This window comes from Rhinolophus ferrumequinum, chromosome X (assembly GCF_004115265.2).
Source record: "Rhinolophus ferrumequinum isolate MPI-CBG mRhiFer1 chromosome X, mRhiFer1_v1.p, whole genome shotgun sequence".
Lineage (NCBI taxonomy): Eukaryota > Metazoa > Chordata > Mammalia > Chiroptera > Rhinolophidae > Rhinolophus > Rhinolophus ferrumequinum.
In genome coordinates, this window is record NC_046284.1 from 124,818,815 (window position 1) to 124,886,956 (window position 68,142).

Here is a 68,142-nt window from a genome sequence, read left to right on the forward strand (position 1 = left end):
ATTGCTCTTCTTCCTGGCTGCCAGAGGTAAATGCCTCACTTAGATTTGATCCTTTCAATCCCCAGCTTGAAAATCTTCCAAGGCTCTGCGTTTTATGTATCAGTCAGCTAGCAGTGCGTGACAACCATCCCCAGAGCCAGTAGTTAGAATCATTCTGTCTCACTCGTGCATCTGTAGCACGGCTGGGACTTGGCTGATGTGGGCTGGCCCTTCTCTCTAAACTCAGTTTCAGGGAGTCTGGGCACATTGGGCTTATCTTTCAGGGAGCCTGTTTGTCCATCTTCATTCTTTCAGACGTCTTCACAAAGGGTGTTCAACCGCCATTGGGTCTTTTCCCCAAGACTGTGTCAGAATGGACACACTTCTGATGGGACGAAAAACCCTGCGATTCCTTTTGCAACCATGCCATTTCCAGGCTGTCTGGAGTGTCTCTAAATTCTGCTTGCAAACTAGCCCTTTCTTTACGAATATGTCTCTCCGTGTGGTAACTTGTCAAAGGCATCTAGTGACAACCCACGTATGGTTGTGATTTCAGACCCTTTCCGAAAGCTACAGGTGTCCTCGGCGCATCTTCTGTCTCCCAGATTATCGCAAGCAATGCTTTTACCAAGCATTTCCCCCACCAAATAACAAAAATCAAGCTTAGTTTTCCAGCTCCTAAGTTAATATGTCATACATGAGAAAGTTCAGGCGTCTTTGCCTGGCCCAGAACCCCTGACAACAGAACGTCTATCTTCCTAGTTTCGTTCCTTGTGAGTTCCTCACATGCATTCTGCTTTCCAGTATGAATCGTCCTTAAAAACTTCACTTAGTGCCACCCCTACGAGGCATCTCTTCCCTCCCTCCCATGTTTGTTTTACTACCATGCCCTCACGTTGTCCTGTAGAATTGCACACTGAATTAGCTTCTTACATAATTCCCCTCACCCACCCCGTTAGACTACAAAATCTTTGAGATCATGAACTGTTTTATTCATCTATATCCTCAGGCACCAGCACACACTCAGAAGACCCAATACTAACCTGTTTAATTATGCTGCACTCCAGCATAATACATAAATTGTAGGTAAATTAAAAGAGAAAAGACTGAGAGAGACTGGCAAGCTGATGGCAAGAAATTACAGCTAATGACAAGCGTTCGGCTGATAGCTGGACAGAAACTACGAAAAAAGGAGCAGCAGTCACCGGTCATTTAGAAGACAGGGGACCCACAAGGCCCCATGACCTCTGAACTCCTGAGCCCCCACCACTTAGTGTTTAATGCTGGGATGTTGAATCGAGAACATGAGTGAATGTCTGAAAGGGTTCATTATAAATAGGAAAAAAAGACTATATACACACAAAAAAACCACATGTATACATTACCTCCATAAAACTCTCTCCTGTGGATAAAAGAACAAATTTGAGTACTCCCCAATTTTTTTTTTTTTAAGCATTTGGGATTTTTCAGTTCTCTTTAGTTTTGTTAGAACTGCTGTAAGTTAGTTTTGTTTTTCCTGCTTTGTTCTAACCTCTCGTTCTTCTAAAGCTTCTCAAAATGGATGCTAACAAAATAAAATTCATTTTTTTTTAACTTACAGGTCCATATGACATTTTACCTAAAATGCTACTGCTTAGATAGGAAATTTTAATGGATTCCCCCCACCACCACCACCTTTTTTGCTCTGGTTACAGCAAAACGATAGCTCATAAGGAATGGCCATAAAACTGTCTTGGCTGAAGAAAACCTTCAAAGGCCATTTGATCCATCCGTTCTGTCTCGAAATGAAACGTATCAGGGAAAATCACTCAGCTTTTAATCCTAGGTTGTCTGAGTGCCGGAAGGGAGGGGATGCAGGGGTGACTGGATCAGAAGAAGGAACGGTTTGGGTGACAATAACGGAATATGCAGTGTTCCATTAATGGACTGTGAGTTCCGGTCAGCTGCACGTGCCCATTCAGCGCTGTGGAATGGACAAGTCCCTGCACAGGAAAGCAGCGAGAGCCTGCACTTTAGAAAGGAAGGCTTACTGAGTCACAAACGAAACCAAATGTTGAAAAGGAAACCAGTCACCAACAAGGCAAATAAAAATGAGGAAGGGACACATTGGAGATGGAACGCATAGGTGGAACCAACAGCTGCCAATCAGGAAAGGACAGGGAAGCAAGACTTCACCGAACTCCTCGTTAGCTACTTAGAGACGAAATCACTTGAAACATCAAACATAGGCACCTTGGTGGCATTTCTGTTTCAAGGAGCAAGGCACTTATTAGGAAAGAAAACTCACTTAGGCTAATATACGGGCCACATATAAACTCGGTCACTCTTTCATCTTCAGCTGCACAGGCCCCGTGGATTCCGAGCTTAGGATGCACTCCAGGCCCGGTGACACTGGGCCCTTAGGACACTTCCTCTGTGGCGTTTTTAATTCTCAAGCCCGGGGGGCAGCCAACTACCTGGGGCTTAAGTGTAAAGGCAGGTTGGGATTCGGAGTGAAAGGGTGGAGTACCACAGCGGCGTTTCTGAGCAGCTGCACGTGGGGCTGAAGCTGCAGGCCTGGGACCACAGAAGGTCCTCTGGTTCAGGTGGGCCAAGGGAGGGGCCGCCCTCCCTCCCACCTCCCCAGGATAACTCAGCTGTTCCTCAGCCCTCCAGCGCTGCAGAGCCCTCCGGAATCCTGTTTCCACTTGCATGCTCCCTGCCCAACCCCCTTCTGGCCTGAGGACCTCCCGCCAACCCTGGATGGAACCTGCAGAGCTCCCGTTTCTGCAATCAGCAGACTCCTGTTAGGGCCGGGGTGGGCTGGACACATCCCAGGCCCCGCAGGCCTGAGGTCCCACAGCACGTCTTTGTCCTCCGCGGCAGGGTCTCCCCGAGCCAGCAGACTGAAGGTGCATTGTGTTTCTGGCCCGCAGTTTATTTCTGTCCGGTTGGCAGCCCCACAGGCTCTACCTCCCGCCTCCCCACGGTGCCCACGCAGCCAGCGTATAAAGCCGTCTTGTGCAGGGGCTCAAAACCACCCTCTCCTCCAAACCACACTGAGGAATGGCACCGTGACAGGCAGCTCATTTAAAGACCCAGAGTGAAAGGCCCATTTGTTGTTTGACAAGACGTCTGTATGTGATAAAATCAAACAGAGATGTGTGTGAATGTGTTTGCTTCGCTCCACAAATGACAGCATCACACACACAAGCGTTTGCTTTCCAATTAATAGAAATATCTTCACAGAACGTCTGCGTGATGGCGCTCTCAGGGGCGAGGATATGCAAATTTCAACCTCCAGTCATGAAACAAGCAAAGTTTGAAATCGTTATGCACACAAAATAAAACCACCGTTGGAAGAGTTATGTAGTGAGCCTAGCTATATTTACACTGCTGAGAAGTAGGAGAACCCAGCTCGTAAGACCTTGCAATTATCCCCTGAAAGGGAGCAAACCCAACTGAAAACTTAATAAAATTATGTTAAGAAAAAAGAACTCTCAGCCAAAAAAAAAAAAAAAAAAAAAATGAAGCCATAATGAGGTGCATGTGTGCCGTGCGGGTAATTGACCGACCGTTACAAGCAGAACCTGAAATAAGCTAGTTATAGGGCAAAAGGTTATGTTAAGTAATTGCACCTCCTTCAAAATAATTTATGATTTTCGCAATTACAGAAGCAGCTCCTTCTCGTGCTCAAAGGCCAGCTTTTAAAGTGGTTGTGCGTCTCCAATCCATCGTTATTGGTTGACAAACAAAATTAGCGTACACCGGGTCCCTGCAGGCAGAACTTGCCCCTTTTATCTACAAACGGCAGCCCCCGTGCTCTCGCGCTCGCTCCCGGCCCCCGCGCTCGCTCCCGGCCCCCGCTGCGGGCACGCACGCTCGCTCTCGTGCTCGGTGGGCACGCACTGCGCATGCTCCACCACGGGCCTAGTCCCCGCCCACCCCGGCGAGCACGCAGCGCGCATGCTCGCACCTCCTAGGCCCCTACGGTCGCCTCTCCGGCGTGGGCCGCGCCCCTAAGTGGCCTAAAAGTAGAAAAACTCGCGTGGGGCGGCTGCCATTCCCCCGTCCCCGCCTTCGCCCCGGTCCCTAAACACCCTCCGGCCCCACCAAGGACCTCCGACTGAAGTCCGGCGGCGCGCCACCACTGAAAGCGGGAGGCGTGCGTGCGTGCGTGCCGGCGTAGGACGACGTGCGCCGCCCTGATGACGTCACGCGCCTCGGTGACACGCGACGTAGGCGACTTTCTGTGGGAGCGCGGCCGGCGCGCCCGTTTTGAAGCTGCGTTGAGCGGCTTTCGGCTCCGTTCGCTGCCGCGGGCCCTGCGCGTCGGCGCAGCCCCTGAAGCGAGGGCGCCGCCTCCTCCCCGGGCCCCGCCGGGCCGGGCCGGGCGCCGCCCCCTGTCCCCGGACCCCGGGCCCCGGGGCCGCGCCCGGCTCGGGCTCGCTGCCCCCCGGGCTGCCGTGGCCGGCACCGCCCAGGACTACTGAGGCCGGACGGCGCCCCTGGCCTGAGGCGGGGGCGCAGGCGGAAGGGGGCCCCTCGGGAGGCGGGACGAGCCGCGGAGATGCCGCCCGGCAAAGTGCTGCAGCCCGTGCTGAAGATGAAGGTGGACGAGCTGTTCCTGTGTTGGCTCAGCGAGTCGAGCACGCAGGCCATGCTCCGGGACTGCTTGCACAGGATCACGGCGCCCGGGCGGCCCGAGATGGGCGCTGGCGACGCGGGGCAGCCCGGGCCCCTGGTCGCAGCCGCAGCCGCAGCCGCAGCCCCCGCCCGCAAGCCCGGCGGGTGCGACAGCCTGGGGGCGCCCGGCCCGGCCCCCGCGTCCGCCGCGCTGCCCCTGGGAGCTGCCTCTAGTGCCAGGACTGGGCCACCCGTGCGAGGGACCCGTAGATCCGCGGGGACGAGAGCAGTAAGTTGCTCTTCCGTGTGCTACCGCCTGCACACGGAGCTCGGGCGCGTGGCGACGGCGTGCGGCGCGGCGCTGCAGGAGCCGGGGGAGGGGGTGTCGGGCGTGCAAACGCTTTCACGTGTAGTCCGGGGTCCTTTCCGTGTGTGTGTTTTTTTCTTCTCCCCCGGAAAGCCCTACACACTGAAAAACTGTGTCCTTGACGGAACCCCACGCTGTTTGTGATACTGGAGTTCGTTTCGAGTTTTGTAGGTGGGTTTCACTTGGCCGCTTCTGGGCAGTTTGTTCTACTCGGCTTCAGTCCTGAAGCTAGAGATTTTAGCCCTAATTTGTCTGCGATCGCTAGAGCTGAACGGCAGTGTATTAAGAGACAGGTGCTTTCTGCCGTCTAATGCACTGTCCTTTTAAAGGAATAAAACGTGGCCTCCAGGGGTCATGGAAAAACGGTGTGGTTGGTGCACATCCTACACGTAGAATACTTGGCTGCAACTTGGCTGTCACATTTGAAGTGTTTCAGTGGCAGCCAGTGTGCGCCCGTGGTACTAACTGCCATGAAATGATACTTTGTAATATCACTTAGTCTAACCCTTTCCCAACCGAGATGGGCCGGCCCCCAAGGGGTGGACGTCAGTCCAAGGAGAAGTCGTTTGGCGCTAAGTTTCTGGGGGTTCTCCGACACTTCCTAATGGATCTGGAACATCTTCCAGGAAGTGAGTCTCCCAGAGGAACGGCAGTGGGCCTGGAAGGCAGCTTGGCTTACACCCTCCAGAGAAGCCCCAGAGGCGGCCGTGGATCCGCAGACGCTGGTCTGAGACCCGTCCCTGAGCCCTGGCCCGCTGCCCTTTCACCCTGACCTGCATGCACAACCCTCACACCTCAGGAAACCTGGCCTGAGTCCCTTCTTGCGCCGAGGCAGGGGGTTGAGAACGGCCTGGGCTCAGAAAGCTCCCTGCAGCAGTGACAGTTTTTCCCTCCCGCACATGGCATTCGCATCACTGGGATCGCTCGGGTCTCATTTCGGGAGCCGCCCACTTGGTCTTTAAATGTTTTTCCGTGACAAAGCCCAGCTCCGCTTGAAGGTGAATTCTTGTATCTCCTGACCTGCGACTGCGTGAGCTCCCTGAGGTCTGCAGGTATTCGTGACAGGTCAGCTCTGCATCGATGCCGTGGAAACAAAACAGGCACACCGCGGACAGCCACCAAACAGCACCTTCCCTTTCAGACGGCCACAGCACATACAGCCCGCTGTAATCTTTGTGCTGGTTGGGGTCTGGCCCTCCGTTTGTACAAAATGCATCACTTGTGACCCGCAGCCAAGTGACGCGCAGGACTCCCCTTGGCAGGCCCTTCCGGGTCAGCCCTGGTCACCCCCACCTCCTGCACACCTCTCCTCAGGGTCACCTTCTTACCCAGGCCCTCCTATGTGCTTGTGATTCCTGGGGCCACTGTAACAAAGGCCACAGATGGGGGTTAAAACTACAGGGATTTGTGCTCTCGGTTCTGGAGACCAGGAGTCCAAGAACAAGGTGCCACAGGCCCCAGGGGACGGTCCCTCCTGCCCCTTCAGCTCCTGGGGGCTCCAGGCGTCCCTGGGCTGGTGGCCGCCTCCCTCCCATCTCTGCCTCCGTCTCCACGTGGCGTCTCCTCTGTGTCTGTGTCCCTGCTCTTCTGTCTCCAGTGAGGACACTATCATTGGGTTCACGGCCCCCCTGATCCAGGACGACCTCATCTCAGATCCCTCACTTAGTCACATCTGCACAGACCCTGTTTCCACATAAGGCCCGTTCTGAGATTCTGGGTGGGTGTGCAGTGTTTTGGGGGTGCTGTTCCGCCCCTATACTGGGTCCTGGGACCTTGTCCCATCAGTGCTCTGCCTATTGTCAGTGACATGACGTGTGTTCTGCAGGTTTATTTTCTTGTCCCGCTGCCCCGACCATATGTGAGCTCCGTGAGGACAGCTGTTACCTGTGTACCCAGCTGCTGCCTGGTGCAGGGACACAGGGCCGCTCGTCAGGTGCCGGTTGTTGATTGAATGTGTGTGAAGGGTGCCAGCTGCATGCCCGGCAGGCACCTAGCATCTCCGAAGGGCCCCAGGCAACCATGGGTCTATCACTGTAGAAGCTCGTGCTGCAGCATGTAATTCAGCAGAGTGTGTGAGATGCCTCCTGACGTGTGTGACGTGCTCCCTGGTTGTGTGTCACTGCCGAGTGGGATTCCCTGGTATGAATGTGCCCCAGCATGTGTTGCTAGAAAGTCGGTGGCATTGGGGTTCTTTCTGCTCTTGCTTACGTGACAAGCTGCTCAGGATACATGCATGTAGGTCCCAGGCGTGTAGGTCTGTGCATGTAGGTCCATGCGTATAGGTGTTTGCGTGTAGGACCGTGCTTGTAGGCAGGTCCACACGTGTCTGTCTGCATGTGTCGGCCCACGCATGGACGGACGTTTCCTTGCTCCTGGATAGACACCTAGGAGAGCAGTGGCTGGGTTGTACAGGGCGTTTAACTGAAACAACACAAATGCGGAAACACCGTTCACAGCCCCGTACTGTTGGGAATTGGGGTGCGTTTCCCCTCCCAGCAGCCTTCCTGGGGGCCCTCGCCCCACACCCTCGGCAGCACTGCGTGTCCTCACACTTTAACTTCAGCCGTGGTGGCCCGTGTGTCGTGTCTCGTGGGCTCACTGGACTTCCCTGAGTTTTAGTGCCGTCAGGCCTCTGCACGTGCCTGGCGGCCTTTGGGAAGCGTCTGTTCAAATCCTGGCCCCCTTTCAAGATGGAATTATCTCCTCATTACTGAGTCGTAAGAGCTCTTTACACACATAATCTGCATGCAGGTCCTGTGTAAGATGTGTGTTTTGCACACACTCGTTTTCAGTCTAGGATTTGTTTTTTCATTTTCTTAAACAGTGTCTTTCAATGAACCAAAGTTAATTCTTTGAATTTTTTCTTTTTATGGTTCTTACTTTTTACATTCTGCCTACAAAATGTTTGCCTGTCCCGTGGACTTAAAGATTTTCTGCTATTGGTCTTCTAAAAGCTTTAAGGTTTTCACTTTTCCACGGAGACCTGGGACGTGTTACAAGTAAAGTTTTCTGTGTGGTGTAAGGTGTGCAGGCACTCCGGCAGCACTTGGTGAAAACCTTTCCTCTTCCTTCCCGTTGAATTGCATTGTCGAAAACCCTTCGGCCACATATGTGGGCCCCACTCCCTCCCCACAGCCCTGCTCAGCCCAGCCGCTGTCCAGGGCCAGGCCCCCTTCTTCTTCAGTCCCCACACTGTGCCTGGCTGGCTTCCACCGCCCTGCTCCAGGCTGCAGGGCCACAGGGCCGGCTGGAGCCCCTGTCCCCAGTGCAAGGGTCACCCCCTGGACAGTGCCATGGGGAGGTCGCACTGGTGTAGGATTCCTGGCTAGGAGTCTGCTTAAGTCCTGTTGGGGTCCTGGTGTAGGACCTCTGCTTTATCAGGTGTAGTCCTGCTTCAGGAGGGCTTGGAGGTCAAGTCGGGGAGAGCTGGGTGGGCTCCCCAGTACAAGGACGTACCCTGCTGCTCTCGTCCTTGGCCCTCGAAGGCTGAAGGAGCACAGGATGTGTCCCCACGGTGGGTAGGCAGGCCCCCGAATGGGGAGCAGAGACAGGCGGCCGGTGCTCTTCTCTTCCCAGAGGAAGTCGCCCGCAGGGAGCCCAGGGGGCGCTTCGGGCTGGGTTTCCTGCATATGCAGGTCCCAGTGCCGGGACCCAGGTCCCCTCGGCTTTCAGAAAGTGTGTTCTTTGGAAGGATTTTAACGACTGTTTACTTAAAACCTGCACATTCCCCGTCACCCCTCCTTCTAATAGTGTCTAAGATTTAAGTCTCTTTTATTGGTTTTTACATAAATTTCATCCGTAATCAAGGCAGTCTTGTGAGAAGGGCTCAGATTTGGGGCTGGACTCACAGACCTTCAGGACCTTGAAGGGCCTTTTTATAAAGGTTCCCCCAGAGTGAGCTGTAGGATCCTGTGTGAGTGTTGTGACCATGTGCGGTACTTGGGGACACATGATGAGGGCCTTGTGACCACCCTGTGACGTGCCCACCAGCTGTCCACCTGGGCGAGTGTCAGAATCCCCTGGAGGGCCCTGAGGGTGGATGGACAGACGGAGGGGAGGGCCCAGAGGACAGACGGACAGGTGAGTGGGAGAGGTGTGAAAACAGTTGGCTGCGCCCGTTTCCACAATGTCAGTTTCAGGCTCTCGGGTGGAGTATGGCATTTGCGTCTTTTCTTTCCCAGGGTCTGTTGCTGGCGGGGACCCCACGGGGAGGACCCCGGCCCCTCATTTCAGGGGACAGGAAGCCCTGGTGAGGACTTGGGACGTGCAGGTGAGCAGTGGCCGGCTGCAACAAGCCCTGGGCCCTGCCATGGCGTGGGTCTTTGTTTTCCCCCGGAAGTGGGAACCCTGTGGGATGTGCCGGCCGGAGGGGGCCAGGCGGTGCCTTCCTGTGCCCGCTGTGTCAGCACCACTCGTCCGTGTGCGACGCCAGGATTGGGTGTCAGAACACCTCTTCCTGTTGGCTCTCGGCTCCTGAAAGCCACCCGGGGTGAGGGAGGGCACGGGCTGGGCGACACCTGGGGTTAAAGCAGTCGTCTGGGAGGAGGCCGCAGCCGGAGCGTTTCTGCACTCCCGGGACGCACGGAGGTCTCGTCCCGCCTCACAGCCGTCCTCTGGGTCAGTAAGCCAGTTCTGCTTCTGGGTACCCATCTGTTTAGAGGATAAAAACTCAGCCCCTGTCACTCAGACATGCGCTGTGGGGACAGACCTTCCCACGGATGGTGCACGCTAGTCCACAGCAGCTGTTCTCAGGGGTGGGGGGCATCAGCAGCGTCTGGGGACATCTTTGGGTGTCACCACTGGGGACGCACTCATGGCATCTGCTGGCTGGAGACCAGGACGCTGCTCACCAGCCTGCAGTGCCCAGGGCGCCCACGTCCTCAGCCCCGGTCGGGTCGTCCCTGTGACTAGGGGACAACCCCGCCCTCCAGACACGGCCTCCGCGTGAGCTCCGCGGACACACCCCGCTGGCCTTAGCAGAGCCGTGTCACGGCCGTGTGATGGTGCGCCCGGCGTCACCCCATGGTCCATGGGTCAGCCTGTCCCTGCCTGTGCTTCCCGTCTGGGTGTCGGGGTGCTGTGTGCTCCGGAACAGTGGGTCGCCCCACTGAGCCTTGTCGGTGGAAACACCTTCCCAGAGCTTCAGTTGCAGATGAATTCTTATTCTGCTGCGGCTGTTTGAGCAAACGCACATGTAGGGGACGAAAGCGAAGACACTTTGGGGAGTCCCGGGTGCTAGTGTCCCGTGCAGGCGCGGAGCTTGCAGCGCGGCTGAGGGTGCCGTGTCCCCACGGGGAGGAGTGCAGCTCCCCCACTGTGCTGGTCCCCAGCAGGGTTACGCTGGCTCCTTCTGCCGAGCCAGCGCTTTGGGCCCAGGGCTGCTCTCACGGGCTCCCAGCCGCCACCCGGGGCTCGGCCACCCTGTCCTAGCTCTCGCCTCCTGGACTGCGAGCTTCAGGCTGCTGCCTCGCATCCGGCTCTGCGTGGACGTGGGGGCCTTTCCTGTGACCGGTGCAGGGGGCGCCTTGGTAAGGTTCCCGGGAGGGACAGTCTGAAGGGGCAGAGAGGAACCCTGTGGGCAGCCCCAGGGGTGGAGGAGGGGCGGGGTGGGGGGGACACCTGGCAGGTGGCGCCGGGGTCCAGCACGCCCACCTGCGTGGGGAGACAAAGGCGGTGAGCAGGGGGCTCCATGCGGAGGGGGGTCGGGGGCGACTGCTGTTCCTGCACTTTCAGGGGGGACTTTCACTGACGGGGGCCCTCATTCAGTCCTGGTCCCCAAGGACTCTGGTGCTTCCACAGCCAAGGCCCCGGGCGGAGACCCTAGTTGGACGTGCCCCCGGCTTTTTCCCCTGTGGGAATGTGCCAGAGTGTGCCAGCCCTCAGACGTTAGTCACCTCTCCAGCTTTGAGAGGCGGCACGACTGTGACCTGTTGGGGGCCACGCACTCTAGTGCCCTGTGCAGCGGGACAGAAACAGCCCCCAGCGGGGACGTGCTGGCTGCCGGGAAACCACGCGTGTTGTTCCTGTTCTCCCATAGCGTTCAGCTCACAACTCCACTCCCATCTGCAGCCACCCAGGCGCTGCCTGGCACAGCCAGTGTTACTAGCTACTCTGCATCATTCCAGAGATGTTTGTAGCAACAGCCGATTTTAACAGCTGCTAACAGCTGCATTATGGGCAGGTTACAGACCGGAAAGCCCAGGGTTTCCTGTGCAGTTTTCGTTCCTTCCGATTCCATCGTGTGTGGGGAGGCACCACGTGTCTCTGTCTCTGTTGATGGGTCCTGGGCCTGTTCCCAGTTTCGACTTGTGAATAAGGCCGCTGACGACATTCGCTTGTAAGCCTGTGTGTGGACATGTGTTTCCATTTCTCTGAGACAGAGAACGAAAGTGGAATTGCTGGGTTTTGCGGCAAATGTGCATGTAACTTTATAAGACGCTGTCAGATTCCTCCAAGGTGGCCGTGCCACGTCACAAGCCCATGAGCCCGCGTGAGGGTTCCGGTTCCTGCCCTCGCATGTCGCCCCTTGCTGTCCCCTTACCTGTGTGCAAGGTGGCGTGCAGTGGCTTCTCCCGTGGCTTTGCCCTGCTCGTCCCCCGCGAGTCGTGATGCCCTGCACTCACCCATCGTCTTGTTCGTTTTATCGAGTTGCTGGGCGTCTTTACGTGTCTGTGTGGCTCCTCCATCACGTGCAGGATCTGCCATGTCCCACGGTCTCTGACCTCATTCTTACTGCAAGCGTTTGAAGCAGAGAAGTTACAAAACCTAGCCTCCTGGGTGTTTTCTTTGAATGCCCAAACGTGTCAGCCATCACCTACACGGTCTCTGTCAGACGCGCAGTCCCAAGGTCTCCTGTGTGTCTTCCGGAAGTTCTGTGAATTTGGGTTTGACACTTAGAGTTATGGTCCATTTCAAGTTAACTGTTACGTGTGGTCTGAGGTAAGTGTCTGGCTTCATTTTTTCCTATACACGTGCCCAGTTGTTCCAGCACCATTTTCTGAAATGACTGTTCTTTTCCCATTGGCTGTGTTGGCACCTTTGTTGAAATCAGTTGGCCACAGATGTCTGAGTTTGTTTCTGGACGCTCTTCTGAGCCGCCGAGCAGACGTCGGTGCTTACCCCGGCGTGTCACCGTCTGGGCTCTGCCACTTGCCCGCGAGCTGGAAGTGAGGCCCCTGTTTTGTTCAAGGCTGCAGTCGCTTTTCGGGTCCTCTGATTGCACAGACTTCTCAGGGCCTTCGTGTCGGTTTGTGCACGGTAAGTCTGCTGAGCTTTGGTAACGACTGTCTGGATCTGTGCGTCCGTGGGGAGAACGGCCTAGTCAGCATTCCGAGTCACCTGGCCGTGAGCGTGCGTGTGTGTGTGTCACTCACTGAGGCCCTCAGTTGTCCTCCGCGTGCCTCCTGCTGGGCGTGCAGATGGCACGAGGCCTCGGGCAAACGGGCTCCTGGCCCAGTTCACTCTGGTGCTGCTGGTGCCGTGGCGTCGTCTCCCTCTGCTCGCTGACGTCTCAGTTGCTCGTCACAGGAACGCTGGACGTGGCACCGAGACCCTGCTGCTGTGAGTGGCTGACCTCGGCCACCGCCCCGCCTGTCCGCTGGCGGTGCACGGCGTGACGAAGCGGTCCCCTCTTCCCCCCCTCGCCCCCCCCCACTCTGCATGGCTGTGATTTGTTTTTCCGCCCAATCGCTGGGCGGGGACCTGCAGGGCACACGAAGCGACATCCTCACTTTGTCGTCTCGCAGGAGGGACGCTTCCGGTCTCGTCAATGGCCGTCGTAGTTACAGGTTGTGTCACAGATGCCCTTTACGAGGTCGGCGAAGTGTTTCTCTCCTTATGTGCCTAGTTTGTCGGGAATGTTTCATGAGAGTAAGTTTTGAATCTTGTCCAATTCTTTATGATCGTGGTTAATCATACGGTGTTTTGTCGGTTCACGTTGGATGTTACCAAGTCTGTTTACCGGGATAAACCCCGTTAGCTTTATACACAGCTTTATAACACAGCCAATAATCTCTGTTAGCTGTGGCTGGGCTCTGCATGCTGACACGTGCGAGGTCCGTGTGTGACATCCTGTGTGTGACGTCTGTGTGTCTCCTGACGTGTGTGACATCCATATGCCCGTGTGCTGGTGTGTGTGACATCCGTGTCTGTCTGTGTGCCGGCATGTGTGTGACATCTCTGTGTGCTGTGTGTAAGATACGTGTGTGACATCCATGTGTGTGACATCTATGTGTCTCCGTGCTCACATGTGTGACATCCATATGCCCGTGTGCTGGTGACATCCGTGTGTGTGTACTGACGTGTGACATCGGTGTGTGTACTGACGTGTGTGTGACATCCGTGTGTGTGTACTGACGTGTGTGACATCCGTGTGTGTGTACTGATGTGTGACATCTGTGTGTGTGACATCCGTGTGTGTGTACTGAGGTGTGACATCGGTGTGTGTGCTGACATGTGTGACATCGGTGTGTGTACTGACGTGTGTGTGACATCCGTGTGTGTGTACTGACGTGTGTGACATCCGTGTGTGTGTACTGATGTGTGACATCTGTGTGTGTGACATCCGTGTGTGTGTACTGAGGTGTGACATCGGTGAGTGTGCTGACATGTGTGACATCGGTGTGTGTACTGACGTGTGACATCCGTGTGTGTGTACTGACGTGTGACATCGGTGTGTGTGTGACATCCGTGTGTGTGTACTGAGGTGTGTGTGACATCCGTGTGTCGTGGTCAGGGCGGCCGTTGGGGCTCTCTACTGTAACGCCTTCTGCGTGGGTGTCAGGCCCGCCCTGGCCTCGGAAACTGAGTTGGGACTTTCCTCTTTCTCTGCTTTCTGAGGGGCGTGTGCCAGCTTGGTGACTGTTCTTTCTTGAAAAGCTTTATAAAAATCAGGTAGGATGGTAACTTTAATTAGTTGTTTCCCCCATTTTGTCTGCAAGTGGGAGCTTCCCATTCACTTGTGAAAATACTTTCCTGGAAGTCCAGTCGCAGACACAGAGCAGTGTGAACAAATGTCCCTGAGTTCCTGCCCTCAGACCACGTTCTCGACACAACCATCACTGCCCATTGGTGCTGAAGGGGGCACTCGGGAACTTAACATGTGGAACACTCGTGGGTCCCAGAAAGCGGCGGGGGTTGTCGGGCTGCTGGGACCCGCGTGTGTCTCCGTGCTGCTGTGACGTGTCCTTCCAGTCGTGCAGTGTGGGGCCTGCGATGCTGAACTTTCCCTGAGCTGGGCGTGGAGATGTGGCTAGAGCCAGGGCCTGTTCTGGGGGCCTCGCCCCGCCCCCGCCCCGGCAGTTGACTAAATACCACCCTCTTTACGCGGGTATCTGACTGATTTGGGGGCTAGTGATGCCTCCTTTCTGGGAGCTTCCACGTGTGTAGCTTTCAGAGTCGCCACTGCAGCAGGTACAGTGTTCTGCACCTGGGAAGTCTGGGTCCAGGGTTGCCACCTGCCCGCCCCAGGCCCATTCTGTCCCTTAGTAGCCCTGTGACTAGGGGACTTGACGTGTGTGCCTCAGTGTCCTCCTTTGTCAGCGGTAATGTACGTGCCTCCTGCGTTGTCCTGAGGGTTTCCAGTGGCTCGTGGGAAAACATTTTTAAAACTCACTCAGAAAGCGGGGAGTCAGGGTGCCTGCCTGCCTTCCCTCTGCCTCCCGCTCTTAAATTACCGTTACGAGTTTGCAGAACTAGTAACCTTTCCCCAAAGTTCGCCTAGAAGGGGACACATGAACGGCAGGCTTCGTTCTGTTTGCATTAAAATTTCTGGTTTCTGGCCAGATTTTAATGGAACAGCTCGGTCAGTTTTAGGTCCGTCCCGAGCTTTGCTTCACTTGTAGACACCCCTCAGCACTACAGTGGGTACACGTGTGCGTGCGTATGAATTGGAAACAAACACTAAACCTAGAGAAAGTGCGTTGCAGTGGGGGAGTGTGGTCTCACCTGCTGGCAGCACACGCAGGTGCACGGACGGGCGCGTGGGGTTTGGCTCCCTCTGCCCCGGGCTCTGGTCACTTCACAGTCTGCCCCTGGCCCGTCTGTCGGGCGAAGTCCATGGGGGTCAGACCTTGGAATCCCAGAGGACAGTCAGAAGTGGGAGGGAAGGACGGTGGCTTAGGGCCGACCGAGGGGACGTGGCAGAGAGAACACAGGACGCGGCGGCCCCCAGGAGAGTTTGGGGGGTAGGGGGTGCTTGGATGGTGGGGAGGTTGAGGGAAGAGAGAGACAGGCAGTCTGAGGCTGCGTCCTGTGTGAGCCACCTAGGCGAGGTGCAGGGAGAGGCCAAAGTGGGGAGCTGGACAAAGACCGGTGGCTGCTGGGGGCGTGGGGGTGCAGGGGGGCCACGGGATGTTTAGGGCCCTGAAAACGCTCTGTACATGACGGTTAACGGTGGGTGATGTCACGTCAGGGTTCGTTTGTCCAGACCCAGGGAGCGCAAGCCAAGAGCCAAGAGAGAGCGCCAGCCAGGGAACACTGACGGGTTAGTAACGGTGCAGGCGTGTCTCCTGGGGTGTGAGGAGGGAGGCGGTGGGAGGGGCTGCGGGGCCTGTGCTGTGCTGTGGGAACGCCCCCCCCCCTTTCTGCGCTTTCTGCTCTGAGAGCCTGAAGCTGCCGGGAAAGTGTTAGGAAGGGAGAGCGAGGGGAAGGTGGGTGGAGTCTGGGCTTTGGATGGGTAAGCAGGGGTCGTTTCCTGGATGTCTCTGTTCCCAGGACAGGGAAAGTTAGGGAGTATCCACCTGTCGGAGACTGTGGGACAGTGTGGTTGGGACCTGGGGTCCTGTGATTTTGGGGGGCTGACGAGTGGCCCCTGGGGTCCTGTGATTTCGGGGGGCTGACGAGTGGCCCTAGGGTCCTGTGATTTTTGGGCGTCTGACGAATGACCCCTGGGGTCCTGTGATTTCGGGGGGCTGACGAGTGGCCCCTGGGGTCCTGTGATTGCAGGGGACTGACGAGTGGCCCCTGGGGTCCCGTGATTTTTGGGGGGCTGACGAATGGCCCCTGGGGTCCTGTGATTTCGGGGGGCTGACGAATGGCCCCTGGGGTCCTGTGATTTCGGGGGGCTGACGAATGGCCCCTGGGGTCCTGTGATTTCGGGGGGCTGACGAATGGCCCCTGGGGTCCTGTGACTTAGGGGATGGGTGGGGACGCAGCTCTACACTGGGAGGGAAAGACCCGTCTGGCTCCTTGTGAGGCCTGGTTCAGGACAGGCTGCGTGTGGAGTGCAGGCCCTCAGTCTCGTTGGGGCCGCTCAGGGTCTTCCCCTGTGTGTTCTCAGGACTCCTGTGTTTCTCCGTTTGCTTTCTTAAGCAAGCACTGAGTACGCGCTGTGCGTTGAGCTGAACTCGGCATGACGCAGGGCCTGGACCTTTTCTGTGCATGTGGCTGCTACGCCTGACACGTATACACTCGATGATAAACCTGGGGGTGGGGGGTGACAGGAGGAGGACACGGAGACAGAGAGGCCCGTCCTCTGAGGGGGTGTTACTTAGACACGTGATGGTTCAGATGGGAAGAGGCTTCCTGGGGGCAGTGGGCTGAGCAGACCCCATAGAGCTTCAGGGTGGTGGACCCCAGATGGGGTCTTGGGGCTCGTGCCGTCAGGGGCCCCGTGAGGCGCTGCCCAGAGGGCTCCCAGGCCAGCTTCCTCACAGAATCAGACCCCCCCAGGGCCGCCTCTCCCCTCGGGAGGCAGGACAGCCTGGGAGAGTGTCCTGTGAGCTGGCCCGTCGCCCCGACTGTAATCCCCACTTAATCCTTGTGTTTCTGCCCCAACTCAGGGCAGCGCGGCTGTCCTTGGCGTGCAGAGCCGAGCCCCACGCACAGAGCACTTGTCCCACCGGAGGCTGCTTTTTGGGTGGGCGTGGGGACTCTTCCCGTCTCGTATCCCCCAGGATTTTTGTGCCACTTCAGTGGGTGCAGGCTGAGCCCCGAGGTCCTGCTGTGCAGCTGCGTGTGTGTGAACTCGCCTCTGTTACTGCTGAGAGATTCTTCCTTCCGGAAACGGACTCAGACTCTTGAGGCCAGACCTCTGGGGGCTTTGGGCCAGCAGTGCCCGATGTGGGCCGAGTGCCGCGGCTCCCACAGCCCTCTTTCCTTCCTGGTGGGCAGGGAGGGGGCGACTGGGGGGTGAGCTCATCCGCATTTCAGGCCTGGCCCACCTGCTTCCCTCCACCCCCTCTGGGCAGCTTCGCACTCACCAGGTCACATTCCACCTTCTCAAACACCGCTCGCTGGATCGAGTGGCTGGCGTGCTCTAAAGTCCTGACTAAGTCCCTCCCCGATTTTTTAAAGGAAAACGTTCGCGTGCTGTGGCAGTTTCAATATATTTTCCCAACTCTGAAAGTGGCGGGAGAGGGGCGGGGCCGCAGACCCCCCTGTGGGCTGTGTTTTTAGGGAGGGAGCAGCTGCGCTGGACTCATCCGGGCCCTGGGCCCAGGACAGCCAACTCTGTGACAGGTTCCGTTTTGTGCTGGACACACTTCACTTCTCTGCAGCCTGCCTTTGTCCCCTCCCTCCACAGAACGGCCGGCGGCAGTGTCCCCAGGTCATCTCTCCTGCTTCCTCGCTCTGCCCGCGGGTCTGAGCCGTCCGAGCTACGTCTGCACTGCCCGCATTGCGAGAGCAGCTCTGGGACTTGTGGCCGTGGGGCTGCCGCCTGCCCGCCTGCCCCGCCGGCTGCCCGCTCAGCTCTGCTCCGCTCCTGCTGCCTTCCCCCACCCTCGGCCATGTGTCCTCCTCAGCCTGTGGAATGTGAGTGGCCCAGGGCCGGCCCCCAGAGCGCCTGGCCCGCCCGGCACGGAGCTCGCTGAGCCGGCTCAGCCCTGCACCCTGACCGTCCGGGGCACCGCTGCCGCCCCAGCCCGCGGCCCCACAGGCCCACCCCGTGAGCAAGCGCCGAGCCCGGGGGCCCGCGGCCCATGCGAGCCGACATGCGGCTCCGGGAGCTGTCCCTGCGCCAGGACCCGGACCTGAGGCAGGAGCTGGCCGCGCTGGCCCGCGGCTGTGACTTCGTGCTGCCCTCCAGGTTCAAGAAGAGGCTGAAGGCCTTCCAGCAGGTGCCGGGCAGGCGGCGGTTGTGTGTGTGTGTGTGTGTGTGTGTGTGTGTGTGTGGTGGGGGCTCCCTCCTGGCCCGGCCGGGTCCCTGTGAGGTGGGAGCGCGGGGGAGGGGGGCGCACACTGGGGGTGCGTCTTTGTCCCTGTGGGGAGCCAGGTGTGCCCTGCGGCCTGGGGAGTTTGCTCCGGAAAGTTCTTTAGAGGAGCACTGCCTTCAGTCTGCTTTCCTGGCGTGTCCGCAACTGCTGCCCCCGAGTGCACAGCACACTGACAGTGGGGTGGGCCCGGGGTCTGCAGAGCCGGGACGCGGCAGGGGAGCTGGACCTGTGGAAACACTGGGCTTTCCCCGCGAGCACGCGCACAGGCTGAGTGCAGAGACTTCTGTGGGATTCTGCGGCCTGCCTGGGCCGCGGTGATTCTGTCGGGTGATGCCCCAGCCGGCCCCATTCTGTGTGGGACTGGCGCCTCGCTGGGACGGCCTGAATGGGTGGCACTCTGCGAGGAGCGGCTGTGCTTCCTGCAGGGCTTTGCCGCTGCTGGAGCTGGAGCGCACAGTTCAGCGTTGTCAGTGACGAACTGGCTTTGAGCTTCCTGTTGATTGTCATGTGCGCTCAGTGAAACCTGCCCCTCGTGTCTGCGTTTAGAACTCCTTTGAGCTGAGCGTGTCATTGGAAAGTAGGGGACTTCCCATGACCTCTCTGCAGTCCTTTGGAAGTGGAGGTTTCCGTGCCCACGGAATGTCCCCCTCCCTGCCCTGCCCCTTGGGTGGGTCCCGTGCAGGGGTGCGGGCGCGCAGCAGGCTTCACGCTCACCTCCCAGTGTCGCCTGTCTTGCTTCACAGACTGTGGCACATGTAACGCTTGCCAGTTTTCTCTGCAAGGAATTAATGTAATCTCGTGGCCTAAAAAAAGATCCATCGATTCAGACCGTCCTGTTTGGGGGGAAGAGACCTGCTTTGCACCCATATTTTAATCAGAATGTTTTCTAGGATCACATTTCAGTTTTTGCATGACTTCTGAGTTCTTTCTATCTGTCTTCTGTTCTGGGTTCCAGTCTCCCACGTGTTGTGTGCAAGTGGGTTGCGGCTGCCTGTTTAGTCCTTGTTTTTAAGGCAAGTCTGTGTAAACCCATCTTAATTTGGAGACCTGGAAAGTGGCCTCAGCAGCAGGACGGTGCTGGGTTAGACTTCAGGAAAGCGGATGCTGGGTGGTTAATTCCCTGTAAACGGCCGCTAGGGTGTCCCGTCAGTTTGTGAAGCCTTCTGCTGTCACCTCAGTCCTGTCACTTCACGTCCAGGGGTTCCCGGCAACCCAAGAACTGATTCGTGAAAGTCTGGATTGCTTTCGGAAGCCTTTTGTGTGTCTTACACAAAGTTCACTGTTTGGGAAACAAATTCTATGGATTCCTTTAACAGGAAGTCATTTCTCGTTACAGAAAAATGTGTTTCAACAGTGTTTCTCAGGAGAGACAATGTATGTACTGTAGACTGTCCCCTGAGGTGCAGGGGTGAATCAGAGAGAGCCCTTTCCATGGGGCAGTTAGGGCAGGAGGAAACTTGCCTGGCCTCTTTCCTTTACCCCCAGGACGTCTGAGTGTGGACTCGGGACGTGGCCTTGCGTGGGTCGCAAATGCAGGTGGTAGAGTGCGGGCAGAGTGGGGACAGTGGGCGAAGCGGGAGATGGTGGGGACGGTGCTTCAGGTGTGACAGGCGCCCGCAGCCAGGTGTGTCTGTGCAGGGCTGGCTCCGGGCTCTGCCCCACTGCCGTGTCTGCTGCCCACCCATCCTGCCTGGGGACCCTGGGGCCTGCGGAGCCTGGGGCCTGCACACGCTGAGCCCTGAGACTGTCACGCCCGGCTCTGCAGTGTCCCTCAGACCTCGTCTGGCCCAGCTGGCTGCGCTGCTGCCCCTGCCCGAGCAGGACGCTGACCACCCCGCCCCCGGGAGCAAGGCCTCGCTGCGCACACTGGACACAGCCTCCGCTTCCCGGCTCCACTTTGTCACCTTGCTCTGCTGCAGCCTCCTGGGGGGTACTCAGGGGCCATCCCCCGTGACTGCCGTGGACATGCAGCTGGCCTCTCCTCCGTGTGGTGACCGCCCACCCTCCTGCTTCTGGCCTTCAGGACATCCAGCGAGGTCCAGGCCCAGCCGGGTCTCCATGCCACGCAATGGGGGCCCTGAACACCCCCTGGTGCGAGCCCCGGGACCCCAGGATGTCCCTCCAGGAGTCTGCGGGCACAGGTGCCCTCTCACGCCACTCCCTGTTGGCTGCACCCTAGGGGCACCCCCTGTACTGATTCCACACGGAGCTTGTGTGCACCCTGGGCCCGGACTCGTCATGAAGACGCCACGTGGGTTCCACACGAAGGCTTTGTTGCTGGTGGAGCTGGGGTGCAGCCCGCGTTGTGCCGGCAGGCCCAGGGCACAGCTGGGTTTCCGGGACGGGTTGGTGTGGCCGCGCCCGCCACAAGGAGCTGGCCGTGTGCCAGGCAGGCGTCTTCGTCATTGCCCCGGTGACGCGCCTCACGGGGCGGCCGTGCGTGAGCCCCAGGGGCCGCGCGTCCGACACCAAGCGCCTCGTGTGTCTTCCCTTCGTAAGCGGCTGAGCCCCGCGGCAGAATCCCGACACACGCGCACATTCCTGGTCCTCTTGCTGTGTCGCTGATGTCCAGTCCCATCACGTGGCGCTCAGGGAGCGCGGGCGGCTTCCTGTGCCATCTGCTGAGCCGCGGCGCGGCCGGGAGGTGGCCAGCTCCCAACTGTGCCCCGTGCGCAGGGAAGGAATGTGTCCTGCAGCTGTGCTGGGCCGCGGGCTATTTACGTCCTGGAGATTAAGGCTGCAAAGCCCCCGTGTCCACACCGGCCTGTTTTGTTGTCGTCCAGCAGTCGTGGGTGCCGGGGAGCGGAGCGCGGCCTCCCTGCGCTGCCTCTCGGGTCCCGCAGCCTGCACTTTCTCTGCGCTGCAGCCCATCCGCTCAGGTCCCCAGTTTCCACCACCGACCCCCAGCAGGATGTGCTGACTGTCCCTTCCCAGCGACGCCCCGCCTTCCGCCGCCTCTGTGTGCCTCGTCAGCACACGGACTGGCTGCGTGCTGACCGGCCACCGTGAGCTGAAATGTCCCAGGGCACAGTGCCCCTAACACGCCGTCCCCCAGCGTCCTGGCCCAGCGTGGCCGCTGCCACGGAACACGTCCCGCTTTGCGCCACAGCACCGTGGAGACCTGGGCAACCAGCAGCGGTGGGGGCTGTGTCGGGGCCAGGCGTTTCCCCCCGTCACCGTCGCCTGCTGTGTCCCTTCTGTCCTGTGTGTCCTTGCGTGCGTCTCCTATAAATAAATATTATCTTTCCAGTCAGGGCTGGTCTTTTAACCAGAACATTCAGTCCATTGATATTTATTACGCCTCTTGACCCATTTTGGTTTATTTCCACTGTTGTGTTGCTTTTTGCCCGGTCCTTTCTGGCCTCCTGTTTATCTTTTCCTCAACTCCGAGCCTGCAGCTTACCTTTCTCCTAGCTCGCTGCTTCTCCCAGAAATGTCAGCCCCTTAGTTTTCTAAAAATACCAGCAGCCCCAAACCCTCCCCACGCCCATCTCGTCCCCGTTCATTTGTACGCTGTCGTGTGGTCTGAGAGGCGTGTTATGCAGAGCTGCAGTCACGCGTGCGGACTGCCTGGCACGCTCAGTGTTCCCCCCGGGGACCCACAGCCCCACCAGCCGCCCGGCCCTTCCCTCCGCCCCGCGGCACCTGGCCCCGCCTGACACGCGTTCCTCAGCACATGCTCTGCTGCTGGCAGGCTCACTCATGGGGTCGTTTGGGTCTCTTGGTTTTTCCTGATCTACAAGGCTCTCAGTGTCCCTCTCCCTTGACCTTCAGGGGCCGGTGGTAGAGGTGTAGGTCGGCAGCTGTGTTCCTCCGGCCTCTGGTATCTGTTGTTTCTGTGGAGAAGCTGGCGGCAGGTCTGTTTCCTGCTTTGAAGATTATGCTCCCCCCGTTTTTTTCTGGCTGTTTCTGAAAATCTGTCTGGTGTTCTCCAGTCTCACTGCCGTGTGTCGGGCGCGGTCTCGCGGTCGTCCTGCGTGTGGGTTCTGTGCTCTGCCCGTCCAGACCTGCAGCCTTTGGGGCTCCATCCTGCCCTCTCTCTCTGCCTCGTTCCCACGTGTGTCTGCTGATTGCTGGCCGTGAACCGCTCCTTTCCTTAGGACTTTGGGGAGAGTTTTGAGCCCTGAGATGAGGATGGGTTTCTCCTTGCACGACCTTGCTGCTCCCAGACACTACCAGTCTGCACTGGGCGGGAGTGGGGGTATAGATACAGGTCGGGGTGCTGTCTGGTGGGCAATGTGTGGTGCTGTCTGGTATTCTGGGCGACAGTTTCTGTGAAGGGGCAGCAGGGTGGAGGTGAGGATGTGGGTCACCACGGTGGGGTGGGAAGGGACACGTGGCACCCGTGGGGGGCAGCCTCCTGCTGGGGGCGTGGGGGCTAAGGGGATCTCTGCAGGGGCCTGTGGAGACCACCACAAAGGCCTCCTGCACTTGTGTGTGTGCTGCTCACACTCCCGGGCCGTCACCCGTGGCCACTTCCCCCCCCTGTGCAGATGTCCTCCTCTGTCACGTCCCCCGTGGGGGTAGGCGGTCTTCTCCCTTCCTCCTCCCCATCTCATCCAGGGGTCTGGGTTTCCTCTGTAGTGCGTCTGTGCCCAGGATTCGGAGTTCCCGTGCCCTGGTGTCCAGGCTGAACCCTCTTCCCGGGTGGCCTGTCCAGCATCTCTCCTCCCTGAAACAGGGCTGAGCCCGAGATGGCCGGCATCCGTCCTCCTGGAGCTGGCCCTCCCTGTCTCTCAGTCCCTGCGAGTCTCCCTCACCAGGTGGGCGCCTCTCCTGGTCTCAGCCACCTCTCAGCCCAGCAGGGTCCTGGGAGGGTCCGCTGGTCGCCAAACCAAGTTCCGACCTCGTCCCCAGCAGTGCCCACTGCCACAGATTTGCGAGCACGGAGCTCTGCTCAGGTTCCATTTCGCGTAGCTCCCAGCATCGTGTGGTCATCGTCAGAGAAAGGACACAGAAAAGGGGGCTCAGAACTGAACCGCCAGCTGCTAACAAACACCACAAACCACGCACAAAGGCCAGTGGTGCCCGGGGCAGAGCACCAAGCTCCCCACGCTGACCATTTATGGTGCCTTGGAAATTGGGAAGAAAAAGACGCCAAGTGCTGGGCAAAGCACCTGAGCGGAGAACGCACAGGAAAGCGTGACCGCCTTTGCAACCAGTGGTAGGTGCCCACGCCCAGTCCCCGAAAGGTGCTGCCAAATGAGGGAACGTCATGTCTGCCCCCTGCGGGTGGCACGCGCGGGGCTGCTGGCCGCAGGGGAGCACCTCTCGCAGGCTGTGGGCGGGAATTCCCGCGAGAACTGCTGGCCGGCGGGATGCGCGGACACGCCCCACGCAAGCCCATGGCCGCGCAGGGGCTCGCACGCAGGTCACCAGAGACCGGCTTCCTCATGCTCCGGTTCCCGGTTGGGGTGAGTGGGGCTTCTCGCCCTCCGCTCGCCTTGCAGTGACGCCCAGCAGGCTCGCAGCCGGTGGCGGGGACGGCTCACCCGGGAGGTGCGCGCGCGTGGTCACGGCGACCGGACGGCATGCTCACGTGGCGCTGCGCAGCCCGGGATGCACGTGGGAGCTGCTGGCCTGTTTCCCTGCGAGGTCACCGAGGCGCAAAGTGCTCGTTGTCGCCGGGGCCGAGCTCCGGGGGCGCAGGACCCCGCCTGCCACCCTCGCCACGCGTTCTAACTTGTGTTGTTGGTGGTCAAGACGCCGCGAGCCCGGAACGTGTGCGCAGGCACGCGGGGTTTTCCTCGCGAGTGGCACTGAATTTCTGGAGCCGTTGTTCGGTGGCCGATGAGCAGGAAATGTCCACACGTCTGCACAGAATGGGGCAGCGTGGGTCGTAGCATGCTGCGTGTGGGGCGTCCCCAGGACAGCCCCTCCTTTTGGGGTTGGCGTGGGGGACCCAGCAGCATGCCGTCATCCGGCGGGGAAAGGGCCTGATGGGCCGGCCAGGTGCGCGTCCTGATGTCCTAGGATACAGGCCCGTCCCTGAAATGGCGCGAGGAGGCTGAGGGCTGCCCCAGACTCTATATCGGGGCCCCGGGGGCGGGACGGGATCGTGAAGCCCCGCGCAGGTTCCCGCAGCTCCGTGCACGTAGCAGAGGGCGCCGAACAGCGAGACCGGGTGGAAAGTGCTGGTTGGCCCTGCGCTGCGGCACCTGTGCGTGTGAGGCTGGGCGTCCCTGCGTCAGGAAGGGCGGCTGGGATGTGTGAGCACCGGGATTCGTCGCGGGGACCCCGCTGGGGCAGCTGTGTTCTTGGGCCCTCCTGTGCTGTGTGTCCCTGCAGGTGTGAGCCATAGCGTGCTCTCCACCATGCAGGCCTGTGAACGCCTGTGTGTCCAGGGTGTGTCCCCTGCACACCCATCGGTCTGCTGGTTCCCCATGGGCCTGTCGGGCCCTGTGCACCGAGGTACCCAGACCTTGTGGGGGGCCGTGTCCCTCTCAGGCCACATCCTCTGATCGTCTGTTGACCCTCCAGCCCCCGTTGGTCCTCCCTGGCCTCCGGCATCCTTTTTCACCCCTTCCTCCAGCTGTTACTGCGAGGACCCTGGGCTGTGTATGCTGCGTCAGGTCATGCCTTCGTGTCCCCAAGTGTACAGAATGCAGGGTGTGGACTCAGTTGTGTCCACAGGCTGGGTGGTGCTTCCCCGTCACTGCCAGTCGGGGAACGACTGGATGCACGGTTCTTGGTGGCCATCTGTGAGCCGCGGCTCAGGGCAGCTGTTTCTGGCACCCAGAGGCCTGCTGGGTCAGTACAGAGACACTTGTGTCCCCTGGGAGCCAGGGCCCACAGTGCTGGGACAGCGGCTCATTGAGCGTGGCCACAAAGGAGCCTTGGTGCGTCCCCCTCCACCGCCCACCCCTATCGGTGCCCCCAGACCCGCTGGTGCCCCGCTGGTGGCGAGCTTTCAGCAGGTGTTGCGTAACGGTACTTCTACTCTGCAGTTTTAAAGCGCAACCCTGTTTTGTCTACAAAGTACCCTCTGACCTGTAAGTCAGCGCAGGCGTCACTGCACCGGGCGGGCCTCCTGACTCCACTTGTCTCTGAGGTGCGGCAGGTCTCCCAGCTCGGAGTTAGACCCTGGAACGGGGTCTGCTCTGGGTCTCGGTGGCTCTGGCCACACCATGCCCTGTCCCTCTCCGTTCATTGCACAGGATGTGCCACGCGCTGGTGAGAGTGAGACGCAGGCCCAGACCCTTTCTGGGAGGGCCGTGCGCAGGATGGGGTGGGTGGGCACGTGTGCAGGCGTCAGACATGCGGGGGTGGGAACCTGCAGGTACAGGTGTGAGCTCCACGAGAGGATCCCCATCCAGCCACGAGCACCTGCCCGTCCCCGCCCCTGTGCTGACTCTGCCAGGCCCGAGGGGACCCTGCCCCCCGACAGCTGTGCTGGGGTCCCGCCCGGGCAGGGGGCCTGGCAGTGCGTGCCAGCAGTCGCCAGAGGCATGGCACACCATGGTGTGGGACCCCGGGTGTGGGTGGCTCGTGACACGTCAGCCTACAGGGACGGTCCAGAGTTCCACGTCCAGGTTCAGGTCGGGCGGGCTAGGTGCGTTCCCGCTAGATGGGTGCAGGACCCTCATCCCGCACGAGTGCAGAGGCCGTCCCCAGCACCCCCCGAGAGCTCACGGAGCTGTCCCCTGCCTTCCTTCTCAGGTTGGGACGAAGAAGGAGGAGCCGCTGCCGCCTGCCGCCAGCCACAGCATCCCGGCGTTCTACTTCCCCCGAGGCCGGCCGCAGGGCGCTGTGAGCACAGACGCCGTCATCGCCAGGATCGAGGGGACCTTCGCCCAGTTCCCGCACGAGAGGGCCACCATGGAGGACATGGGCCGCGTGGCCAAGGTGCGTGCGTGTCCCCTGAGCGAGCCGGCGTGCTCCCGGCCGGCAGCCTGGCTCCTGTTCTCCACAGACAGGACCTGGTGTGCTTTCACCTCAGTGTTAGGGGTCGCAGCCGCCTGTGGAAGCCCAGGGGCTGGGAGTGTGACGTCAGCGCACCGTGCCTCGCTGGCCAGGCCTGGCGTTCTGGGCGTTCGCGCTTGGCCCCTCAGCGCCCCCTGTGACTAAGCTGCCCCGAAATACTGCCACACCGCGCACGTCGTCAGGCAGTGTGGCTTCTGCTCCCGACAGCGTTTCCTGATAACCCACGTTGGTGGTGTGTGCGGACGCAGCGCCGTCTGCTCTGTCCGGGCGGAACACACCACGTCCCCGTGCTGTTTGTGCCGCCAGGGACCTGTGTCCCCTGCCTTTGTCTACGGTCACCCTAGAGGTGCAGCCCTGGGGCCCAGGCCGTTGTAACCTGGCCTGGAACAGTTGGATTTGCTAGGAAGAGCCCACAGCAGCACGTGAGGGGTCCTGCCCACCTCCCCTCCAGTGCCCGGGCCCCTCCTGGCTGTTTGCTGGGCACGTCCCACCCCCCGCTCTGCCCACCCTGCCTGTGGGCGACCTGCTTCAGAAAGCGATTCTGAGTTTGCCTTTCGGGCTTCCTGCGTGGATTGCTTCTGCCTGCCCTTTGCCTGCAGTGCCACTGGGCTTGCTCTGCCCTGTCTCTCTCCTCCCCTTCCCTCTCCTCCCTACCTTTCTCCCTTCCCCCTCCCTCCCCTCCCCAGCCCCTTCCTTTCCCCCTCCCCTCCCCTTTTCCCTTCCCCCCCGTCCTCCCCGCGTCCTGTGCACCTTCTCTCTGGTCTGATGCTGACCCCATGTCCATCCTGAGAAGGCTCTCCTGCCGTGTGTGCTAACTAACCGCACGTGCGTCCTCCTGCTTTCTATGTTTAGGGGTAGCCCTTTTTCTTTCTGTATCAGCTTTATTGGGACAAAATGCCCAGCCGCACAGCTCTCCCCTTTAAAGGGCACAGCTCAGTGGCCTTAGTGTTTTCGGAGGAGTTGTGCAGCCATCACTGCAGCCCATGTGGTCACCTGGAGAAGCAGCCCTGCACCCTGTGGCTGTCACCCGACGATGCTCGTATCCCTCTCAGGAAACTGCTAGCCCTGCCGTCTGTGGACATCTCACACACGTGGGGTCTCACGCTAAGTGCTGTTTGTGTCTCGTGGTCCCACTCAGAGGGTCAGGACCTCACTGCTCTCACTGTTCTTTCTGTGTCTCATCCACTGAAGGGTGTTTGCTTGTTTCACCCTTGGGCTGCCGTGAACACCCATGTGAGGTGTCGTGGACACGTTTGCGTTTCTGGGGGCCATGTACACCCAGCAGTGCAGTTGCTGGGCCCAGTGTCACACTGCCGAGCCTACCGAGGCCCCCGGCTGCTCTGCACCGCCGTGCACCGCCGGGCAGCCCCGCCAGCAGGGCCTGGCGGGACCGTCCTGCACGCACTCCCTGCCCACGCCGTCTTTCCCGTTGCAGACGTCCCATCCTAGTGTCAGGTGGCGTGTCACTGCGCTTTCATTGGCATCTCTGTAAGGACTAGCGACTGGGCCATCTTTTCACGTCTGATTGGCCATTCGTGCGTCTTCTCTGGGACACGTCCGTGTAGATATGTAGCCCATGTTAAGGGGGGGTCATTTGTCCCCAATGTTGTTGAATTCCAGATGTAAGCCCTTTATCGTATATGTGGTGTACAGCTATTTCTTCCTATTCTCTATGGTTTTTCACTTTTTTGACAGTGTTGTTTAATGCAAAAAAGTTTTTAACTTGGTGAACTTCACTTTATATCATTTTTTTATCTGTTGCCAGTGCTTTTGGGATCGTAGCCCACGAATCATTGCCATATCCCAGGTCATGAACACTTTGGTTTTTTCTGAGTTACAGGCTTAGCTCCTGTGTCTCGGTCTTTGATCCACGTTGAGGCCATTTTTATACCTAGGGGTCCAGCGTCACTCTTTGCACATGGAAATCCCACCCTCCCGGCACCATTTGTGGAAGACACTGCCCATTCCCCAGGGAGTGTCTTGTCCCTTGTTGAACATTGGATGCCCCTGCAGGGCGGCTTGTCACAGGGCTCTGATCCAGGCCGTGTTTCTGTGTCCCTCCTGCAGCACCTGGCTCCATCACTGCTGCTCCAGGCTGTCTTCTGAAATCGGGAAGGGCCAGTGCCCCGACCGTGTTCTGCCAGTTGTTTGGGCCATTGGGGTCCCTGCAGTTCTGTGGGGTTTTAGGATCCGCTTGTCACTTTCTACAGAGATGGCGGCCGGAATTCTGAGGGGGGACTGCATTCACTCCCAACATCACTTGGGGGTGTTGCCACCCTCCCGTCCTTCGTCCGCTGGGACACAGACCTGGATACCTTCCCACTCGTTTATATCTTTAGCTGCTTTCAAAAAAGGTTTTGTACTTGTCACATAGGAGTTTTGCACATCTTTTGTTAAATTTGTTGCAAAGTATTTTTCTTCCAATGCTGTTATAAGTGGAATTGTTTTCTGAATTTTATTTTCAGGTTGTTCGCCACAGGTGTTTACAACTACAGTTGTTTTCCGTGTGTTGGTCTGGCATCCTGCCGCCCTTCTGCACTCGTTTATTAGTTCCGTTACTTTGTAGTGTGTCCGTCCGCATTCCGTCTGTCCGTGACACGTCGTGTGTGAGCAGCAGTCGTTTTGCTGCCTCCTCCCCAGAGCGGGTGCCTGTGTGTGTGTCTGTGTCTTGCGTCACGGCTCCCTGGGAACCCCCAGTCCAGTGGTGGGCAGAGGGCAGGCGTGGGCAGTCTTGTTTTGTTCCCGGTCTCATGGGGCAGGGATCCAGTCAGTCAGCACCGAGCGTGAGGTCCCCTGCAGGGTTTTCAGAGATGCCCCTTTTCGGCTTTAGTACGTTCCTTTCTAGTCCTACTTTATTGAGTGTTTTTGTCAAGAAAGAAAATTGTATTTGTCAGATGCTTTTTCTGCATCTATTGAAACGATCTCGTGTGGTTTTGGTGTGTTACTTTGTTGATATGTTGTGATGTCATACATTGATTTTCCAGTGTTAAACCAACCTTGCATTCCTGGAATGAATCACCCTTGGTCAGGGCGTGTCATCCTTTTCATGTGTTGCTGCATTCTGTTAGCTGGTATTTTGTGGAGGATGTTTGCATCCACATTCCTGAGGGAGGCTGGCTTGTACTTTCCTTGTGACTCCGTCTGGTTTTGGTGTTAGGTGATACAGTACTGCTCTTCGAGTTTGGGGTGGGAAGTGTTCCTTCTATTAGGGATGGCCTTTTTAAGGAATTTTACATGTTTGTTTTGCAGTTTGTAAAAACATACCTGGTTCCAAGGTCAAAACTGAAAAACCAGATATATTCAGATAAGTCCAGATTCTTTCCCTGTCTGTTCAACTCTGTTCTCTTCCTCCCCTTTCAGTGGTTGTTTTCATAGGTTTGGTTTTGTTGTTGTTTCATTTTTTAATGTGGGTGCATACACGTGAGTATGTGTGTGTGTACACACAAACTTGTGTTTCCACTACACGTGGTGTCTTGGAGATCACTGCATGTCAGCAGCGGGTCCTCACGTTGCTGCGTAGTGTGGAACCGTGAGCCAGACCATGTCGGCCCTTTACCTCAGCCCTGTGGGCATGGGGACTGGTGGTGGCTTTGTTGTCCACGTCCCGGACAGTGTGTGAACACCAGCCCACATGTTCATTTCTCATCGGTGTCCTTTCTCCCTTCCTGGTCTCTTCTTTGAGGGTTGATGGATGTGCGATAAACAGCACGTGTTTAATGTGTGCAGTTTACTGAGCTCTGACACACATGGACCCCATGAAACCACCGACACACTGGGGGGGGACCAGCATTTCCAGCGTTCCCTGAACAGCGCTCCTTTCCAAGCCCTCACACCCCCACCCCCACCCCCAAGCTGCCTGCTCGGCTTTCTGTCACTGTGGCTTAGTAGGACCATTGTAGAATTTCACATGAACAGCCACACAGTAGGTCCTCTTTTTTATTGTGGTAAAATTCACATAAAATTCCATCAGCATGTTAACCATTTAAAAATGTACAATTTAGAAGCATGTATTACTTATACAGTGTTACACAAACATTACACTACTTCCAGAACATTCCATCACCCCCAAGGAGACCCGTCCCCATGAGCAGTCACTCCCCCACCCCCATGTGCTCCCCCTAACCCACTTCCTGTCTGTGGAGGAGCCTGTTCTGCACGTTTCACATAAATGGATTCACACGCTGGGTGGCCTTGGTGTCTGTCACTCCCTGAGCAGTGTCCTCAGGGTCCCTGCACGTGGTGGCGAGTGTCAGCGCCTCCCTCCTTTTCCTGGCTGTGTCATGTTCCCCTGAGTGGACAGACGGACCCCGCTCTGCTTTTCTGCTCGTCCGTAGACGGATGTTGGGGCTGTTCCCGCCTTTTGGCAGCTGTGACTAGTGCTGCCGTGAACACTTGAGTACAAGGGTTTGTGTGAGCCCCTTCTCAGGTCTTTTCCGTGTGTGTGTCAGTGTGTGACAGTGTGAGTGTGTCTGTGTGTGTGAATGAGAGTGTGTGTATCAGTGTGTGAATGTGAGAGTGAGAGTGTCTGTGTCTGTGAGTGTGAGGGTGTGTGTCAGGCTGTGTGCGTGTAACCGCCGGGTCGCGTGCTGACGGCAGTTGGAGGGGGTGAGGAGCCGCCAGCTGAGCTCACGCACTGCAGCCCTGCGTCCCCCCGCGGGGTCCAGCTGCCCCACGCCCTCGGCACCCTGCTCTGCTCACTCCTCACCTTCTGCCGTGTGTCTGAGCTCCAGGCTGTCACAACGCTGCACACATGGGGCCTGTGGACCCCAGACTCCTGATGCTCACAGCCTGGAGGCTGCACATAGATCAGGGGCTGCAGTCGGGGAGGGCCTCCCCCTGCCGGCAGACGGCGCCTTCTCACTGTGGCCTCACGTGGCAGGAGGCCTGGGGACGGGCTCTGTGCGGCTGCTCCAAGGACAGTCATCCCGTCGTGGGGGCTCCACCCTCCCAACCTGCTTGGCTCCCAAAGGTCCACGTTCTGACAGCATCTCGTGGGGGTTAGGCTTCCACATGAGAATATGGGGAGCCAACACCCGAATTCCACGAGTGTGGCGCGGTTCCTCATTGCTGTTTGAATGGGCCGTTTTCTAAGGAAACAGCATCTTCATCTGCTCACGTACGAGTCCTGGGACGTAACCAACTGTTGCGTGTTTTTGCTGACGTTGTAAGTAGCGCTTTCACTTCAGTTTCTGACCGTTGAGTTTTCACGTTGGCCGTGTGGCTTGTGACCTCACCGACTGGCTGTCCGCTCCCTTTCTGCAGAGGATGGAGTCTGGTAGGCGCCCCACTGTCTTTGGTGCAGACCGCGGAACCGCTCCGCTGGCCGCCTCGTGCCCGCCTCTCTGCACTGGCTGCTGCGGTGCCCGGGGTGGCACAGCTCGCACGCCCTCAGCCCCACCCCCTCCCCGTCTCGGGGGCGCCAGGCCACATCGCATGGCAGCCGTGGGGTTTGCGTAGATGCCCTTGTAAGAGCCCTTCTATTTCGGGTTTGCCAAGTGCTCTCTTACTTTGAAAATCCCACCTGTGTGTGACAAATCGTCCCGGGTTGTGTGCAGGAACGGAGATGGCCGTGCGGTTGTCTCGTTTGCTGTGTGATCACGTGGGTTCTGCAGGAGTCCCGCTTCCTCCTGTGTCTGCCTTCAGACTCGCGCTCATATCTTGTCAGGGGTTCAGGTCCACGAGACATGATGTAGTGTGGCTGTCGTTTCTTTGGTGGTGGTTTGGTATCACGGTCACCTGGCCCCACACAGTCGAGGGGAGATGTTCCTTATTCTTTCCTGCACATTCGTGTAGAATCCGTGTCGTTTTACCGAAATGTTTGGAACTCACCAGTCAGCCATCAAGCTGGAAGTTTTCTCTCCGGGAAGGTTCTTAAGTGCAGTTTCAGTGTCTTCTAACAGACACGCTGTTTCCACGCTGCTGACTGACTGTGACACGTTGCGTCTCTCAGAGGGTCTGCCCGGTTCTTCTAAGCTGGGGATTCACTGGCGTAATGTTTGTCGGATTCCACGCTTCAGGGTCTGTGCTGAAGTGTCCGTCAGGGCCTCCCTACCTCTGCCAGAGGCCACTTGCTGCAAAGCTGTCTGTCTGAGGCCCACAGGTGGGCGGTGAAAAGAAACAGTGTTGATGGGCAGAAGGAAAACTGTTTCCTTTGTCTGCACAGTGGATCCTCCTGTGAGCAGACGGGTTGCCAGACACCAGCTGGGTCCTGCACCACCGCTCAGTTCTCGAACCTTCTACCTGCAGAGTGCGTCAGATCCCCCACATTAAAGGCTCAGCCCCACGAAGGTGCCCCATTTCAGGTGCCGGTCTGAGACCCCAGGTTGTCACTTGTGCTGCTGACCCACCAGCTATAAGTTCAGGGGGTTCCCACGACCCCCGCCAGGGTCCCTAATTGGCTAGGACAGTTCACAGAACTCACAGAAGCACCTACACTTACCAATTTCCTATGGCACATGCAAAGGACAGATGGGATTTCCTGAGGGACACACAAAGGACAGAGGGACAGTCCGGTGAGGAGGCGACACAGGGCAAGGTGGCAGGGTCCCAGTGCAGGAGCTCTGTCCCCGGGAGGCTGGGTGTGTCACCCTCGTGGCCGAGGGCGTGTGCAAACCCAGCAGCTCTGAACCTGTCACCTCAGGGGTGTTGCTGGCGGCTTCAGCACGAGGGCACGACAGCCATCAGCTTAGCCCACAGCCCTTGGCTCCTGGGGACCGCCCCACACAGAGGGACCACAGACTCTCCTGTCGCCCAGGAAAGTCCAGGGACCTGAGGAGCCCCGTGTCAGGAGCCGGGTCAGAGACCAGCAGCTGGGACAAGAGGTGCCCCTAGCAACCCTGAGTCTGGGGACTGCACAGGCTTCAGGAGGCCCGTATCAGGACACAGGTAGAGAGTAGGTGCACAGGCGTCATTGTGCCACACACAGGACGCGTACCCGGCTCTCAGGTGTATGGTGCTGAGAGGAGCCAGACCTGGAGGCCGCAGGTGGCACGAGTCAGCCCGTGGACGTGACGTGCTGGGACAGGCCACGCCGCAGGGACTGGGAAGAGAGCCATGGGTGTGGGCCTGGGCGGGTGGCTGTCAGGCTGGGAGGGGCTGGTGAGGGCAGCACTGCGTGTCCTGATGGGGGGGGTGGACATCGGTAGGTGGCCTGCAGAGGGAGTCGTCGGTGCCGTTTATAGAGGACAGTCTTGTCACTTTTTTCCTGTGGGGTGACAGTTTCATAATGTTGTAGTGTTTCTGTGTACCCTTTGCATCTTTGAGGTAATGTTTCTCCCACTCAGTTGGGAACATTGTTGCAGATTCTTGCAAGGTAGGTCTGCAGGGACCCTTCCTGCTGGCCTGTGGGCCTGCATAGGTTTGGGGCGCCAGGTCCCCGGTCCTTGTGGGGCCTGGTGACTGCAGCTGTCACCCTGCGGGGAAGTGCACAGAGCTACAAGATGCCAGTGCCGTCAACCCTGTCCTTAGTCCAGCAGGTCCCCACTCAGCTATGGGACCACCAGCCGTGTGACACGCCGGCTGTGCTGCTCAACCCCTGCTCGCCCCCCTGTGCACGCTGCCCGCTCCTCCCCTCCAGGTGCCAGCAGCGTCTGCTGGCCTCACGGATGATCCCCTCCCACGGAAGCAGCACAAACATCCCTTCCCCTCTCACTGTCACCTGTGACAGCCACGCACGCCTGCTGTGGGGGGACAGCTGTCCTGAGCACCGGTCCTGCTATGCCCCTGGCTAGAGCTCTGACCCCAATTCTCCCTCGTGCCACCTTCACGCACGAGGTGACACCCCGAACTGCGTGAATGTTCCCCTGTTCACCGCTGTAGCCATGGGACGTCCCATGGGGCTGACACAGGAAGCCCCCGGACCGTCCTGGGCCCTGTGGGGGTGTGAGCCCCAGCTGTGTGGGCTTATGCCTCAGAGGACAGCTTGTGGCTGTGGGGTCTGTGCGTGGGCAGTCAGTACACACATGCTGCCAGGACCGCGTCCCGGGCGGCGGCTGCCCCTCCCCCACCGTGCCCCACCCCCGTCCCCCATGGTGTGTCCCCTCCCAGCCCATCCCCCGGGATATGCTCCCCTGCCCCCCGCAGCGCCGACACTCCCCCCCCCAGCGCCGACACTCCCCCCACCCCCGTGTTCCCTTGCCGGCGCCTGCGTGTCCTCTGAGCGTGAGCCCCGTGGGCGTGTCTGTGGCCGTCTCCTGATCCATCCGCTTCACTGGCCCCTAACAGTGCTGATGTGGAGCCCGTTTCACAGCCCGGGGGCACGTGTGGGGGCCTGTGCTCAACGGCTGCTCTCTGCTGTCTGCCTTTTTCTGTCAATTTGCAGATTTTAAAAACTGCCCCAGAGTCCTTTGTCAGAAACGGCTTTGCAGCTGTTTTTCTTTTTTCTCCCCCTTCTTCCGCCCGCCCCCCACTCCAGTTCAAGCCGTTGTTTCTCAGTCTAGTTGTGTAGGACACAGCTCCCTGACGCCCATGCAGGTATTACGAGCCTTGCGCTCCCCCCGGCTAAGACAGTCGGTCGCCAGTCATCGGTCGGCCGCTCACAGCAGCTCTCGCCGGCTGCTGGCCACTCACTCTGGCCACTGGCCGCTCCTGGCAGCACACAGCTCACGGGGACCTCCAGAGCAGCATCCCAGCCCCAGGGAGAGCTGTTGTTCACAATCTTAGCTGTAGAGGGCGCAGCTCACTGGCCCATGTGGGAATCCAACGAGCGACCTTAGTGTTAGGAGCACCGCGCTCCAACCACCTGAGCCACTGGGCTGGCCCTGAAACTGTTTTTCGAAGTCTGCCTGGTGTGTTTTCATTCTCTTTAGGACGACTTCCGATGACGGTGTCCGAGTGACGTCATTCCCCCATCTCTGCCTCGGGCGGACAGTGCTTTGTGTCCTGTGTGAGGAAGCTTTGCTGCTCCACAGCCTGCAGGGTCGGCCTCCCCTTAGGTTTCCTCCCAGAGGCTGACGTCTGGGCGCTGACCCGTCAGGCGCCAAGCCCTGTGCTGGGTGTGCTGGGCAGGATCTGTCATTGCAGGGACCGTTGTTTCGCACCCAGTGATGGAGGGCAGGCCTCGTCCATCTGCTGGCCCTGTGAGGTCTGTTCCTGACCGCGGCTCCCTCCCACCTGCTGGTCCCTCCTGGCCCGACACAGCCCTCACCGACCTCACTGCAGCAGGTCCTGAACGCCCTCTGCGTATCCATAGCAGTTTTGCAGGGAGCTTGTCCATTTCTACAAAGAAAACCCATTGCTGCTTGCCGATTGGCTCCGCGGAATGTCGGGGCGGTCGTTTGGGGAGTGATTGACACTTCCGCAGCGCTGAGTCCCCGCCCAGGAGCCCGGGAAGGCCCTCCCTGTGGGGTCTTCACCTTCTGACGCTGGGCGGTTTGCTCCCAACGCAGAGATATCTCAGGCGTTGAGGGTGAGATTTATCTGTAGCTGATTTTCTTTATGCGTCTCACAGGTGGCGCTGTTAGCAATGTCCCTTTCTAGTGGTTGGTTGCCAGCGTGCGGACACGTAAGTGCGTCCTGTGGACCATCCTAGGCTGAGATGATGGCTGACTCCACACCTTGTACCTCTGGGACTGGCGCGCGCCACCGCGTGGTGCATTTTAACGCGAGACCTTTGCCTCTCGCTCTGGGACCCGTGCGTGTGTCCCTCGGCTCCCGGCCTGGGATTCCCCGCTGGCCTTTCCTGTGGCAGCTTCAGTGGGGGCGGGGGGACGGCTCACAGCTCCGCGTTGTGTGACGTGAGCCTCCGTCTTCTGTGCACACCTGTGTCCCTTCTACTCGCCTTAGTCTCCTGGTCTCTTGTTTTCATTGTGATTTCTTTTTTCTTACTGAATTCAGTTTGCTGACGCGGATTTTGGGTAGATTTTTGTGTCCGTGTTCATGAGTGATGAGTAGCCGTAATTTTCCTTGTGTCCTTGACCCGTGTCAGAGTCTAGGACGTGCAGCCTCAAAACATGACCCGGGCAAAGAAACATACATACTCGTACATACATGTACACATACATGAATGACTGAGTTAATAAACAGGACCCGGCGGCGTCCCTCGTGCTGGTTCTCAGGGGACTCTTTGCGGTCCACTGGCTGCCCCCTAAGTACTGGGAAGATTTTGCTGGTGAAGCCCCTGGGCTGAAATTGTCCTTGTGGGAAAGTTTAAAATTACAGATTCAATTACCTGAAGAAGGTTAGACGCGTGAACCCAAGCAGGCTGTCCCTTTCACTCCTGTCGCACATTCATGGGCACAAAGTGACACCCAGTCCCCGCGTCCTGTCTGCGATGCGCCCTGGGGCCTCTGGTCACCGGGGACGCTGGGGACCTATGTTTCCTTTCTGTTCTTGAAGGTTTGCTACGTAAGGGCTCACACACTGTTTAGAGCCTTTTCAAATAATTGATTTTTGTTTTTGTTGATTTTCTGTTTAATATTTACTCTCTTTTTCTTTCATGTCTGCTTTTTACGTTTTCCATCTTCTGTTGCTTTTTTGAGATAGAGGCTTCGGCCTTCACCGTACGCCCTGGTCAAGGCTGCATGTGATGTCACTTTGGTCATATTCACGGTACCCACCTCCCCACCCCCACCCCCGGTTTACACGGTCATCCACCCACACGTGGGTCGTCAGAAGCTGCTTCATTTCCACAGCTGGGCCCTGCTTGTTGCCGGCTGTGTGCCCTGCTTAGGGAGCTGGTCTGTCCCAGCAGCGGTGAGCCCTGTTTGCAGCCCCCGCCCGTGTCATTGTCCCCAGTACGCAGGAATGAACACGGGTGCTCACCTCACCTCTGCTGGTGGTGAGGGTCCGTGCTCTTTGCTTTTTTCGCAGCAGGGGTCTGGGGCCTCCGGCCTCGTGGTCCCTGCGGGAGCGCGCGGTGGGCGGGGCTGCGTCCTCGTGGGGGAGCGCATGGTGGGCGGGGCCACACCTTGGGGAAGCACGCGGTGGGCGGGGCCGCATCCTCGTGTGGGAGCGCGCAGTTGGCGGGACCACATCTCGGGGAAGCTCGTGGTGGGTGGGGCCACGTCCTCCTGGGAAAGAGCTTGGTGGGCGGGGTCACATCTTGGGGTAGCGTGCGGTGGGCGGGGCCGCGTCGTCATGGGGGAGCGCGCAGTGGGCGGGGTCTTGCTCACTGTCTTTTCCCCTGTAGGCCTGCGGCTGCCCGCTGTACTGGAAGGCACCTCTGTTCTGCGGGGCTGGGGGAGAGCGCACGGGCTCGGTGTCGGTGCACAAGTTCGTGGCCATGTGGAGAAAGTGAGTTCTGGGCCAGGGGGTCAGGGGAGGGGACAGGGCACGGCCCCCGCCCTCCATCACGGCTGGTCCATCTAGGGCAGCAAGAGAAGGAAAGTGACCTCCAGGACTGGGGCACACCATGCTGTACCTTCTGGGGCCTGCTCTTGCTCACGCCCCGTCCTGGGCTGCGGCGGGCGGTGTGGACACGTGTGTGCAGACACTCGACACCCCCTCTTCTCCAGGGTCCTTCAGAACTGTCACGACGATGCAGCCAGGTTCGTCCATCTACTCATGAACCCCGGCTGCAACTACCTGGTACAGGAGGACTTCATCCCCTTCCTGCAGGTAAGCCCTGTTCTATACTGCACGTACCTCACCCCTTCCTGTAGGTTCATCTTCATTTATACTGTACACACTGAACTCCCCTCATCTACCACCCACGCAGCTCACTCCACGTCTACACTGCACACACCTCCCCCATCCTGCAGGCAGGCCCTGGTCTGCATTGCACACACTGCACCCCTTTGCAGCACTTACACCACATGCGGGCTGGCAGTCTGGCTCCCTCCCTCGGGTACTGCCTCCTTGCTGTTCAGGTCCTACTGGCAAGACAGCACAGATGTTTCCTGTTCTTTGAACCTGTAGGAAGTGGAGTCCCTGAGATGCAGGGAGGGCAAAGCACCACAGGGTGCATCCTTGTCCCTGAAACAGGTCATGGAGCTGGTCCTATCCAGGCCGGGCTGATTCCTTTGGAAGCAGTTCAGTGCGTTATTTTACACATGGGTGGAGATCATTACAGACGGTCCCTGTTGAGCGTTATTGGCTGTTCACTTAACTATCATGAGTAACTGAAACTTCCCAAGCAGTTCGAGGAGAAGGGACGAAGGGCTGCTGGGATTGTGCTTCTTTGTCAAATGAGGGTGTTTCAAAATTACACGTGTACAGCCGTCCTTGTGTGTTCACGTGTGTCGGTGGGAATTTGCTAAGAGGTGAGGGTGACAGCGCCACGTAAACTGTTGTGCGCTGTCCTAGCTCACGCACGAGCTGCTTTCACGCAATCACATGTCCGGTGTGGTTTCACGGAGCAGCTGTGTGCCACACGTGTCAGTGCAGAAGCTGCGTGGATCCGAGGCGTGAGCGCGGATGCCGGGGCCGCCCACACATGTGTCTTGTCCCCGTGTGCAGGACGTGGTGAACACCCACCCCGGCCTGGCTTTCCTGAAGGAGGCATCTGAGTTCCATTCCCGCTACATCACCACGGTGAGTACGGCGGCCACTGCCCGCGAGGCTTCCTAGGCGCCTTGGGACCAATCCCGTACTGACTAAATGTGAACCCCGTTTCCTTGCCCGGGAATAAGATGTCGGTGTTTCCTGCTCTGTGGGGCTCGTGTGAGGGGTAAACGAGGGGCGGCCGTCTCAGACATGGGCAGGAGCTCTCCAGAGCCCAGCGCTCCTGGCCGCGTGTGCAGCAGTCAGAGGAGCAGTCAGGTGGACGTGGGGCTGCCCCATTGTCCCTCCCTGGCAGGAAAGGTCAGCCTGGGCTCCTTGGCCGGAGGGACTCCTTGGCCTCAGGGAGCGCTCACCTGCTCCTTGGAGCGCCGTGTGCCGGGTGCTGGCCTGCCCCAGGGACACCACGAACAGCCTAGCCCTGCCCCCTGGGACCCTGCACCAGCCCGAGCAAAGCCTGGGGATACAAGTCTGTCCTCTCCAGTGGGTGTCATGTCCACCCCAGCCCTGCACTGGGCATGAGTGGCCCTATGTGCCGTGCATCCACAGACTGGGCGTGCGCCACTGAAACCGTCACTACGAGAATATCCAGGGCAGAGCCTAACCAAGCCTTTCTATCAACATGTGGGTGCTCCATAGGCACATTGGGTCGTCCCTGCACAGGGACAGGTGAGGGGACGTCCCGGGTGAGGACAGGTGAGGGGACGTCCTGGCTGAGGACAGCTGAGGGGACGTCCCGGGTGAGGACAGGTGAGGGGACGTCGTGGGTGAGGAGAGGTGAGGGGACCCCGTCTGAGACCAGTGCTGAACCCCCGTGTGCACGGAGTATGTGTAATGGGGAGGTCTCACTGTACCCTGAAATTCATGCTTTTCATCCAGTGGTGACTTAAGTGTTAGTGTTTGTGTGTTTTAACCCATCCCACTGTGAGGGGGACTCCAGGCCTCAGGCCTGCTGCCCACGGCCCCAGACCTGCTCAGGTGTGTCCCTGTCATGCTCAGGCCCCAGAGCAGCTGACCTGCAGCCGCTCCTGCTTCCTGAGTCCACCCGGCAGCTGCTCCGAGGCGGGACCTCAGCCCTGGCCCAGCTGTCTCCCACGTGTGGGGCGGGCGCCCTCTGCTGGCGACGTGGGGGTTCTGCCACCCCCGTGTCCCGCGCCTGGCTGACAGCCCTCTCTCCTGCAGGTCATCCAGAGGATATTCTACACGGTGAACCGGTCCTGGTCTGGGAGGATCACCTGTGCCGAGCTCCGCAGGAGCACCTTCCTGCAGGTGGGCGGCCGGCAGAGGGCGCAAGGACCCTGGCATCCGTGCACCCATCCATGCGTCTGTCCGTGCTTCCATCCACCCACCCACCATCCATCCTTCCACCCGTCTGTGTCCACCCACCCGTCCATCTGTCCTTTTGTCTGTCCACCCTTCTGTCCACGCCATCCATCCTCCCATCTGTCTGTGTCCGCCCACCCTCCCACCATCCGGGAGGCATGGCGGAGGAGAGCTGGGCAGCGGGGCCTCCCACACTGAGCTGTGCAGTAAGGGTGTCATGGGCATGGGAAGCCGAGCTGCCTCTGCTGTGAGTGACCACGCCGGACGTGCTGTCCCCGTCATCGCGAGTGGCCATGACCCGGGGTCGTGCTCCCAGCTCGGTGCCTTCCGCCCTCATGTGTGGGACCCCCGGGGTTCCCCAGGAAGCCCGTGTCCCCCGTAACGGCAGCAGCTCTCTCGCGTTTGTGTGTCAGAACGTGGCGCTGCTGGAGGAGGAGGCCGACATCAATCAGCTGACGGAGTTCTTCTCCTACGAGCACTTCTACGTCATCTACTGCAAGTTCTGGGAGCTGGACACGGACCACGACCTCCTCATTGACCCGCAGGACCTGGCCCGGCACAACGACCATGGTGAGGATGGGCCCTGGGCTCTGGGGACACCGTGAGGACAGGCCCTGGGCGCTGGGGACACAGTGAGGACAGGCCCTGGGCCCTGGGGACACCATGAGGATGGGCCCTGGGCGCTGGGGACACCGTGAGGACAGGCCCTGGGTGCTGGGGACACCGTGAGGACAGGCCCTGGGTGCTGGGGACACAGTGAGGACAGGCCCTGGGCCCTGGGGACACCGTGAGGACAGGCCCTGGGCCCTGGGGACACCGTGAGGACGGGCCCTGGGCGCTGGGGACACAGTGAGGACAGGCCCTGGGCGCTGGGGACACCGTGAGGACGGGCCCTGGGCCCTGGGGACATAGTGAGGACGGGGACACAGTGAGGACAGGCCCTGGGCCCTGGGGACACCGTGAGGACGGGCCCTGGGCGCTGGGGACACCGTGAGGACAGGCCCTGGGTGCTGGGGACACCGTGAGGACGGGCCCTGGGTGCTGCGGACACCATGAGGACAGGCCCTGGGCGCTGGGGACACAGGACAGGCCCTAGGTGCTGGGGACACAGTGAGGACAGGCCCTGGGACCTGGGGACACCATGAGGACAGGCCCTGGGCCCTGGGGACACCGTGAGGATGCATCCTGGGTGCTGGGGACACAGGCGAGGGCAGATGTTACCGTCTCTCATCACCCTAAGGCCTGACGCGTCACCCTCCTCCATGAGTCCTGCACTGCGGCTTCCAGGAGTGGCCTGTGCTTGTGGGACACGCAGGAGATGGGACATGGGGCACAGGTCCCTGCAGCAGGACACATGGGGACACAGGACACGTGGTCACACATGTCTGGTAGCGGGAGGTCCTGGCTAAGCAGGTGTGCCGCCCGTTGTCACCGCTGCCCAATGGCCATGTCTGCCCTCACCTGTGCACCTCTCACACTGGTTTGGGGTGCTCCTGGTTTGTCCCTGGTGTTGGGGACCGCCCTGCCCACCGCAGTCACACCAGGTCTGTCTGTACAGGAGCCCTAACCGGTCAGGGCGCTGGGGCCACGATGAGCCTTTCCCTGTGTGCCACTTCCCAGGCCTGATGGGTCCCTGAATGAGCAGGAGCAGTGACCGTCCTCGTATCCTGGAAGGGACCAGGTGGATGGGGGGGTCAGAGCCGCCCTGTCCTGTGGGCACGGCACTTGCTGCGGACTGAACTGTGTCCCTCAAAATTCATGTCTACATCCTAACACCCAGGACCTCAGAATGTGACTGGATTTGGAAACGGTCTCTACAGGTTTAGGAAAAATGAGGTCACTAGGGCGGGCCCTGATCCAATAGGACTGTGTCCTTATAAGGAGAGGAGATGAGGACACACAGACACACACAGAGGGACGGCCAGGTGAGGACATGGGGAGCAGACGGCCGTCCACACACCCAGGAGAGAGGCCTCGGGGAACCAGCCCTGAGACACCTGGATCTCAGCCTCCATCCCCAGAACCAGGAGAGAGAAACGTGTTTAAGGACAGGCCCAGGCTGGGGTCCTTGGTCATGGTGGCCCCAGCAAAGTGACACAGTGCTTTTCACTTTCACCCTTACAGTCAGGCTGTAGTTGATGTACTTGCACACCCGTCCCCCCCGAGAGGGGGTGTTGGAAGGGGGCCCTCGGAGGGGGACCATGCGCGCGCTCTCGGCCGCTGTCTCGGGGCCCCTGGCTCAGCTGCCCAGTCCGGGGGCTCCGATTTGGGCTCAGTGCCCAGGGGAGGGCATGTGCGGGAGATCGGGGGCCCCGGGCTTGCGCCCCACCAGGCCTGGGGCTCAGCGCTCAGACACGGCCCGCCGGCTCTCTGAGGGCGCCACTAGGGCGGTGGCCCCGGTGGCTCACGGCCTGTTGTTGTGTCACAGCCATCTCCACCAAGATGATCGACAGGATCTTCTCAGGAGCCGTGACGCGGTACGTGTCCTCGGGCTTCGGTCTCCTGGTGACTGTGGTGGGTGTGCTGTGCGTGAGTCTAGTTCCGTGTCATTCACACCTTGGCGTGTTCTGAGAGTGTGTCGTCGCCATGTGAGGTCACAGTGAGGGGCGCACACATGCTGTTCTCACGCGATGTCATAAATAAGGGGACACACTTCTGTCACATGAGGTCACTCATGAGGGGGACACAGGCCCTGGGCATCCGAGTGATCCCTGGGCTTGGGGCGCTGAGGGCCACAGGCAACTGTGACCGAGCACACGGCAGCCACAGCCACCACGTTTGCCTCACCTGGTCCCAGAGCCACCTCCACAGTCACCGGCAGGCTCTGGGGGCGTCCCCGGCAGGGACCGAGTGTGGCCCTGGGCCAGATGCAGGGGGCCAGCAGGGCCTCGGGCCTCACACTGCGTCCCTGACGGTCTCTCCCTCGCTTCCGGCCCTGGGTCCAGAGGCAGGAAAGTCCAGAAGGAGGGAAAGATCAGCTACGCCGACTTCGTCTGGTTCCTCATCTCCGAGGAAGACAAGAAAACCCCGACCAGGTAGCTGTGTGGCAGCTGAGCTGGGCTGCGCCTGGAGGGGCAGCGGGAAGCCACCCGCTCACTGTCACCCGGCAAGGGTCCCTAGAGTCCATCCTGGGGACGTCTGTCCCAGGCAGGGTCCTTCCCAGGCGGGTCCCTTGATGGGTGGTTTTGGTCGTGGCAGGCGGGTGGTGGGGTGTGCCCTGGCCTGCGTGGGACCTGCGTGCCGTCTGGCCTGCGTGCTGACCGGCCCCCATCCTGCGCGCACAGCATCGAGTACTGGTTCCGCTGCATGGACCTGGACGGGGACGGCGCGCTGTCCATGTTCGAGCTGGAGTATTTCTACGAGGAGCAGTGCCGCCGGCTGGACAGCATGGCCATCGAGGCGCTGCCCTTCGAGGACTGCCTGTGCCAGATGCTGGACCTGGTGAAGCCCCAGAATGAGGGTACGGCCATGAGGGGCCCCCGTGAGGTGGGGCGCCTGCTCGGTGGGGGTGGGGGGAGGGGCACAGCAAGTGCACAGCCTGGCCCCTGGGACATCAGCCACTCTTGGGGGGGCAGCCACTCAGTTGTTACACAGCCCCGGGGGGGGGGGGGGTGTCCTGGTCCTTCCCGGCCCCCTCAGCCCTCCTATGACGGGGTCCCGTACTGCACGGTGAGCACACATACGTCCCCAGGGTCAGGAAGGTGGGCGTCCCCCACCCACGTCTACGCCCATCTGCCTCTGCTCCTCGATTCCCCATCTCAGGACACGTGGCCCAGGACCCCTGGCATGAGTGGTGCTGTGTCATGTGCCACTGGGCTGTCCCGTGGTCCCCAGCTGGCTTGCGTCCCAGCCCTGTGCGGCGCCCCTCCCAGGGCCGGGACCCCGGGCCAGCCGGGGGTGTCCTCAAGGCCCTCACCTGACAAGGCTCCCTCCAGGGGGCGACAGTGGCCCACAGAGGGACCCGGGGACCCAGAGGTCGGACACAGAGGGACACGGTCTCTGAGCTGGGAGCCTCCGTCAGTAGCGTTTGTGAGCTTGGAGCTTTGGTCTGGGCCCGGGGCCCACTGTCCCTCCCAAGGGTCCCCTCCTCCGTGTCCCCGTGTTGGGGGGGGCAGCCCCTGCGGCCCAAGCCGGACCCTCCCTGGGCTCTGTGTCCCTCGCGGGCACCGTGACCGCAGGACCCTGCTCCGCTGCCGTCCCCACTGTCCCAGGTGCCCCCCCGCCGGAAGCCCCGTGTGCGTTTCCCACTAGCGCAAGGCCCGCCCAGTGGTGGGCGTGCCCAGGGGTCACGTGTGCACCGCCCCCGCTCCTCAGGGAAGATCACGCTGCACGACCTCAAGAGGTGCAAGCTGGCCGACGTCTTCTACGACACCTTCTTCAACATCGAGAAGTACTTGGAGCACGAGCAGAAGGAGCAGGCGTCGCTGCTGCGGGTGAGGGGGGGTGGGGCCTGGGGGATGCGGGGAGGGGCCGGGGAGCGTGGGCAGTGCCCTGTGACACGCGTGTGCCGTAGGAGACTGAGAGTGAGGGGCCCGAGCTGTCGGACTGGGAGAAATACGCCGCGGAGGAGTACGACATCCTGGTGGCCGAGGAGGCTGCGGGCGAGCCCTGGGAGGACGGGTGAGTGGGGCACCGGGGACGGGGACGCAGGCGCTCCTTCCAGTTCCCTGCTGAGCAGCGTCCCCTGCTGGGGGCACGTGCCTTACACACCAGGCTAGTGCGTGGGCGGCTTGGCTGCCGGTTTGGGGCACGTTTCCCAGAGTAAGGCCACGTGCACGCTGCTTTCCGTGAGGACGTCCGCACATGTGTGGGCCCCACACGTAGGGGACACCTGGGCCACACGGTGTTGCCCACGCTGCGTCCCCAGCACCCGGGTGACGGTCCCTTTCTCCGCGCCCTGTCCAGCCCTGCTGGCGTTTGGGGTCGCTGTCCTGTGAAGGCACCTTGTCGGCCCCCCACGTGTCTGGGTGAAGTGCCACCCGGTCCTCTCTCTCCATTTTGGGCCGTTTCCCGATAGTGAATCCTAAGGGGCCCACGTCCTCTGGGCACAGTCCTTTGTCAGATGCATGACGTGGTAGCCTGTGTGTCACTCTCCTACCATGCCGTGTCTCCGTGTGAATGAAGCGCTACTGCTCAGGCCGCTGACTTTCCTGGCCGAGCTGCTGTCCTGTCAGAACGCCTGGCCGGAGCAGAGCGCGGGGGCTTCCAGGGCCGCTCAGCTGGCCGCGGGGCTTCCCGTGGGGCGCCCGGTGGGCCCGGCCAGGCCACGCCTGTCTCCTGCCGCCTGCCTGTCCGTGAGCGGCCGGTGGGTCCGCCGTGGCCGGGAAACGTCCCGTGGGTACGTCTGTCGGGCTGTGCAGTCTTTGCCTGGAGACACGGGACTCCATGCCCACGCTGCTCATCAGTGGGGGCCGATTTGGGGACGGTCTGTCCCAGCGCCTGTCACTGTCCCTGCACTGAGCACTGTCTTCTCCCTGGAGCCATGTGGTGACCCGGCCGTCCCGCGGTGAGAGCCGCTGCACGTGTCCTGTTCTCATTCCTGAGAACACGCTGTTTCTGCAGGACACGCTGCTGACCGTGGGGTGACACACTGGCAACGATGGTCAGTGTGGGGACACGTGGCGCCCTGGCGTGCTGGCTTTCCTGGTCCCCACGGTTGCCTGCACTCGGTCCCCGATTCTCCCGCCAGGACGTGGCCCTTCCGGGTGCCCTTGTGGGATGTGGAGTTCAGAACGTGGGCCCTTTGTGTTTCCGTGTGTCCCGGTGTCGTCGCTGGGAGGTGCAAACACAGTCATTGGCCTGCCAGTGGCCTCCCTGGGCCGCACCTGTCGGTCCCGCTCGCTGTGTCCCGGGGCCTCTGGGTTCTGTCCTTGCACTCAGCTGTCTGTGGCTGGGGCAGCGTGGCCGCGTCCTAGCACTCTGCACATGCTCAGTCCTTCCTGCTGTTGCGCGTGGAGCGCCAGCACACGGTGGGTGCCGTGCCCAGGGGCAGGGACCCTGCCTGCTGCCGTCCCAGGCGCCGGACGCACCACCCACCGTGACGCGTGGCAGGCGCGGAGATTTCTGAGAACGTCTTTATCAGCTTCAGGAACCTGCTCCCCCAGCTTGCGGAGACTTGGGAAAGTTTGCAGGCGCTTTGGGCCAAACGGTTTCTCTTTGCGGCTGTCGGTGCGGTGACTTAGTGGCGTTTGATGGCTGCCCACCTCGCGCTCCCCAGACACCCCCACTTGGCCGTGCCGTGTCTTTCTTACAGCACACGTGTGTCTCCCACTCACACCTTCCATTTGCAGACGGTGCCCTTTACCTTGTGACAGTGTGGCTGGGGGTTGGGACGCCGGCCTCCTGGCATGCCGGGAGTGTCCCCCTCCCCCCGTTCTGTGTGGAGGACGCAGGCGTCCCCCCATGGTGGGGCTTACCACTGATGGGCGCAGAGTTGACGGCCACTCTAGGCACAGCTGTCAGGTCACAGGGGAAACGTCATCTGCTGGTCTGGCTGCCGGAGGGGTCCCCTGCTCTGGGCTGCTGTGTCCCGACCCCTCAGGGTCCCCTGCAGGCCCCCGACGTGTGTCCCCCCCGGGCCACCAGTGTGTCCTCCCTACATTCCCTCCTGTGTCCCCACCGCCCCCTCCCTGCAGGTACGAGGCCGAGCTGAGCCCCGTGGACCAGAAGCTGAACGCGCTGCGGTCCCCACTGGCCCAGAGGCCCTTTTTCGAGGCGCCATCCGCGCTGGGCCCCGTGGACCTGTACGAGTATGACAGTGGGGGTGACGACCTGCATCCTTCGTGACCCGCGACCTCCAGGGACTGTCTGTGGCAGCCAGCTGGGTGCAGCGGCTTCTAAAAAACAAGCAACTGTGTGATGGTTGAGCTCTTTTACGGAAAATGAAGTGCGTTTGTCTGGAATGATACCCTGTATTTATTCAGCACGGAAGCTGGTCAGAGATGGTCGAGGGCGCATGTCCCCACCCGTCCTGCAGAGCCTGGAAGCTGGGCCAGGCGGGCAAGGGCACCTGCGGCCCTGCTGTCCGGCCGTCCAGCCGAGGCGTTTGGAGACGTTCCGCGTCTTGGGCGCCGTCCACATCGGAGGGGAACTGGTTTCTGCTCCGAGAGGATCCGCCTCAGGTGAGGGACCTGCACGGCCTTCGGGGCGTCGGCGGCTGTGTTCTTGTCCGGCCGCGAGTCAGAAGCTTCCGGAGCCGGCGTGTCCACCTGCACACGTCCCGGGCCCAGGCCTGCTGCTGCCACAGCCCCACGCGGGGGGACGGCGCGACCCCAACTACCGAGCGTCTCCACCTGGATGTACAAAGTATGTAAAGTTAGCTTTTATGTGCTGTGTAGGGCAGTTTTAAAATGTTTTACGAGATCACGTTTGTATTTTCAAATAAATAATTTAAGGATTTTCAGCCGCAGACTCTGGTCACTCAGCCAGCACCCCACAGCCTGTGACACAGACGTGACCCAGTTCACAGAGGGGACGCTGGCACCAGATGGCAGTGTCACTGGGGTGGGGCAGGGAGCCCACTGGGTGCAGGTCATGGGCCCTGAGGCCCAAGAGTTCCCAGCAGTGGGACCCTCACCGGGGTGCAGCTGGCACTGCAGCCAGTGGTCCTGACGCCCCCGCCCCAGAAAATTCTTCCCACGCAGTTGTGGGGAGGAGTGGGGAGACACCGTGACACAAACACTGCTCCTCAGATGGCGACCCCCGAGCCCGGGCGGGTGGGAGGGGCCCCACTGAACTCACCCTCATGTGGGGACGGGGCTGTCGCAGGACCCCAGGCCTCCAGGTCAAGGTCCCACAGAGACATGCAGACTTGTCTCCCGGGTCAGCTGTCATCTGCACAACGGGGGTTGGGGTCCTCGCCTACAAACATGAAATGGGAGACCCCCCCCCAACATTGCTCCCCAGGGTCCCACGAGGCTGGCTATACAGGCCAGCGCGCTCTGGTCCAGGAGGGCTCTGCTTTGGCCCCGACGTGAGAATGACGAGGCAGGAGCAGCGCTTATCCAGAGGGAGGGCGGATAACAGGTGTTCCCCCTGGATAACGGGTCCCCGTGCAGGGGCTACAGGTCCTTGCCCTGGAGCTGGCCTATGGCAGCAGGCATGACAGTGTTCACACAGCAGGGCCAGGCCGCCAAGAGTCCACAGACAAAATAGCCTGAGCACGTGGGACCACGGAGCCAGACCTCACTGAGCCGGTAAACACGGAGCCGGACCACACTGAGCCGGTAAACACGGAGCCAGAAAACACGGAGCCGGTAAACACGGAGCCAGAAAACACGGAACCGGACCACTCTGAGCCGGTAAACACTGAGCCGGTAAACACGGAGCCAGAAAACACGGAGCCAGAAAACACGGAACCGCACCACACGGAGCCGGTAAACACGGAACTAGAAAACACGGAGCCGGATCACACTGAGTTGGACTACACACAGACCACACCGGGGAGCATACAGAACGAGGGTGCTGGCACCAAGCTCCCCAGAGGGGAGCACAGCTGAGTCTGGAAACTTCCTTCCCAGCTGAGCTGAGCACAGTGGTCAGCCAGAGCCCAGCCAGGAAGCTGAGGGTGGTAGACACCTGGGTGGGCGGAAGCCAGCATGCCGGGAGTCCCTGTTGACAATCACGTGGCCCTGTACCGTGTATAGGGGACCTGCTGTGTGGTGCAGACAGCAGGGCCGGGGTCATTATCGTTCACCCAGCAGCCTGGAGGCCCCAGGTCATCTGCACAGAGGCCGCTGACTCCCCCACCCTGGGAATGGCCGGCTGTGGACACAGCATGGTGATGGAAAGGGAGGTCCCAACCTGAGTCCCACCTGGTGTGGTCACCTTCAGTCACACACCCTTGGGGATAGGGCGCGCAGGCCCTCAGGACACATGGACCCACGGACAGATGGACACAGATGGACAGACACAGGGACGGATAGACTCGGATGGACACAAGGACAGACGGATGGACACGGACAGACACAGGGACAGATGGACATAGACGATGGACACAGGATGGCCCAGGTGCCACCCCCCCCGGGTAGTTTTCTGTGAATTCGGGGTCTGTGAGGTGAGCAGTGAGTCCTGAGCAGCCACACTGGGGATTCTGCACAGGTGCTGCCCCCACCCCCTCTCCCATGAGGACACACAGGGTGCAGCACAAGCGGGAAGCAACCCTGAGGCCACCACAAGTGGAGCCTTCCCACAGGCCGATGTCCCCTCCTGGCACAGCGCCCAGGTTGTGGGGACCCACCGGGGTGTCTGCACATCTGCAAGGGCCGCCCCAGACCCGCACCTCTCGCTCAGGCCCGCCTGGGGGTCAGCCAGGTGGGAACCAGGAGAGATACTGCTGACCCCGGGGCACCCTGAAACCCAGTGTCCTGAGCACGGGGACCACACCCCCTACCTCGGGCACCCGAGGTCCCCACACCATGGTCGGAGCACCCAGATGGTCAGGGGGCCCGGGTCCCCCAGTCGGGCCAGCCCCTGGGGGATCCACCCACAGGGCAAACACGAGTGAGCATGTACACGGCCAGCCCCTAGGGGTTCTGTGCACACAGCGAGCCCCATGTAATCAGGCCCCCGGGCAGCCCAGGTCCCTCTGACCAGGGCCCTAGCGCTGAGCGCAAAGGCCCCTGCTCCCGTCCCCACAGTCCCTCCCTGGGCACAGGCCTCGAGTCCCTGGTAGACCCCAGCAGACGGGGTGTCCCACCTCCCCAGCCCGGGGCCCGGGGCCAGCAGCAGGAAGAGGCAGCCCCACGTGAGCCCCTGTCAGCACAGCACAGCCTGGTCAGCGTCCTCTCCAGCCCCGTCCACGCCCTGCTCCGCGGCCACCCAGGCCCAGCCCAGAACACACCCCGGAGGCGGGGTGCACTGTGTACATGTCCTCTGGAGAGCTCTCGGAGCCCTTGGAGGTCAGGAACTTGACATCAAAGATGTCCCTGCAGGGAGAGGCATGGACAGTCAGGCCTCCACCCTTGGCCACCGGCCGCTCACCTCCGCCTCCATCCCAGCTGGGAGCCTGAGGGAGACCGGGCAGGAGCAGGAGCCCTGGAGGGGACAGTCCAGTCGGTGGACAGATGGAGGCTGAGGCAGGGGATGGGGTGTGGGGGGAAGGAGGAAAGGTGTGGGGGGAGGGGGACGTGTGGGGGGCAGAGGTCTGAGGGGGGAGGGGCATCAGGAGTGGGCTATCAGACAGGTGGTTGGCTCAGACATTGGGGGCAGGGCCTTAGGTGAGGGGTGTTACATGGGCAGGGCGTGGGGTGTCTCAGACCAGGGGAGGTCGGGGATGGGACAAGGTCTGGGGTGGGTGGGACAGGGACGAGTTGGGACGGACACAGTGGGGGGGTCAGGGGGAGGGGGTAGGGGCCGGACGCACTGCCAGGGGACAAGGCCATCGATGGAGGTGGCCCTGGGCCAAGGTGTGGACAGAAGGCTCCAGTGTAGCCACCCAGGCTGCCCGTCCTCCTGGATCCCTACACCCCCCCTTGTCCCGCCCAACGCGTCCCCACCACCAGCAATGGAGGAGGACACTGAACACTGAAGCCTCCCCCTCGCCCCCCAGGCAGTTCCAGACACGGATACTGCAAGCCTTTCTGGGGGCTCCCTCAGCCTCCAGGGGACCGCACCCCAACTCCACCCTGCAGCCCCTCGCCCCTCAGCACCTTGGACAGCAGCCGGGGTGGCACCTGAAAGTGTCGGGATCGCCCAGCCGCCGGGCCCATCCACCTCCCTGGCAGCCTGAGGGTGGAGCATGTGTGGCCTGGAGCCCCCAGGAGCTGGAAGAGGCAGGAGGGACCGTCCCCTGGGGCCTCCGGAGAGAGCGTGGCCCTGGGACACCTTGAGGGCAGACTCCTGGTCTCCAGGCTGGGGGAGGATGGGTGCCTGTGGTTTTAAGCCCCAGGTTTGTGCTCGTCAGTGACGGCCCTCTCGGGACCACGTCTGCCTCTGGAAGGAGCAGCCACACGGCCTCCCGGACGGATGGAGGAAAACACGGGCTTCAGGCTGCAGAGGGTCCCAGACAACCCGTGACCAGTGGTGATTGCCTGGGCCAGCGGTGCTATTAATAATTAATTCCAGCCCTCCCACCAGGATGGGAAGCTCATGTGCCCCGACTGCAGCATTTCTGGAAACTGAGCTGAAAGGCAAAAGGGAAAGGACAGACCCAAGATGAGGAAACGGTGGGTGGGGCTGGCTGGGAGGCAAGCAGCTGGTCACCCTCTTCTTGTTCCTGTTCTTCCCCACGGTGTGCAGTTTAAATGACCAGAGACAAATGGACGTGTCTGTGTGGGGACGCGGAGAAAGCCCCAGAGGGCCGGGCCCTGGGTCACAGGCAGAGGCCGCCCTCCATCCTTCCCTCTGTCCATCCCTACCCGGTCACACGAGCCTGACCGACCCTCTCTCCACACCTGGGCATACGAGGCCGTCCACTGTCTGTCCACCCTGTTGTCCATTGTCAACAGCTGGATGAGACAATGCATCTGTCCATGCAACCTGGGCAATAAATGAGCCTGCCTGTCACCAGAGAGAGGAAGGGTCCTGCCACGTCAGCTCTGGGTCCTGGAACGCGGGACGGGATCAGCTTGGGGGCACTCTGGGAACTCGCCTGCATGTCAATGACAGTGTGACAGGAAGCCCTGCACCAAGTGCAGGGCAGTCCCACTGTTAACGTCCAGGGCCCTTCTGGTGGAACCCACCAATTAAAGATGCCCGGGCACCCACATTGCATACCTATCCCCACCCTGGGACCTCACAGACCGTGGGTACAGAGGGTGGCGGCAGTGTTGGGGGTCGGTCTGTGAAACGCTGGGTTTCCTCGTGGTGACCCCCTCACCCCAGGCTGAAGCAGGGATGTGTCCATGGGGCCGAGAGGAAGCCAGGTGACAAGGTGTGTGGTGTCCACTGACCGACCCTGCCCTCCCTGGGGGAAGCGGGCCTCCGTCGTCCCAGCGGATACCAACCCCCTCCCAGGTCCCACATCCACGAATGAAATGCCAGCACCGGACTGAACCCACTCAGGCCTGACCCCTGGACGCACGCAGCCCTGTCGGCTGTGCAGTGCAGGGTGACCAGAAGGGACAGGCCGCCTGGCAGATGGCCGACCCAGCCCGATGTGTACAAATCCCCCAGACGCTGTACCCAACACTGAGGCCACACGGAGCCCTGGAGGGGACGGCGGCTGAAAAGCTGCAACGCACCCAATTTCACAGCTGCCTTCCTGCTCACACCCAGGTGAGCCAGCCAGTGACCTGTGCTGGGGACAGGACACGCCCCGGTGAGCATCCCAGGGGTCAGGAGAGCCCCACTCCCTCACCCTCCATCTCACGCCCACGCGTCCCACGAGTCACTGGTGCTCCCCTCCCTCCCGGAAGCCTTAAAGGACGAGCTGTGGGCTGTTAGCAGGGTCTTCCCTCAAGTGACTCCCTCGTCCCTCTGCCTCTGCCCCCCACACCCGGCACCCTGACGACCCCCTGCACATGCACAGCGAGTCACCTCAGAGCTCAGCCCGGCCGCCTGCAGCCCATTCCCGCCGCAGTGGCCGTCACCAGGCAGTAAAGGACCCCACGCGGGCCAGGCGGGTGGCATCACACAGCAGGGGAGGGAGCCTGCGCAGGAAGCCACGGGAAAGACCCTGGCCGACCAGTGAGTGTCTCCGGGCCTCTGGGTTCCAGGGCCACCCCACGCCCTCCTGAATGGGCCGTCCAAGTCGGTGATGCGGGCTCCACGCGCCTGTCAGGCCCCGAGCCCGTGTGCCCTGCGGTTCCCGCTTCCTCGGGATGACACCCAGTTGGTCCGCGGTCCCTCTGTCCGCCTGAAGCCCCTCCCCCAGGGGACGGCCCAGCGGCGCCAGCGCTGAGCGAGCAGTAGGGGGCGCTAAGTCACCACGGAAACGTCGCTCTGGACACCCTGTCCCCAGGGGCGGGCGGGGAGAGGAAGGCGGACCAGTCCAGGCCACGGGGCTCTGCTATCATTTCCCAAGACACGTGGACCCGCTGAATCTGGAGCCCAAGTCCCGGGACTACCAGCCAGCGCAGACTTCAGAGGCTGCAAGCACGGTCAGGACCCCTGCAGATGGCATCGGACGCCCAAGACAAGCTCTGAGGCCCCTGGGCATGGGATGGGACCCCCAAGGCAGAGCGCGGGACACCTGGGGAGTACTGAGCGCCCCCAAGGCAGGGTCTGGGATCCCGGAGGATGGGTGGGACCCCGAAGGCAGGGCTCGAGACGCCCAGGGATGGGAAGGGACCCTGGGGCCGCACGCGGGCTACCAACCCGCGGCTGGGTGTGAAATCCCCAAGCAGCTTTTGGAACCCTCCCAAGCCGGACTCGAGACCCCAAGCCAGAGTCCGGGACCCTGGGGGACAGGCTCGGACCCTCCAAGGCAAATCTCGGACCCGAGACCGCACTCGGTCCCGCAAGCAGAGTGCGGGACCCCTGGGGACAGTTAAAGACCCCAGGACCGGACCCCAGACCCCGCGCGGAGGCCGGAGCGGGGCGCGGGAAGGCGCTGGGTCGGCGGCAGCGCCCACCGGCCGTCGGGGACCGGCTCCTGGCCCCACACACGGCGCTGCCCGAACCGGGACGCGCCGCGAGTCCCCTGCGCAGACTAGAGGCGCTCACCCCGCCCCCGCAGCGACCGCACACCAATCAGGCGTCGGCGAGCACATGACGCCGAGCGACCAATGGGAAGCCTGCGCCTTAGCACGACCCCGAGGCCCCGCCCCATCGCGTTCCGGGGGACGCAGGATGTGGGCCCTCCGGGCCGCCGTCCGCCCGAGAGCATGGCTGTTTCGCATGGTTGTAAGGGCCGCACCGCCGCTGCCAGCCTGCCCCGTACGCGCGCTCGCCGCCTTCGGCCCCGGGGGTCCAGGGGACCTGCGGGGTAGAGGGGGCGGAGGCCGGGGCCCACGGGCGGATGGCTGGAGAAGCCGAGCGGGAGAGGAGGACGAGGAGGAGCCAGAAGATGCGGAGGAGGAGGAAGAGGAAGAGGAGCTGCTGAGGAGGGACCCTTTGCTGCCGGCGGGGACGCAGCGCGTGTGCTTGGTTCACCCTGAAGTCAAGTGGGGACCGGGAAAGCCGCAGCTGACGCGAGGTAGTCCGGGGCTGAGCCACGGGCGGGGTCTCGGGGGCGGGACTCCGAGGGCTGGACCTGATAGGGCGAGGAGCTGAGGGGCGGGGCGTCGAGCGCTGTACTTCATAGGGCAGGGAGCTGAGGGTGCGGTACTTCGCAGGCTTGAACTCAGGGCGGGAAAGTCCAGGGGCGTGGCTCAGGGCTGGACCTCATGGGGCGGGACTTCGAGGGCTGGACCTGATAGGGCGGGGAGCTGAGGGGGCGGTACTTCGGAGGCTTGAACTCGGCGGAAAAGCCGAGGGGAGTGACTCAGGGCTGGACCTCACGGGGCGGGGCTCCAGGGCTGGCACTCAGAGATGGGGTTTCTGAGTGTCGGACGTGGTGGGGCGGACACTCTGGGGGGCTTGACTCTGAAAGTGGGGCTTGCTGGGGGGTGCTAGGGTCCGGGGCAGAACTGAGCCTCCCTCCCGACCCGCCGGGGAGCCTGCTTGAAGCAGCCCTCACCAAGGACGCATTTTTCCCCTTAGCCGAGTGGCAAGTGGCAGAGGCGGAAGCACTGGTCCACACGCTGGACAACTGGTCGGTGGTGGAGACGATGGTGGTGCCAACGAAAACGCCGGACAGGAAGCTCATCTTCGGCAAAGGCACCTTGGAGCACCTGACGGGTGGGTCCAGCGTTCCTATCCCTGTCCTTTCTCTCATGTTCTGGAGAGGAACAGAACAATTAGACGCTGTCACTCTGCAGGACCGAGGTGGCCTCGGGGGAAATTGGATCAGATATGGAAAAAGCCTGATATCCCCACGGGAACTCCTACGAGGCCCCAAGGGCGGGCAGTTTAGAGTAGGGTGCAAGCCGGCCCCCAGCCCCCAAGCCCAGCTCAGCCTCCCAGCTGCCTGACACCCATTCTCAGCGCCCGAATGTGGTTCCTGCCTGTGGACCCTGCTCTCCTGGGACCCCCGAGAGCCCCCACCCCATACTGTCGTCTGGCTCACGGTTCAGAGCAGCGAGCACGGCAGCCGTGCCGGAGGGGAGTTGCTCACTGCCTGTGTCTCTCCCCGGGTCTTAGATGCATTCAGTCCCCATGGGGTCATGTGACCTCCATGTGTGTGTTTGTGTGAGTCCCACACCCCTGAACATGGACCCCGGGCTCCACCTCGACCCCGACCCACACCCCAGACGTCCCCAACACCGTGCTCAGAGAGTCCGGTGACACAGCCAACCATAGTGCAGGGTCATCCTGTGACAGTCGTCCTAATGGGACCCTCTCTCCCTTAGAGAGAATTAGAGGCCTGACGGGAATCTCAGCTGTCTTCCTGAATGTGGAGAGGGTGTCCCCGTCCACCAAGGTACTGGAGGTCATGCTGTGTTGTCCACCCTCTGCCGAGGCCTTGCTCAGCCTCTCCCACAAGGGACAGAGGACCCAGGGTTTCGGGAGTGTCACGTGCCCCTCACTTGAGGTCCTGCAGTGTGCATGCACCCCGTCACGCGCTCTCCTTCCCTAGAAAGAGCTGGAGGCCATCTGGGGCGTGCGGGTGTTCGATCGGTTCACCGTTGTGCTGCACATTTTCCGCTGCAACGCACGGACCAGGGAGGCGCGGCTGCAGGTGGCACTGGCGGAGCTCCCCCTTCTGAGGTAGTGGCACGACACGGGCTCGCGGCCCACAGCAGGACCCCTTCCTGTTTCCACCCGTTTGACTGTGTTCAAGTGTAGTAAGGACAGAACCTTCTGCCTGTGAGGACGTCACCCACAGTGGGGCCCTGTGTCCCCAGCGGTGCAGGCCCATGTGTGGGGGGGGGGCCCAGTGCACTCGTGCTCCATGCAGAGTCCCCACCCAAAGTTCTATCCTCGTCTTCGCATGGGACATGTTGTGCCTGCTCCGTTCTCACTGCATGGGCTTGCGTGTCTTCTCCCGGCTACTGAACTGCCCTGTTGCCGCACCAGGTCCAACCTGAAACACGACATTGCCCGCTTGGACGGACGAGGAGGGGGCTCTCGCTACATCATGGGGTCAGGTAACATGTCCAAGTTTTTGTCACCAGATGCTGGGAATGGGGGGTGTCACAACGGCCACCTCTTGGAAGGGGACAGCATCCCTGAAAGTCCTGGTGGGGCCAGGGCTACACGTGGGGCTTGTCTGCAGTCAGTCCAACAAGATAGGGGTCCAAATGGTCTCCTGGGGCCGTTGTAACAGGACCACAAACTGAGGGCTTAAAACACCAGAAATGCGTTTTCCGCCAGCTCTGGAGACCAGGAGTCTGCCCCCAAGGTGTCCCAGGGCCATGCTCCCTCTGCAGGCCCCAGGGGACGGTCCCTCCTGCCCCTTCCAGCTCCTGGGGGCTCCAGGCGTCCCTGGGCTGGTGGCCGCGTCCTTCCCATCTCTGCCTCCGTCTCCATGTGGCGTCTCCTCTGTGTCTGTGTCCCTGCTCTTCTGTCTCTGATGAGGACACTGTCATTGGGTTCAGGGCCCCCTGATCCAGGACGACCTCATCTCAGATCCTTCACTCACTTAGTCCCATCTGCACAGACCCTGTTTTCACATACTTTCCCGTCCCTAGGTTCTGGGGGTCAGGACATGGACACATCTTTGGGTCACCACTCAGCCCACTGTGGATATTGGGGGCTGTGCTTCAGAGGCTCTTACTTCCTGCCGAGTAAAGGGGAGCCTGGATGACCTCAGAGGGCAGAAGTTGGGGGCAGCTGCCTGGGTACTTGAGCACTCCTGTCTGTCCCCCACAGGGGCCTGCACCCCACAGTTGGCTCTTGCCTCGGTCCCCAGGGGTGCGCACTGACTCACCCCCTTGGCTGTTTCCAGGGGAGTCTTTCATGCAAGTAAAGCAGCGTCTCTTGAAGGAGAAGGAAATGAAGATCCGGAAGGCCCTGGACAGACTCAGGAGGAAAAGGCAGCTCCTGGGAAGGCAGCGGAGGAGGCGGGAGTTCCCGGTGGTGTCTGTCGTGGGGTACACAAACTGTGGTGAGTGGGGAGGAGCAAGAAATGGGGAGACACACAGACTGTGGTGAGTGGGGAGGAGTGAGAAGTGGGGGCCGCCTGCCCTGGTGCTGCTGGTGTATTTTAGGCGAATCTACTTGCAAACACGGCAGGGCTGCAGGACTCACCAAGGGCTGGCAGACAGTGAGAACAGACTGGAACGGGTGACCATCTGCCCGGGGCTTCTTGGGGTCACGGCACCCCTCCCAGTCATGTCACTGGTGTGTTTACTCAGTGCCCGACTGTGCACCGGACGCCCTCAATGACGGAAAGCTGCTAAACTCTCAGCCGTAGAAAAAACTTGACGTTTTGAAGTCCGTTCACAGTAGACCTGGTCTTAGAAGATAAGACCGGTTCAGGTTTGTGAGGTTTGTCCGTGACGCTCGCGTTAAGGGAAATCTCGTGTATGAGACAGAAGTCTGGGTTTCTTCTGGAGGCACAAAGCTCGATGTCACAGGCACCTTAGGTAACCAAAGAGGCACCACATTCACGTGTTTGCTGCCATTATTCACTCAGTAAGCATTCGCCGAGCTCCGAGAGGTCCAGCACTCTGTGAGCTCGCTACATACGGATGTGACACCGCCGGCAACCCATCATCAGCACCTTGTGGTCTGTGTCCAGCGAGGGGGTCCCACAAAACCCGGACCACGTGTAGCTTACAGAAGTGCTGAGTACATGCACACGTGTAGTCGCAGCTGCCGGGAAGTGTGGATGCCTGTGTGTGCCCGTCGGCCAGACAGCCGGGGCCTCGTCACCGACACTCCCTTTCGGAGGTGGCAGCTCGGTGTCCGGCTGTCCCCGGAAGCTCAGCCAGCCCCGGGGACCCGGTGCCCTCCTGCCTTCTAAGAGCATGTGTGCTGTGAGTGGACGGGGGTGGACACTCCGCTGTGCATCCAGACGGCGCTGTCCTACCCGCCCCCTCCACGGCACAGGTCCCCTCCCACTGACCTCTGAGGCAGAGTGAACCCAGTGGCCACCAGGAGGTCTCGGCCCGCTAGCCAGTTCCTAGGGTGGCTCCAAACACGACTCAGGGTCACAGAGAGGTAGGTCCCTTTTGTCAGGAAAGGCTGACTGGAGAGGACGTCCTCTGGGGGCCACCTCAGATACACTGCCCTGCCTGTGTGTACCATCACCCCCGTCTACACCGTAAACCTCGTCTACACCATCTATACTGGCTCCCACTCCGTCTACACTGTCCCCTGCCTGTCTACACCACCCCTCTCATTTATACCTAGACCCCCATTACACCCTCGTTTTCCTACACCACCACCCTACTGTACACACACCCCGCCCATCTGACACACACAGCGTACAGCCGGACTCCGTCATCACCCCGTCTACACCGTCACCCACCCCAGCGCTGGCTACACCACCGTGATTTGCCCTGATTCGCTCCTCCTGGCTCAGGAGCCTGGACAGCCACTGCTGGGTCTCCCCACGTGTCCCCAGGGCCCCGCGGAAAACTCACAGGCACTCAGGCCGCCTCTACCCGACGTGTGAGGGTCAGACGTGACGTGGAGCGGCCCCTGGCCCAGCGGCACACGTAGGACACGGGAGGGGCTTCCATGCAGCGTGAGCTCTTGTACCCACTTCCAGGAAAGACCACGCTGATCAAGGCGCTCACAGGAGACGCTGCCGCCCAGCCGCGGGATCAGCTGTTTGCGACGCTGGACATCACGGCCCACGCGGGGTCCCTGCCCTCCCGGATGACTGTCATCTACATGGACACCATCGGCTTTCTGTCCCAGCTGCCCCACAGCCTGATCGAGTCCTTCTCCGCCACCCTGCAGGACGTGGTGCACTCGGTGAGTGGGGGCTGTCGGGGCACGCGTCACGGGGCCGGGTCCCCTGACACACGGCACAGCAGGGGGCCGGGTCCCCTGAACATGACACAGGTGGGGCCCGGGTAACCTGAAACACAAAACAACTGAGGGATGGGTCCCCTCAAATGTAATACAGCAGGGACCAGGTCCCTTCACATGGTATACAACCCGAGGCCAGGTCCCCTCACATATGACATGGCGTGTCCTGGATGGCGTCCCAGGACAGCAGGCTCAGGAGGACTGGTGACACCTGAACAAGGCCTGGGGTTTAGTGAGGAGATTGTACCCATGTCAGCCCCTTGGTGGTGACAAGCACCCCTTAATGTTTGAGGTGACAGCACAGCAGAAGGGGGGTGATGGCCACGTGCCAACTCTCGCATTATGTAAGTTCTCTGAAAATCTAAAACTTCTGGAATGAAACCTTTTTGAAAAAACTTAAGTTTTTCCGAAAGAGTCTAGAAGTGAACACCCGAAAACACAAAGGGCGCCTTTTTCCAGTGGCCGAATTACATGTAGCTTTTGTTTCCTTTTCTGAATTTTCCAAATTTTGCATAAGGAACCTACCTGTAAAATGTTTCAAATTAGGTGAAAAAGCGATGTTTAAAATGTGAAATAGCAGAACTTCTAGGATTCACAGGAGGGGGACCTGCCCACCGCTCTGAATGAACACCCGCTGGGTGGGTGGGTGGTCAGTGCCTGCACGGTGGGATGTGGTGTGGACGCCGAGCGTCCCCTTCGTCCGGCTGGACTAGGAGGGGCCTCGTCACTGTGCCCCTACTCTGTGGCCCCCCCAGGGGCCAGCCACCCCCACCGGGCACGGGGACCGCGTGGGGTCAGCACCCACCCTCAGTCGTCCTGCTCCTGGGCGGTCTCCCGTGTGGACTGGCGGGGCTGGTGGCCCGCATGTCCCATCACATGTCCTGCCTGGTCCCTAGGACCTGATCGTCCACGTGAGGGACGTGAGCCACCCCGAGAGCGAGCTGCAGAAGGCCAGCGTCCTGTCAGCCCTACGCGGCCTGCAGTTGCCCGCCGCGCTGCTGGACTCCATGCTGGAAGTGCACAACAAGGCAGACCTGCTGCCCGGGTGAGCTGTCCCCCCGCAACCCCGGGGGCCACCACATGTCCCCCACACAGCCCCCCTGTGCTCAGGGAGGAGGACAGGCCACCACGGTGTCCCCCACACAGCCCCCCTGTGCTCAGGGAGGATGGGTCAGAGTGCCCATTTTCCACGGCTGTCAGGCACCTTTTCCTCAGAGCGTGGGCTTGGGGTGCATGCTCTGAACACCTGCACCTCCGTGTGCCGTGTATGTCACCCCGTCACTGTTCCCGTCATCTGACTGTCCCACGGAGCCCTGTCCTCCCCTGGGATGGGCCGCAGCAGTCACAGTGGGGGCCCCATGGGTAGGGGGACCTGTGGGGACTATCACCTGCTCGTCCTGTGGCTGAGCGGGTCTGCGGGCCTCCCCCACACAGGTACAGCCCGGAGGGACCACGTGTCCTCGCTGTGTCTGCCCTCCTGGGACTCGGGCTGGAGGAGCTGAAAGCTGAGGTGGAAGACGCCATCATGAGGGCAACAGGGAGGCAGGTCCTCACCCTCCGTGTCCGGCTGGCAGGGCCCCAGCTGAGGTGCGTCGGGCTGTCCGGTGGGCGGGGCGGTGGCCCTGAGTGGCTGTCGGGCCCTCGGTGGGGACAGGCTGCCCACAGAGCTGTGTCTCTGAGTTACCCACTCACCTGTAGCCCGGTGTCCCCGGGTAACTGACACCACGGGGCCATTGGCGGTACCTCCCACCAGTGACGCGGGTCCCACTGTGGCCTAGGGCTGCACCCCGGGGTCAGCCGTCCCACGAACAGGGTCCTCGCCTGTTTTCTCAGCTGGCTGCACAAGGCAGCGACGGTGCAGCATGTGGAAGTGGTCCCCGAGGCCGGCGTGGCCCACGTCACCGTTATCATCAGCAGCTCCGCTTATGGCAAGTTCCGGAAGCTCTTTCCAGAATGACAGGTGGCCTGTGGCCTGGGGACCGGCGTTTCAGCCGCAGAGGTAGGCAGGCGGGTGTCGCCTGGTGGCCCCCCCCCCAGGTCGGCGGTGCAGGCGGTGCGGGCGGTCAGTCTGAGGGACCGCACTCGGCAGTCCCTGCGTGATGGTCAGCACGCTGTGTGGGCCCACTTCCCTTCCAGATCTTTCCGCTACGAGACATGAAAGCCTAGTCCCTGCGTCTGTACACCAGCCTCTGTGGCTCCTCCCGTGCGGGCTGCCTGCAGGACGGTCTGCCGCAGCGGCCACTGAAGGACGCAGATGCAGTTTCTTCGTCCCCTGCGTGTTTCGCAGTCACAGCTGCCCGGCCTTGCTCTTCCCCAGCCTGACGTCAGCGGACTCATCACCAGTGGGTCTCCCCACAAAGGCAGAGGACAAAGAACACGTGTCGTCACGGAAGCAGCAGGCCAGGAGTGCGATGAGTGTCCCCGGAGCCACTAAGAGACCACACGACAGGAACACTCGCCTCTCACAGACGGGGCACATGCGTCCATCACACACGTTACTTGTCACCCACAGGAAACATGAAACGGGGCATCTTCTCAGTGACCAGGAGGCTCCATCCTGGAGCAGAACTGGCAGGACCCCGTTGCTGACACTCCGAATGCAAACAGCCTCCAGGACGACCTTCCTGGTGCCAAGTGGCTGGAGGGCCTGGGCACTCAGGCTGATGAGCCCTCAGGGGCACCGAGAGCCAAGCGACTGCAGGTGCCATCCGGAAGTGCTGCAGAGACGGGGTTCTCTCTCTCTGTCGCCCCCTGGCACCCAGGAAGCTCGTTGTTTAATTATGTCCCTTAGAGTTGCATCCGCATCACAGGGCCCAGGACCTGGGCTCTCAGGACCCCCGGCTGCGTGCGGAGCTGCACGTCTGGTCCACACGGTGGATGGGGCTGCCAGCTGCCCAGGGAGGCCGTGTGGCGCAGGACAGCCGCCTCTAGGACAGTGACAAGGCCAGTCCAGCAAACCTGGGCCTCAGAGCACCTGCTTCTCGGCCTGCTTCAGCCCAGCCCTGGGGATCAGCTCCTACGGGGGCTCCGAGGAGACCCTGGCAGGTGGGGGGCGTCCTGCTTGGGCTGTGCCCCCAGGCTCCCGGCCCAGCCTGCTCGCCAGCCTTTTGTCGCCCCGGGGTGACCATCCCCACTGTCCCCTGGCAGGCACCTCACCCATCTGTCACGGGGGATGCCCATTTCCGTCCAGGTCCAGCCTCCAGCTATGGACCACCCCACCCCACGGCCTCCCCGTCTGGGACATGCAAGCCAAGGCTGTGGGGGGTTGTGGTCTCTGGTCCCTGCTCTCCTGGTCCCGCCCCTGACGTCTGTCCCCTCCACACCCGAGTCCCCACCCCAAGGACTCAGAGGGGAACAGAGAGCTCAGTCCCGGAGTTGCCTCAGACTCAGCCTGCTCACTGCAGGGTCCAGACCCCACTGTGGAAGCAGAGCAAGGGGGTCTCCAGGAGGATGAGGCAGGGGCCTCAGAGGGCCCATAGAAAGGGCTGGGGTCTCAGGGGACCCGGAGAGAGGCCTGTAGGTCTTGGGGGGCCCGGAGAGAGGTTTGGGGGTCTTGGGGAGCCCGGAGAGAGGCCTGGGGTCTCAGGGGGCCCATAAAAAGGGCTGGGGTCTCGGGGCCCAAGAGGAAGGGCTGGGATCTCAGGGCCCCAGAGAGCAAGTGTCGGGCTTCCCATGGGGGGGCAGGTACAAAACCCTCCCACCCCTCTTCCCCCCAGCATGCAAAGTCTCCTGAGACCCCCTTTCAGTAGACAGGCTTCTCCCCTCACAGTTCCGGGGTCCACTGTGCCCAAAGGAGCCCAGGCCCTGAAAACGGCCCCTCCCGTGTGGGTGGGAGGGAGGCCGTCACAGGAAGGGGTCTGGGCTGAGCAGAGCCCCTGGGGGCCCCACCACGTCTCTGAGGAGGAATGGTCCAGGGATGGTTTGCACAGAGCTGAGACCGCTGTGTGAGTAGTGGCTCATCCACAAACTGTTCAGCGGTCACGTGGCCACGCTGGGTGTTGTGAGCATATGACGTGAGCAAGACCGGCCCTGGTCCACGGCAGCCTGTCCCCACGTGTCCACCCCGGAAGTCGCCCAGCAGGTCCACACCCCTCTGGTACAAGGCTCTGAAAGTCATCGTTGAAATTAAATCCAGAATCTTGGCTTACTGTCCCCGCGGAGAAGCTAAAGATAATATGAAACTCAAAACACTGATCTAGTCCTTGCGTTCATACAGCAAATAAAAATGGGAGGAAGGAGGCAGGATTTGAGGGTTTTTTTAAAAAAAAACTCCTGAATTAGACAATTCCTGTTGAGCTGTTCCTGACACAAATCCGGGGTCCTCGTAGGATCAGAGCGAGAGCACGGTCGTTATGTTAGACACTTGCTATGAGACGTGGTCCTTCGTCTCAAATGGACATCCTGAGCTCCGAGCTCCGTGGGGAGAGCGCACGGAGCAGAGCCGGGGACTGACGCAGCCAGCAGGCTGGTCCCCTGGATTTCAGGGGCCATCGTTAAACAACAGCATCCTGGCAGCAGACGCAGATTTTCTTTCAGAAAATGATCCCAAAGAGAACACATTGCAGCACACATTGTCTTTTTCATGACTGACCCAAGAAAACCTAACGTCTGATGCCCTTCCATTTACGAGGAATATTCCAGAAACCGAGCTACACAGAAATTCCTAGGAACCATCCTAAGGGATGTGAGATAAAAAGTGGGTGGGACCTGTCCTGTGTCTGAGACCTTGAGCCACCCGCTCTAGAAAGCCGTGTGTACAAAGGGAGGCATTTCTGTGACCTTTGCACTGCTGGGCGTGGGAAGAGAGCCAGGGCCTCGAGGAAGATGCTGAGCCTCCCAGAGCAGTACGGACACCACAGGAGCTGTGGTTTGGACCCCTGGGGGCAGCAGGGGTGGGTGTCACTTGTACCCGTGGGGTTTTATCCGGTGGAGGTGCCTGAGCCAAGACCAAGGGGCCAAGCCACTGAAAAAAGTATAGATTACTTCCGTTTCCCAAGAGAAGCCCACAGGGCCACGTTTGCAGAAACGTGAGGCCACAGCGTGTCCCTGGGGACAGGACGAACAGGGTAGGATTGGCTAATCTGAAGAATCCAGCAGGCTCTGAGTGACACAGCTGGCCTCCTGTCACCTGGTCGCTGCCCCGGGGGACGGCGTGGGGGGAATGCTGGCCTGGTGTGTGTTGGGTGACACAGTGGTTGGCATGCACGTGACAGGTGTTCCCAAGGAAATGGCTTTCATCTTAGCAGCCAGCCTGGCCTGGGAGGGGCGTCTCTCCGGGTGTGGCAGCCCCCAGACGCACAGGAAGTAGGAACGTATGCTCAGTGTCATCGGCACTGATGAAGCGTGGATGCATAATAGAGAAGGACGGCGTCTAAGAAAGCCCGTGATGAGGGGAGGGGAGCCGAGGCCAGTGACACCCCCTGTGGTCTGGGGACAAAGGGAAGACTTGTGGGGTGGTCGAGGGGCCGCAGGTAGGACCACGCCCATGGCAGCCTGATGTCACCACCTGAGTAGCAGGTGGCCCCTCTTCTGGTGGAGGAAGGGAGGGCCTGGGGACCTCAGTCACGGTGGCCGAATGACAGAGCAGATTCTGCACAGCTGGGAGGCTGTGAGGACAGGTGTGAACGGCAGCAGGACCGGCATGGACACAACACCCGTGCCCTACACCTGCGTGCCCTAAACCTGTGTCCCAGGAGGCCTGTGGGAAGGGGGAGCGTGTGTGCTGAGCCCCATTCCTGCTCATCTTTGTAACCAGCTCCCAAATGTCAGAAGACACAGGACAGCCAGCGAGGCCCCGGGAAGCCTGCTGGTCGTGGGAAGGGAACAAGCTTCACTTCACCAGAGTTAGAAAGGGTGGTTCTATTATTTAAACAAGTAGATTTCTACCCATTCAGTCCTATCGAACAACGTGGCATTATCAAGGGCTTCAAGCAGCTGACAGGGTGTCACTGCGCTGCTTTCAGAAGCCCCAGGTGAGGGGACGCCTCTGAGCCTGCCGTGGGCCACCAGAGCACGGCCAGAGCCCCGCAATTCCAGGTGATGCTTCCCTAGAAGACGCGATCGCTTAACCGTCTTTAATCATCATGAGTCATGGAATCGAACCCCAGAGACACCGAGAACGGTGAGGCCGGGGGCCGCCAATGGGGCACTTCTGTCAGGGAGGACGCTCGGGGACCCTGCCTGGGGCTGCCGGCCCCGTGCTCGCCCTGTGTGGCCGAGAGCTGAAGCAGGGGCCTGGGCGCGGCCCGCATGCTGAGCCTGAGAAGGACACGGTCAGCGAAGCAGCTTCTCGTTCAGTCTTATGACGTCGTGGACGAACGTGTCGGCACCGATGAAGTCCCCCGCGATGATGTTGGTGCAGCGCGTGCCGGGCCCCGGGCTCTGCTCCCGGACCCACGCGCTCAGGTACGGCAGGTGGGGCAGCGTCAGCTTCCTGAGGGACTGGGCCGGGTGCGCCAGGATGTACTCCAGGTTCTCCGTCAGGTTGATGCCCGCCACAAACAGCCCGCCTGAAACAGGAAGGGGAGGGATGCGCGGTGTGTCCGCTGCCCGCCTGCGCCACGTCACCCCCTGCCGCCTTCTGACAGCACGGGCTCCGCACGGGGTCACATTCGTCATGCTTCCCCTTACAGAGGACGGCGGGCGAGCGTGTCCCCGAAGAGGCCCACGTCCCAGTCCCCCTGTGGTGGACAGAATGGAGGTCCCCAAAGATGTCTGTGTCCACCTGTGACTGTGTGACCTTCCACGGCAAATGGACTTTGACATGCGATTAAATTAACATGGGGACCCCTCCTGAGATGGGGGATCATCCTGGATTCCGTGGGTAAACCCTAAATGGAATGACAGGGGTCCTTATAAGAGGGGGGCAGGAGGGAGACCTGAAGACAGAACTGGAAGGTGAAGCGGTGATGGAATGGGGGGGTGGGGAAGCTGGATGGTGATGGACTGTGACGTGGGCCACGCGTCCAGGAACGCGGGAGCCTCTGGAGCTGGCAAAGGCGAGCAGGCAGGGTGTCCCCAGGAGCATCCCGAAGGAACCAGCCCTGGGGACCCTTCCCTTTAGCTCCGTGGGACAACGCATTTCTGACTCTGCCGTCGGAACTATGGGAGAAGATAGCTCTTGCTTTAGCCACCAGGTTTGTGCTATTTGTCACGAAAGGAGACTCATGCACAGACTTTGTCAGCCAGTGGTTTTCAGGTGGAGTCCCCAGAGTCATGAGAATACCTGCTGACGAAATGAGGGGCAGGCCTGGGAGGCCCAGTGTCCACCTGTCGGCCCAAAGCCACCTGCCTTTGACCATGGAAATAAAATACTGAAACCACGGACTCTGAAAAATAATAGACACGGAGCCCCTTTGACATGGAGCTGAGCTGCCCTCCCAGAGGACGGCCTGGCATGTCTGACACCTCAAACGTGTGGATGCTGAAGCAGGACAAAGTCACCTCAGGACGGGGCCTTAGCAACCTGGTGTCCCAAAGAGCTGTTTGCAAAGACAACAAGACAGCAGGTGTCGTGACTCCAGGACGGATGACTCTGGGCTGAGAATTAAAAACACTGTTCAGCATCAGCGTCACGGTGTCACGTTATCTGCACCAATAGCAACGCCTTCCTTCTGTGATGTCATGGTCCCCTCCCTTTGTCATAAACACCCCTGGCCTTTGTGTCCCCATCGGAACACTGTCTGGGCTTCTGCCCGAGTCAGTGCTTCCCGAATGGCTACTCTCATGGATCTCAGATAAATGCTTGTGACCTGTCACTCTGAAAGTCCTCTCACTGGTAGGTGAGCGGCTCCATAATCCAGACGTTTCCTGTCTTCAAGCCAACACTCACATTAGAGCAGTAACACCACCTGCCATCACAGCAATAAACGAGGAGGGACTTACCTGGCATGTTTGCCAGGAAAGGGCTGATTTCCTTAAGGAAACTACCAAACCGGGAAGACTCGGGAGGAGAACCGAATGGGAAACACAGGCTGTGGGCACCATCGGCTGGGAGGCTGCACGCACACACATGTCTACGTGCATACACGTGTATACACACCTGTACACACGTGTGCAGGCACACATGTTGGTACATGTGTATGTGCACACACACATTAATATGTGTGTGCACATGTCCACATGCATACACATGTATACACACACCTGTACACACATGTGCACATGTTCGTACATGTGTACATTTGCACACATTAATACGTGCATGTGCACACAGCTATATACAGTGGTATCTTGGTGTTCGAACATCTCTGTTGACAAACATTTCGGTTTATGAACACCGTAAACCCGGAAGTAAATGCTTCGGTGTTCGAACACGCCTCGGACATCGAACATGTCACGTGGTTTCCTCTGAGGGCAAGATCCTGAGTCCCAGCTGTCGGCTGTTTTCAAATGTTTCAGAACTCGAATAGTTTTCCAGAACGGAACACGTTGTAAATCCGAGGTACCACTGTTGCACTGCTTTTAAATCTCTCGCTTCACGCCCAAAGCGAGCGTGGGGCCCGAGAGCTGTGTGTGACCCACGTCTCGTGCAGGAACGGGCACCCACCTGGGCGGCCGCAGCTCTTCATGTGCTCCAGGTAGCGGACCAGCTTCTCCGGCTTCACCTGGTCCCCCCACCAGTAGGGTATTGCTGGCCACAGCTCCCTGTGTCGGTTCACGGTGCACTCGTCATCGTAGGACAGGATCACCTGCTGGCCCCGCGCCCACAGCTGACGCAGTGTTGGCACCTCCTGCAAGGGGAGGGGTTGTTGGGGTGCTCGTGAGGGAGTGACGGAAGGAGACATTGGGGTGTCTGTGGGGGGACAGTGATGGGGGCAGGGCAGCCTCCATGTCAGTGTCACGGTGTTTGGATTGTCACAAGGACAGACACGCCGTAACACAGGGTCCCACACCGTTGGTGATCACAGAAAGTCCCCTGGTGTCCTGTGCTACACGTAAAGGGACCAGTACTGCTGTCCGTCTCAGGCTTGAAGTTAAGTTTCCCACCGCCCTCGTCCTTCCTCTGTGACATCTCCAGAGGCACTCGGAATGGCTGCTGCACCCCCCAGGCACCGTCTCCCCCATGTGCGCTGTGGGAGACCCGAGTGAGGGGGTGTCCCTAGGCTGAAGGCAGCACTGTGACCACCTGTATTGTAGCCCAAGTCTCTGAGGTACCAGGTGTCTTCTCCTGACCTTCCAGGAGGTCACAGGAGAAACACCAAACAGAAGGCTTGAGATAATTTGATGTAAACTCAAGCTAGATGGTCATGGATTTAACTCCTCATGCTGCCTGCAGACTAAGGGAGGGCACGCGCCAGCCACTACCAGCAAACGGAGAAAAGTACCTACTTGATTAAACCACAGGTTGGGTTACAGGCTGAACTGTGTCCCCCTCCCCAGAATTCACATGCTGGAGCCCTGACCCCCCCAAACCTCAGAATGTGACTGTACTTGGAGACGGGTCTG

The 68,142-nt window shown here is 60.4% G+C and overlaps 3 protein-coding genes across 7 annotated transcripts in view; 2 read left to right on the plus strand and 1 right to left on the minus strand.

The window, feature by feature from the left end:
* Positions 1-4,378: 4,378 nt before the first annotated feature.
* On the plus strand, positions 4,379-47,191 carry PPP2R3B (protein phosphatase 2 regulatory subunit B''beta). Of its 3 annotated transcripts, none has more exons than XM_033114912.1 (13): positions 4,379-4,873; positions 25,765-25,950; positions 37,157-37,260; positions 37,482-37,584; positions 38,425-38,499; positions 39,649-39,735; positions 40,203-40,359; positions 42,218-42,266; positions 42,735-42,824; positions 43,074-43,249; positions 44,104-44,222; positions 44,303-44,409; positions 46,425-47,191. In XM_033114912.1, exons 1-13 carry the CDS (start codon positions 4,529-4,531, stop codon positions 46,573-46,575), a joined length of 1,749 nt encoding a protein of 582 aa, XP_032970803.1. In that variant the 5' UTR covers positions 4,379-4,528; the 3' UTR covers positions 46,576-47,191. The 3 variants fall into 3 exon arrangements, with proteins under 3 accessions (XP_032970803.1, XP_032970819.1, XP_032970812.1); XM_033114928.1 differs by lacking the exon at positions 4,379-4,873 and adding an exon at positions 12,800-12,820; XM_033114921.1 differs by lacking the exon at positions 4,379-4,873 and adding an exon at positions 17,362-18,009.
* A 5,970-nt stretch (positions 47,192-53,161) lies between these two features.
* On the plus strand, positions 53,162-61,795 carry GTPBP6 (GTP binding protein 6 (putative)). Of its 3 annotated transcripts, XM_033107519.1 has the most exons (11): positions 53,180-53,866; positions 54,373-54,510; positions 55,122-55,192; positions 55,349-55,479; positions 55,789-55,859; positions 56,660-56,818; positions 58,430-58,638; positions 59,592-59,740; positions 60,130-60,282; positions 60,529-60,694; positions 60,832-61,795. In XM_033107519.1, exons 1-10 carry the CDS (start codon positions 53,440-53,442, stop codon positions 60,650-60,652), a joined length of 1,632 nt encoding a protein of 543 aa, XP_032963410.1. In that variant the 5' UTR covers positions 53,180-53,439; the 3' UTR covers positions 60,653-60,694; positions 60,832-61,795. The 3 variants fall into 3 exon arrangements, 2 of the variants coding, with proteins under 2 accessions (XP_032963419.1, XP_032963410.1); XM_033107528.1 differs by lacking the exon at positions 55,122-55,192 and having other exon boundaries at positions 53,174-53,866; positions 55,353-55,479; XR_004423164.1 differs by lacking the exons at positions 55,122-55,192; positions 60,832-61,795 and having other exon boundaries at positions 53,162-53,866; positions 60,529-60,667.
* Positions 61,796-64,535: 2,740 nt separating this feature from the next.
* Positions 64,536-68,142, minus strand: part of PLCXD1 (phosphatidylinositol specific phospholipase C X domain containing 1) — a 10,676-nt gene continuing 7,069 nt past the window's right edge. Inside the window, exons 6-7 of the mRNA XM_033107559.1 lie at positions 67,244-67,427; positions 64,536-65,204 (exon numbers count right to left, since the gene is read on the minus strand). Coding sequence (XP_032963450.1) covers positions 64,969-65,204; positions 67,244-67,427 — 420 coding nt within the window. The 3' untranslated portion in view covers positions 64,536-64,968. The remainder of the gene's footprint in view (positions 65,205-67,243; positions 67,428-68,142) is intronic.

Coding starts and splice junctions, on each gene's coding strand:
- PPP2R3B (XM_033114912.1), top strand. CDS start 4,529: ATGCCGCCCGGCAAAGTGCTGCAGCCCGTGCTGAAGATGAAGGTGGAC. Junction 44,223..44,302: donor AGCAGGCGTCGCTGCTGCGG/GTGAGGGGGGGT, acceptor CGTGTGCCGTAG/GAGACTGAGAGTGAGGGGCC. Junction 44,410..46,424: donor GGCGAGCCCTGGGAGGACGG/GTGAGTGGGGCA, acceptor CCCTCCCTGCAG/GTACGAGGCCGAGCTGAGCC.
- GTPBP6 (XM_033107519.1), top strand. CDS start 53,440: ATGACGCCGAGCGACCAATGGGAAGCCTGCGCCTTAGCACGACCCCGA. Junction 53,867..54,372: donor AAAGCCGCAGCTGACGCGAG/GTAGTCCGGGGC, acceptor TTTTCCCCTTAG/CCGAGTGGCAAGTGGCAGAG. Junction 58,639..59,591: donor TGCAGGACGTGGTGCACTCG/GTGAGTGGGGGC, acceptor CCTGGTCCCTAG/GACCTGATCGTCCACGTGAG.